General features: G+C 40.1%; 1 protein-coding gene across 1 annotated transcript; it reads right to left on the reverse strand.

The window, feature by feature from the left end:
- Positions 1–24085: 24085 nt before the first annotated feature.
- Positions 24086–41177, reverse strand: LOC147881173 (phosphatidylinositol 4-phosphate 5-kinase 9-like). The gene is made up of 9 exons (XM_087369810.1): positions 40090–41177; positions 31194–32275; positions 30894–31061; positions 28380–28545; positions 27668–27778; positions 27387–27574; positions 26008–26183; positions 25444–25582; positions 24086–25354 (listed from the first exon to the last, which is right to left on the reverse strand). Exons 1-9 carry the CDS (start codon positions 40102–40104, stop codon positions 25084–25086), a joined length of 2316 nt encoding a protein of 771 aa, XP_087225936.1. The 5' UTR covers positions 40105–41177; the 3' UTR covers positions 24086–25083.
- Between the last annotated feature and the right edge of the window lie 30912 nt (positions 41178–72089).

The raw sequence follows: 72089 nt of genomic DNA on the forward strand, positions 1-72089 counted from the left end.
TGTATGTGTTTTTGCTCCATGGTACCTCCTGCAGACATTGTATGCATGTACATGCAGGGGAGATAACCATTGGGAGGTCTTTTGTATCCCCTTTGTTTACTTCACTCCCTTGGGAACCCCTTGCTAGCATGAGAACCTAGCCATAGATTTATCATTGACCACCATGAGATGGCATGAGAAACTATGAGACTAGATGTATCCTTGACATAGCCTGAGGCATTCCCTTGAGGGGGGGTATGATGGGATATCTCAAGGTGTATGCCCAGGCACACCTTGGTTTCTATGTGTGTGTGCTAGAGGCACAGTTAGGTGCCCATAAGCACTATTAGGTGGTGGTAGAAGCCACATAGGATGATTGAGAGAATTTAGGAGCAGATTGAGGAGATGATTGTGGAGCTCAAAGGTCATCAGTGATGTCAATGATCATGTAAGAGGTGCCTACTTAAGGACCTCACCTTTCTTCATTCCATAAGCAAGAATTCTCAGTTTGTGTTCACTCCATGCTTTCCTTTTAGTTTACCAACATTTTGGATGTGTGTCAAATTACTCCTTCAAACACAAGTTTTGTTGTGGTTCTGCTCCCCTTTTGGTTGTTCATGGGGAGTCCTAGAAAGAGAGGGAGAGGGATATAGAAAGAGATGGAGAGGAAAAGGCAAAGAAAAAGGAAAAGGGAGAGGGAGAGGGACAAAAAGAGAGGGAGGGAGAGAGAGACAAAAGGAGGGGGAGGGAGGGAAGGAGAGAGAGAGAGAGAGAGAGAGAGAGAGAGAGAGAGAGAGAGAGAGAGAGAGAGAGGGAGGGAGGGGGAGAGAGAGAGATAAAAAGAGGCCGAGAGAAATAAAAAGAGAAATGTAGAAAGAGAGGGAGAGGGAGAGAGGATGACCCTTTATATAAAGTGCATTACTAAATGTCATTTTCATATTCAGTGTTCATGATCCTACTTCTCACTGTAGAGTCAAATTGATGTATGGGTGTGTGCCTAAGGGCTAGGAGTCCTATGCTAGGAATGTGTGAGAGTAGGTGTGCTAGAGTGGGTGTGATTGAGAGAATCAAGGAGTGATTATAGGATCTAAGGATTCCATCCTAAGATCATCGATGATGTCAAAGATGTATACTCTCTTCCCTATATATTGGGCATTCTCCATGAATAAAGTGTTTTGTTTATGATCCATTGTTTCCATTGATGCTCCAACATGTGGTATCAGATCCTTTCTACCCTCCTTAAGCCTCCACCCACGTCCTAGTGCCACCTCATCATCTTATTCAACCTCCACCTTCTTCTTCCATTCTTCCCTCTTATGCCCATTTTTCCTTAAGCTTGTTCTCCCTCTACATGCAACCATTTCCCAAGCCCTTTTTTTGCTATAGCTTCCCCTCACTAGGGCACATATCCTCCCTAGAGGATTTTTGAAGTTAGTCCTCCTATAGCCCATGCCGACACTATCTACAGTCCGTGCCATTTCTTGAAATGCGACCTGCTGGAGTTACATTTCTATAATTCCTCTCAAAGGAGGCTGGGCGACACCAAGAGCTATCCATAGCTCAAATTTGAGGGCAAATGCTCCAGTAATTGAGGCATATTGACAAAAAAAACAATCAACATTTGAGCTTCTAGCTATGGCGACCTAACACGACATTTTGCCCAAGCTTGGTATTGGGTCTTCTCTATTAGTATATCTTTCATTACATATCAAAAGCCCTCAAAGATCTACTCTCATCTGGTAAAATTTCATCCTCCAAGTTGCTGCTATCTCTAGTTGCTATTTTAGACAGTTTTAGCTTTGAAAAAGTTGACCAAGTCAACTGACATTTGGGGCTTCTTAGTTTGATTGCAAGAATTTTTTAGTACTGGCTATTCTGGAGTGCTAGAGTTGAGCCATTGGACTTGTGGGAGTCTCATTCACCTGTAAACATTCTACTTGGTATCTTGACAATCTTTCTTTGATAGCTTTGTATTCATGGAAAAATAGTTTTTGAACATGCCTTCTACTTGTGGTTCTAGCAACACTCCATGTGTTAGGAAGATAAAGAAGAAGAAAACTCCAAGATATAACAATAGGAAGGTCACTAAACTCCAAGGCAAATCCCAAGTACCTCACTATTATCAATATGCAAAGGACCTTGGCTTTTCAGATTTCATTGCTTGTAACATGCATCTATATGATGATGGTTCCTTTTTAATTTGTAAGGGACTAGACACTACCACATCAATGGTAAGACCTTCCCTATGGCCTCCAAAACCAAGATAGATAGGTTTGAGGGAGAGGGTTTTCATACTTGGTAGACCAAACTAAAATTTATTCTCATGAAAAAGGGGGTCTAGTATGTGGCTAATGGAAAAGAAAAGAAACCAACCACTGGGGAAGGAGAAGCTTTATGGCTCCCTAAGGATGAAAAGGCACTAGCCATAATTGCTCTTGAATTGAGTGACTCTTTTATCCACCACATTGATGGTTCTAAGACTACTCATGCTACATGGAGTCATCTTGAGCTTGTTGTCTTTGGAGCATTGTCTTTGGAGCATAGGGGAAGTGTTCCAAGTTTAGCTTGCTCATCAAATTTTTTGATCTAAAATTGGATAGAGGAGAATCCATCTCTTCACATTTAAACTCCATGAAGAGCATACTGACTCAGCTAGCTACCATCAAGTTTAATCTTGATGATGACATTGTAATTGCTATCTTATTTGAGAGCCTGATTGAGGAATATGACACTATTGTCACTACTCTCACCAATATACTAGAGATTAGTTTCATGGAAATTGAGGATCCCTCTTGGAAGAGGAAAGGAAAATCAAACAGAGGAACGACTACAAAGAACATGGTGACTACAAAGAACATGGGGCATATTTGGCCAAAAGCAACTTCAAGGGATACACCAGCAAGAGCAAGATGAAGTGCAACTTTTGTGGAAAACCTGGACATTTTGAGAAAGAGTACTATGCAAAGAAGAAATGTTCAGCAAACCTTGTGGAAGAAGCAAAGAAAGAAGAAGAAGAAGAACTAGAGGATGTTAAAGCTCTCACTGCTTTCACCACCTAGGTCAATCTTGACAAGGGTGATGACCATATGTTTTCTAAGTTGTGTGTGTGGTCAATAATGGTTCTTTGCCATGGATAGTCTAGCCTTAAATGATTGTTAGTCCTTTGTTTGAGGTTTTACCTTGTTGGACCCATGGGTATTTCCATACATAGTCATTGTCCAATCCTCTAGTTGTAAACTAAGAGTCCTAGGAGTGAGTCACAGGGTGGGGCGATGTGTGTTGCCACATGATGGTGGGCAAGCCATGGAGCATCCCATGTACTACTGCTGAGGGATGAGGTCATCAATTTGTGGGGCGTTATGTAGAGTTAAATTGATGTATGGGTGTTGTGCCTAAGGGCTAGGAGTCTATGCTAGGAGTGTGTGTGAGTAGGTGTGCTAGAGTGGGTGTGATTGAGAGAATCAGGGAGTGATTATAGGATTTAAGGATTCCATCCTGAGATCATCAATGATGTCAAAGATATATACTCTCTTGCCTATATATTGGGCATTCTCCATGAATAAAGTGTTCTGTTAATGATCCATTGTTTCCATTGATGCTCCAACACTCATAGCCTTCTTTTCCATCTTCTCAACCATCCATATTTTTCCACCTTCTGTCTAAGTGTTGAGCCAAGGCACATGTAGCCTTTCTTATGGTTTTGAAGAAAGGTTCGTGGGATCTATGGCAAACCATTCTAGCCTTGGTGAGAGAAGTGCATTTATAGCAGCTCAGCTCATGAGATGCTTTATGTCTTAGAATGAGCATAACTTTCTTCATCGCACTTTCCTTCAAGGCATATGAATAACTCAACCTAGGTAAAGGAAGTGAAAATTATAGCTAATCTCAGGTCAAGAGATTCTTTATGCCTTGGAGCATCTCTCAAGCTGAGACTAGCTATAATGTGCACTTCCTTTACCTAGGTTAACTTCTTCTAGTGCCTTGAAGGAAGATGCGATGACAAAAGTGATGCTCACTTACGAGGTGCTTGTATTGTCCTTAGCTACTTATGGACCCCCGAGCATAGGGAGGTATTTTTACATTATTTTTAGTGTAGTTAATTACTAGTCACATGTGATTAAATAGCGTCTCATTGAAGCTATGCATCACAAGGTCGAGGGAGGGAGTGAGACGAAAACAGAGGGAGAGGCAGAGGGAGGGCGAGAAGGAGAGGGAGAGTGAGATGGAAAGAGAGGGAGAGGGAGAGTTAGATTCCCAGAAAGAGAGGGAGAGGTAGAGGTAGAGGGAGATGGAGACTAGAAGAGAGGTAGAGGGAAGGGGAGCCTCATCGTAAAGGGTATCAACCACAATGTCCAACTCGAATCCCTTTTTTAGTGCGTCTTTGTACTTCTTGTTGACTTGAGGTGCCAAATTCTTCCTCTTTGTATCCCGAACAACGACCTCTGCAAATCTAGGAACTCCTCCTTCAACATTTGGTACTCTGGCTCCATCCTCGATCGCTTTTTATGTGAGACAGATGGCCTCTAAATCATTGAGGATTGAGTCATCGTTGAGTGCTATCTCATTGACTTTTGGATCGATGGGAGCACTGAAGTCAGTGACATCCTTGTAGGCATCATTTGTGAGCTTGAATAGCATGTCATCCTCTCGAACTGGTTTCCTCTATCACCTCTAAGAGGGTAAGGTATACCTCACCCTCAATAGTGATTGGATCAATCAATGCGAGGTGTGGACCTGTTGTTGCCCCGTCATGATCGGGGACGAGCATTTTCTGAGCGAAATCTTTCGAGCGTCCGAGCAAAGGAAAAAAAAAGCTTCCAACTATGCATAAATATGGTAAAAATCGATCAGAAGAAAACATAGTTTCACTTAGAAATATGCAAAGTATTATAGCAATGCCTATTTTATACAAAAATCTTTAGGTGAATCTGTAGGAATGGTGAGAGCATAATGGGATGGCTTTTGAAGAAACCCACATGTAGAGTAGAATTCTCTATGAAAATTCCCTTATGATCCTTCTTACAACTTTTACTTAATAGGGGGTGACATTGAAAACCCTCTCTCAACCTATCTTCATGAAAGAGTTTCTTCAAAGAAAACTCATTGAAGCAAGCCATCCAGGTAGTTTCGCCAGCGAAACCCCTTTGAAGCAAGTCTCCCAAGGTAGTTTCGCTGGTGAAACTACCTTGGACAGCACTTTTAAAAGTGACATAACTTTCATATCCAATGTCCAAATATAGTCATTCAACCACTCAAATTGATCGGAACACCCCATTTGAGCACATCTATGAGGTTATATTTTGGAAAATCTTCCATATATAGTATTAAATATTACATGTATTTTATGAGAGTGATATATAAGCCCAAGTTAATACTTATTTATAGTAATTTAAACTTCTTTAGAAACATGTCCATAAATATGCTATAAAAACACTAAAAAGATATTGCCATATGATATAAATGTGTTAATAAGTAATTATATATGCATAGTATTATTACATTGAGAGTGATTATGAGGAATGTTTCTTAAAGGAATCAACACTTTTTTAAGGTAATAACAAGGGTACAAAGGGATGTCTCTAAATAGGAAAATTATGTTGTGTAAAAATGAATGAGTGACTAGTCTGTATATTTTTATGATAAAGGGATCTAGTTCTAGTGAAAATAAAAGTGTAAAAACCATGTTTCCTAAAGAAAAACATTTTTAAAAATCTCTTGAAAAACACGCTCGGATAAACCTGCTCATAGGTTTTTGCTCGTAAAATTGACGCATCGCATGGACAGCTTGCTGTCTATCAACATATGTAGGTAGATTCACATCTTGGAAAGTGATTCTCCTCATTTCCACATCCCTCATGGGTGCCTTATGCATCTTCTTCTCATTGAAGACCACATCATGGCTGTGTATGATCTTCTTTGCTTCTGGATCCCAGAGACGATAGCCCATCTCTCCACTTTCACCATAACCCAGAAAGATGCATTTCCTAGACTTAGGATCTAGCTTCTTTCGAAGCTCTTTTGGCACATGTGCACATGCACTGTAGTCTTCATTGCCTCAGCCCAAAAACCACCAGAAAGATTGGAAAGCATGCATTGCAACCTTTCTTGAATGGTATGGTTCATCTTTTCTGCAACTGGATTTTGCTCTAGAGTATGAGGGGATGTGAGCTCCCTCTTAATCCCACGTGTATCATAGAAATGCTGAAAGTCATGAGAGAGATACTCTCCACCATTGTCAGTCCGTAGGCATTTAAGCGTTCTACCTGACTGATTCTCAATCAAGGCCAGCCATTTCAAAAATACCTGGAACACATCACTCTTCCGAGCTATAGCATAAGCCCACACTTTCCTAGTTGCATTATCAATGAATGTCACATAGTATTCAGCCCCGCCTAATGACCATGTAGGCATGGGACCACATACCTCTAAATGCACCAAATCAAGCATTTCAAACTCTTTCTTTCCCCTTGTTTTATGGGCTAATTTAGTCTGCTTCCCATAGAGACAATGCTCACAAAGTTCAAAATTAGAGAAACTCAAATGCGGTACATAACCCAAATGGCATAAGAGTTTCATTCCATTCTGGCTCATGTGCCTCAACTTGCAATGCCACAAAGAAGTGCTTGGCTGCTCGGTTATTGCAACAACATGATCAAATACCCCTGATACATGTAAGGGATACAAAGTCCCACACTTGGCACCCCTAGCCAAAAGCATAGAGCCCTTTTGAATTTTCCAACTCTGAAAGCCAAAAGTGGTGTGAAAACCGGCATCTAGCTGACCCACTGAAATAAGACTCTTGGTCAGCTTAGGCACATGTCTCACATGTTTCGAAACAAATGCAGACCCATTTGCAAAAAACTTTATGTCACCTACTCCCACTATGTCACATGCATAGTCATTTCCAAGATGCACACAACCTGTCTTTCCACTGTCATAAGTGGAGAACCATTCCCTATGGGGAGTAACATGGAATGAAGCACCAGAATCCAAAATCCAATCTTGGGAATATGCATCATCTGAAGTGGTAAGCAACTCTACAAATAAACTAGACATGAAGAGAACGTCATTGTCACTATCATGTGTGATTGCATTGATCTCCTCGATCTTCACTTTTCCTTTGTCCTCCCTTGGACTCTCTTCCTTTTGATTTGCACCCCAATTTGCATTCTTTTTCTTATCCTTTTGCTCTCTTTTCAGCTTGTAGCAATCCTTTTTCATATGGCCCTTCTTGCCACAATGGTAACACTCAATGTGCTATGCCCTGGATTTGCTACGAGACTTCCCTCTTTCTTGGGACTTCCCCCTGAACTATGATCTACCCCTTTGAACATTTAAGGCTGCATCCTACTTGTTGCCATCCATAGACTTCCGTCTAATCTCCTCGGCCAACAAGCTACCCACAACATCATCAAATTTCAGTACTCCACCAGGTGCAGAGTTACTGATAGCTGTACAGAAGGTATCCCATGAGGATGGCAATGAACATAAGAGAAATATTGCCTTAGTCTCCACATCAAAATTCATCTTCTGAGCCTGAAGCTGGCTGAAAATAATATTAAATTCATTCAAGTGAGAAGCAATGGAGACCTCTTCCTTCATCTGCAGCTCAAACAACCTCTTCATGAGGTAAACTTTATTAGAGGTAGTTTCCTTCTCATAAGTGGCACACAGTTTCTTCCACAAATCTTCTGTAGTCTGCTCATTTTTACTACTTTGAAATAAACTGACTCTGCAAGATGAAGTCTAATAGTAGACTTTGCTAATGCATCCAACTCATTCCAATCATCCTTAGACATATTTGCAGGCTTAGCTTCAATCCCTGCCAAGGGTTTAATCTGCTTCTTTTGAATAAGCACATCCCTTATTTGTTATTTCCACAAAGAAAAGTTTGTCCCATCAAACTTTTTAATGCTGAAAAACTCCTTTTCAGACATGGAAGAGGATGCCATGATGCAAATGAAACAAAATCCCAAATGCTAGTGCCTGCAAGAGAGAATCACACCAAATACCAGGAGCACCCAAATGTGTATGCCACAATAGAGTGAAATATCACCAAAGCTCAAAGCTCAAAGCATCAAAAGATGCATCTGACTCATGTGCATATACTATGCATCCATATGAGCAAATCTGGCCCAAAAGAAAATGCCAATAAGTGCCAAATGACTCAAGCATAAACATGGTCCACTAGCATATGCATCAATAATATCTCATCCAAGAGAGCATAGCACTATCAGTGCATCACCTGCAATGTGTCAAAGCTGTCCCGCAGCATAAAATAGCATCCATGTGCAAAGCGCCCATAAAAAATAGCATCCCACAAGGCAATTTGGGCCTATCAGCGCATCCAATAAGGACTATAATGCATCCAAATGGCCTATAAATCATCCACTGCAACCCAGTGCACACCACGAATGAGCGCACACTCCTCAAACTGCAACCAGATGATCTGCATAAGGTATGCTCAAGAAATCATAGTCCCACGGTAATGACCGCTACTGAAAATAGAACCTGAGATGCCTCAAAACATGGGTGCCATTGCATAATCAGAATCAACAAGAAAATCTGCAAATATCTCTCTTCTGCCAGAACTCCAAAATCCCAACCGATGAGTGAGAAATGGGAGTCAACAATTATCCACTGCCATGTGGTATAAATCTAAGGTTTCAAAACCTTAGAATGAAAAATGCATAACAGAGAGATGAAATCGAATATACAGAGATATATAACTCTGAAAATCCTCCACCGAATTGCGCAAGAACTGACAGGCAGGGGTTTTTGGGCATCCGAAACGCAATAGGACAGACGGTTTTGGAAACCGTGGTCTCAATCACTGGGTCCAACACACGGACTGAAAAACGTTTTTGGAAATAGTGCTATTTGTAAACTCCACTGGAGTGCGAATGATGAGCAACATAGAAGTTTTAGGACCTCCTGAGTCCACCGAAACTGACAGATCTGCAAATGGTTGCTCCGAACTTGAGTTCCAACACCCGGGCAAAAAACGTAGAAACTGACACATTGAGTCAGAAATCCAATGAAATGATCCCAAATTCAAGAATGAAGGTGTTTCCAAGCTCTTGAAGTGAAGTGGATACCAAAAGCAAGCAATAGTTGCCTCTACAAGTCAATACGGAGTCTCTATCATCGAACGGAACAGGAAAAAGCTCAAAAAATGACTTTTTCTTTGAAACCACTTAACAGGCTCTCAAAACCACTTCGCAAAGCCAACGTGACTTTTCCAAAGGTTCCTCCAAGGTCTCTGCACACTCGAATGCAAGTAAAGTCACCCACAAAGCTTCCCACAGAGCTTCTCCTTCCTCCCACAGAGCTGCTGAGCTTCAAGCATTCACACACGCTTAGCTAGATCACACGGGCTCTGATACCAGTTGAGAGTGCTCTCAACGGAAGAAAGAACGGAAGAAGGAGATAGAGAGATAGAGAGCCACACAAGTTTGGTGGGTGCAGAACCACCCTAATCTTCTTTTTCATTCATTTATATATGTGTTTGAGTATTGTACATAACCGGGGTAAAGGCACAGTGACCTTTAACCCCCACAAGTTATGCACTTTATGTATAAGGGGCCATTGCCATAAAAATAAAATTCTCCCCCCCCCTTTCCCCTTTCTCTCTCCCTCCTGCCCCTTCCCTCTCTCCCTTCCTCTCTCCCTCTCTCGATTCCTCTCTACCCCTCTCTCTCTTTTTGTCTTTCTCTCCCTTCCTCTCTACCTCTCCCTCTCTTTCTATCTCCCTCTCACTCCTCCTATCCCTATGCTTCTCCCTCTCCCTATCCCTAAGGGGTAAGGCTATTAGCCTAGGGTGGGAGTTGTCTCTTGAAGCCTTTGCTTCAATTCCTTTAGTGTCATAATTTATTGCAGTGACAATATACTTACTTCTAACTCTTTAAATTGGCCCATGAAGTCCAACCCCATTTTTGTTTCCAAGGGTGCCTTAGGTGTAAATGCATCTGATCCTACAACTAAGGTCTACTTGTTCCCTGACAAACATCACACTGTTTGTAATACTCTTAACAATCATATAACATGGGGTGCACACCATAATCCAACTTAAATGATTTTTTTGTATGCTATTTTTGAAGAGGAATGTCCTACTAAAGCACATTGATGAGATTCCCTTAAGATTGAATGTTTCTCATGCTTCATCACTACCCTTCTTAAGATACATTTGCATTCATCTTTTATAGTTATCTAGTGATTGAAGTTTACTCTATGCTCTTAGGCCAAAGTTATGTGCGTGTTCTTACTATTTCCTTGGGAAAGATTGCAAAAGAAAGGTACTAAGTACTCTAGTGATTGAAGTTTACTCTATGCTTTGAGGCCAAACCTTATGTGTGTGTTCTTATTATATCCTTAGGTAAAATTTGCAATACAAAGGTACTAATTACTTAATTTATTCTCTTTGTCATCTATTTCCATGGCTACAAATAGCTATGCATCTACAATGAATCCTCTTACAATAGCAATATGGTTGGCCTTCAAAGAAAATTCCAAGTTGCAACAACATTCTTTGACAACCAAATTGTAGCACTTAAAAAGGTATACAACTCATAATAGATCCACTTTGCAATTTATCTAGATTCGATGGGAGGACCCAATAGGTCATCCTTGATGCTCATTGTTTGGCATATTTTCAAAGTGCAAAATACACTTATTACTAACTCACTCTCTCTAAACCATTTCTTTCTAATAGCACGACTTCATCACCTTGCACTTTGAATGACAAGTTATTTTTAAAAAAATTCATCCTCTTGAAGATCACCTTTTAACAAATATCTCAAACATGGGAAGTATAGGATATTGTTCTCAAGGGTACCTGTGACTCCATCTTTAATAAATATTTTACCTTATGTTGAGTCCTTAGCTTATGAACTATTAGTAAAGGTGAACTCTTGGAGTAGAAACTTCCACCTCATCACCCTTGCATCAAAGTTTTGTTGCATAGATATAGAAGGGCCTAAGGATCAACATGGGATAGTAATGTCTAGACTTTTGCATGTTGTATATCATGCCCAAAGGTCTGCTCTTAGCGGTAATGTATTTTTGACTGATTGAACATCCTGCTTGCATAGAAAATACAAAAGTCAAGGTTTCCTTTCAATTGAGCATGAATTGAATAGTGGAAAATCTTGAAGCATCCACATACGTATGAAACATTATTTTTGCCTCTTCCTACCTATCTTTTTGTCCCTCTCCTTTTCCCTCTCTCCCTCTCCCTTTCTTTCTGTCTCCATCTCAATAGTGGAAAATCTTGAAGCATCCACATACATATGAAATATCTATTTTGTCTCTCCCTACCTATCTTTTTGTTCCTCTCCCTTTCCGTCTCTCCCTCTTCCTCTCCCTCTCTTTCTATGCACAAGGGCAAAATTTGAGGATCTTCGAGGAGAGGGATGGCTTCAATCGCTTACTATATTGACAAAGTGGCTTAGCATATTTTGTTCTTCCATCGACAATTATTGCCATTTGAAAAATTAAACATTTTGAAGTTCAGGGTCCTTAGTTGGATGGTGAAGATGAAGCCTATCCCCATGACATTGCAAATTGTGTTGTTTTAATAAAGCATAACATTGCTCTATTTTTGTTCTCAGACACATGGTCCAAACCCCTCCATAGCATCATGGCCATCATTGATCCCCAAGTAATTGAGAATGAAATCATTCCACCCTCTCCTCTTAGGCAAGCCAAAGAGGATGTGGAACCCAGCAAAAACAGGCGTAGACTAGAGTGAAATGTGCCCTAAAGGGTTGATCCTTTGTAAACACACTCTGAATCACTAAAGACTAAGATTTTCAATTGATTTCTTCTTTTTTATTATTTCCTTTCTTTGAATTGCATGTAATTTAAATCGAGGCTACAAAGACAAAGGCAAAATATTATTTCCTATTGTTATTTCCTTTCTTTGAATTGCATGTAATTTAGATTAGTTGTAAAGACAAAGGCAAAATATTATTTTGTTTTTTCATACTGCATGCAAGGAAATCAGAGATTGCAATGACAAAGAATGGACTACAAACATTGTACAAAAGTACACTTTATTGTATTTATAAAAGAAAAATACAACATTGAGAATCACCCAAGGTGCAATACATACACCATCTCTAGCCATCGCCCAAGGCATAGTACAAAAAAAAAAACCTAACTATTCTTGGTTCTCCTAAGCCATACGATGAACTGTATATCCTTCATAATAGCAATGACCCTGCTCCTATGGATGGTAGCCAGCTGGACATCATCAATGACGTCTATCAAGTAGGCCTCAGTTGCGTGCTACAAGGCAAGAAGGGCATTCGATGCAATACACCAAGAGGCCTCCCCCACCCCTAATGGACTCCCTCTATGAAATTACCTATTTGTAGGGCCTTGGTTGATGCCTTGCATGACCTCATGAATGACTTTGGCAAAGCTCGCCTTCGGGATGAGGAGATCAATAGACTTCTGATACCTGCAGACCTCCTAAAGTGCCACGGTGCCTAGCTTGAATTTATATTATCTCCTTAGAGGAGGACCTCTTTGGCATGGACGTAGAGGTGGTTGTGGTGCTCTCCCTAGGGGTGTGTGTGAACCATGTGGCTGCAAAGGAGGCGTGGTTGCTGATCTTGGTTGTTCCTTGACCTCTGCTCCTAATGTCATTGGAATGCCCCTTTGCTTTCTTCTTTTGTCTCCATGTCTGAGTCATGCTCTTCTTCTCACCTTGGCTTCCACATTGGAAGCTTCTCACATCGGGAATCTTGTCCTGATGGGCGGGGAGATGAGTCATTGAAGGAGCTTTCCTCTTCTGGCATCACTGGTGTTCCTAGCTTCCTCACCTTTTGCTTTTTCTTGGCCATTGGGGATGGAGAGGGAGAGAGGGGGATGGGGGATTAGGGGCAACTGGGAGGGGTGTGGGAGCTTTTAAAACAATTAAATAAAAATGAGCACAATTCCTCTATAGAGGGCCCAAAACCCTATTTTTTAAAAATACTTATATTTGACATAAACTCCCAGAACATAGCAACCTTGAGCTGAATACTTATAATTAACATCCAACAACTCAAATTTTTCTTTCTTTATTGCAATTCCTTTGCTTTATATAGGGCCCAAAACCCTAATTTTTAAAGTACTTGTTTTCAACATAAACTCCAAAAGCATGGAATTGGCACAACCTAGAGCTAGAAACCTATAATTAACATCAAACAACTCAAATTTTTCCTTTTCATAGCTTGATGCACTAACTTTTTTACATATCACAGAACTGACATTACAAATAAATTCTAAAATTTATGAATGGGCATCCACATTGGTAGAGTCTACACCATCAATTTCATCTGACTCCACCCATATGCACCCTTCTTTGTGATGGGTTACACACCACCTTGCATGATTTTGTCTTGCATTTGATGAATTGTATATTATTCTTCTATGTTCAACATTGACGTCTCGCACTACATGGGATACTAAGGATTCTTTGAATGCTAGTGTTGCAGTTGCTCTTATTTTGATACGACTGTACCACCATTGAACTAATTGAACCATTGGGCTCAACCTAGTTCTACCACCCCCATGTTGGGTCACTTTTATACGCACAACATGCTTGCGGTGCATGGGCAAATAAAATGTGCTGCCAAACAAAAAAACAAATTAATAAGTATGGGACCAATCGATATGTACATTTTGATAGGTAAGTTAGGGATTACCATGTATTGTGTGAAATGATTCTTTCCCCAAGCGATCTCGATATTCTAGTTAAAGTCATTCATAACAATTGATGAAATGGTGCACATCTTCATCTTTGAATCTTTTCTTTTGTAGCAAATGTACCAAGCTATCAAGAGCTAACCAAACTCACACTTTTTCCAATCTTTTTGGACCCTTTCCCCGTCGTTCACAATAGGCACTGTGTAACTTTCACCATACATCAAACTCATGAGCATGTTTGAGCCTAGCATTCCTTTTCTTTGTAGAAAGAAATTTTAGAGCCTTGATAACTCCAAAACCTGGCTCACAAGGAACATTACCTGTTTTTCAGATCTTTTCTCATCTTTTGTAATCTTGACTTGCCTAGAGTATAGTCGTTTATCTAAAAGCACCTTTTCAATTCTTGTAATCATCCTCTCACTTTCTTGTTGGGTTCTAAATCATATGCATCTATGATATAAAAGCGCACCAGCTTTTCAATTATTCTGACAATAGCATGAAGGGCATAAAATATGTATACTCTCAATAGGAATTTCAAGAATCGGGATCCATGATGGATCTTTCCCTAGAACACCACGATCCGGGGCCTTAGTTGATCAATCTTTGTAGGCTCACAAGCCCATTACTTTTGGTTCTTTTAATTTTCCTACAATGGTACTCTCTTTTGCATGCACAACTAATAATGATGGCTTGTATTTTCTCCATGTGCCACATTAAACATACCTTTAATAGTCTTGAGGTTAGCAACTAGATGCCATTCTACACTGTAGGATCCATAGTCCTCAACTTCGAGCAGCTCACTGTTGTTATGACCTTTGATCACACTTGGCACATTGGTTTGGTCAAATAACTTCTTCAAAATTGAATGTGAATCCTTTGGCACCTGCAAAACTAACTCACATTCTATTTCAAAATATTCTACATCTTTCATTACCAAATCAAAAGTCAAATTTCCATGGTACCTCAAATGAAACCATCCACCAAATATCATGTTCTAATTGCATGTTGAACTACCTTACATCATCAAGCTCAACTTGAAGGTCCAGTATTCTATTCATCAATGTCAAGCTGACTCTTAAAGCCTCACTTCATCAAGCTTCAACACGATCATTAGTTGACCATTGCCTGAAAATCAATCTTCTTTCAACCTTTCTCAAAGAATCTCATCTAGTAGCTCCTTCTAATCTTGAAACACCTTGCATCATTCATGGTTCATCTAGAGCATTGATTGCCTCGAGTTTCTTCAAGAAAATGATTTGAGACCGTAACAAGATCTTAAATCAGAGAAGAAGTGATGGGATTTGAATGAAAAGTGCCCATTGAGATAGAGCAAGAAGAAGGTAGAGTGAATCTCCATCAAAAATCTTGAAAGTTTTGAAAGAATGAGAGTGAAATGGGAGGGAAATGCAAGTGAAGAAGGGAAATGACAAGATTTTGGTGTGAGGTTCCGTCCCATGATAGGGAGAATTGAGAGAGAAGCTTCCCGCTCAAAAGAAAGGAACTGATTTGAAAATAGGGTTGGAGCAAGAGAATTTTGAAATGGAGCTCAGAAATGAGGGAGAGGGAAGAGGAATGAGAGGAGTGTAATAGGGAGGATCTGGTTTTAGTACAAGTGGTGCAAGTTTGGTTGACAAACTAGCTTTTTTAGTTTGGTTACTGTTCAAAAACATGATCAGAGAGTGGAGGTAGAAAGTGGGAGGCCTACATCAAACTTTGGGCCTTTGAATAAAGAAACAGAAAAGTCAAGCCATTTTCCATATTCTATTTCTCTCCACTATCTAATATTTTACTAAGTTTTATTCACCTTATCCTTCCATGTCACCGGTCCAAGGGCTCTCTTACAAGGCCCCTTTTTAGTCCAAAATTTTTGTAATGATTTTCTTAATGGTATCTAGAAAGAATTAGGGTTATATAAGACAAATTTCTCCATTATTTAGATCATACAAGTAGAGTTTGTAGGCATAGATTAAACTTACTCTATACTTTGTGTGAAGCTTGGAATGATTAATATTACAATCACAAGATATATGATAGCCCCATATGAGGGTCGTGTAGATCCTCCTAGAAATAGGATATTCCCAAATCCATCTATCCCCACTAAAATCAAAATAATGTTTTAAAAGATAGATTATTTCCTTATATCCTTAATTTAGGCATGTTTTAAATGTTAGATTTGTGATGCTTTTAATTAAGAACCCATTGTTAAGGCCAGCACATATATGGATACTTCGAGGATGCTACAGAACATTAATGAGCCCTAGTCCTCCTCTTGAACTCTTTTGGGAATCAAGTTGTTTTTTCTTACATGAAGATAGGGCCACATCTCATTCTTCAAAGCATAAGGATCTATGACCAACAAAAGTAACAATGAAGAAATCCATGCCAAGGAAGTTGTCTTTGAAAGAAATAGAGATATTGCAATTGATGCATGCAATGGATTATGATTAAAAATTAAGGGCTCAATAATTTGGATAGTTGCATTCATATATTACAAGTAAGCTTGCATGGATTTACCTTTGCCCTTTGCAAGATTAGCAAAGACAATATAGAAGATAGAGGCTAATAACTAAGCAATTACTTATCTCAAATTCATCTCATTTTCACTCACCAATGAGAAGGATAAATATGAATGGATTGCTTAAACATGAAGTAAAGTTATATAGCACCCCTTTATTTAATTGGTTCTTACAATGGTATCTAGCTTGGTTACATCAATATTTCAAAGGTAATACGATGGCATTTCAAGGAATATGTCATCCATAACTTTTGTAAGTTTGTGATGTTAGTTTATATTTCATGGTCATGCTATCCCAAATGCTTACAAGGAATAGAATATTGATATGTAATGTCTCCATCAAAGCTATGCTCAAAGGAAAGGAGAGATGCATGCACAAAGAAGGCGTGCAATATAATGTTGCAGCAACATCAAGGACATATTTCAGCTATTTAGTTCCAAGCAAGTTGCAAATTCAACCATAAAATCTTCTAGTAGAAATTGATGTGTAATTTAGCCTACAATGGAGATATATTTTTAATACAAGGTTCCACAATTGTAGGTGCAAGAAAAGGCTGTTTATCCATTATGATCTGCAAGGTGGTGCAAATTTGTTTCCGTATGATGAAACACATTCTCCTACAAAAGATGGAAGCTTTTAGAACAACACAATCCATGGATGAAGAAGTACACACTTTGTGAGCATCGCCAAGTACAAATAATGATAAATAGGGTGATGAATTAGGAGACATTGAAAAGTTTAAAGTGGCCAGATACATTAGTAGTCCAAATACTATAAAGAAATAACAAATGCATGTTGGGAATACATTCCTTGCTTGCCACCATGGAAGCAAGATGATATAGAAAACATTGAAAGAAATCGGATACATCTTAACAACTACAACAAATAATGTAGCTTCTAGAGATAGGTTATTCATTTAATATGGTTTCTGGGCATGTTCATGCCTTCTTTATGCTACTGTCCTTTATTTAGTCAAATTTTAGAAAACTAGGTGCTTTTTTGTGTTTGGGACAAATATTTATGCAAGCACGCATTTTTTTGGGGGGGGGGAAGTCTATATAGATTCATTGCCAAAAATAGCCAAAATTTGACAACCTATATTGTGTCATGTAGCATATCAAATCAAATGGCAAGATGTGATTTAGATACTTAGAAAACTTACGTGCATGAAAATAAGCATTTTATGAATTTATGGCTAATTTTGTCCACTAACTTTAAAGGACAATCACTCATTTTAGGTTATCACTTCTCAAGTGTAACGATAATAGGATATACCATATAGGCACTTGTTTTTCAATGGGGGTCTTTAAAAAGAAAATAATTGTTTGTGTTCTAATACCATTGGATTATTAGTGCTAGCTTTGTTGTGAATTTTTATTATACTCCAAGTATGAAACTTGTTGTTTAAAAAATTTGGGATGAGATTACATTTTAGTTCATCAAGAATAAAGTTAGTTTTTATACCACAATTGAGTGGAAAATAGGTTGTTGAACCTTGGGTTGAATAATAATAATTTTGAGAAAGCTTTGAATAATTATAATGATTTTGCATTGAGTAACAATGGTTTCATAATATGTGAGCTTGATTTTGCATGTTTACATTCTTTAAAATGTTTTCAATTTCTAGATTGTCTTCACTCTCATTATTGCTCGAGATCTTGCGTATTCCATTTTTGGATTCTATGTTATTCTTGGCATTTGTGTACTCCATGCTTGCCTTTTTTGGATTCCACATTTTGTCTTGGAAATTGTGCTTGTTGGATTGGATTGTGAAGGTACACTTGTTGTCTTCTTATTCAACTTTTACAAATTCTTTGGGTTTTGGTTGGATTTCTTAAAATCGTACCATGTTGTCTTACTCTTTGGTCAAGCATGTTTAGTGGCATTGTCAAATATAGATCCACTATATTCATCATAATTTCGACCTTGATTTCCTACCTAAATTGTCTTGTTTTGTCTACTCATTTTATCTTGCAACATTTGCCAAAGTAGTTGTTTGCTTTTTCATCTTTTGCAATTTACTTTTGTTTAAACCATTCTACATATCCCACTTGTATGACTGATCTATACCATTGTTCAAGCATGTTATATGATTTTTTTTCTCTTGCTAAGAATCTAATCATACTATATGTATGTCTTCCCTTGCTTTGATTATTTGATTCTACATATCCACTTGTATGAGTGATCCATACCATTGTTCACGTATGTTGTATACTTTTTTTTCTTTTGCTAAGAATCTAATCGTACTATATGTATGTCTTCCCCTACTTTGATCATTTGATTCTTTGACATGATTATTAATTTCATTTCTGGTTGCATTGTCCTCCTTGTCAGTGGCTCCCAATTCATCATTGACACCATTCTTGCATTTTATTCATTTGAGAAGTATTCTTTCAATCCCCTCATGTATATAAATGGCATTTAAGTTCCTCAACCATAGAAGTTTTTGCATGATTCTTAACATACTTTGTATGTCCCCCTACTTAACAAAAAGCTCTTGGATGATTTTTATCATACCTAATATGCCCCCCCCTCAACAAAACATCAACAACCAAATTTTATTAGATGATGCAAGAGAGGGAGGGGTAAAAGGATGGATGTGAGGGCTTTTTTAAACAACCATGTGAAATCTACAACGACTAATTGCATGCCAATGTATCTTGTTGCATAAAGTGAAGCTAGTGTCATTTCACACATATTACCTACAATAATTCAGCCATGATGGAATCACCTTTTTTATTTTCACTTTATTTGACTTTAATACTATTCCAATAATTTGAGATTTCCACTACTTTCTTTGAGTTGCATACTATTCCATTAGTTTTCACTTGTCTTGTGCTATCTCTAACTATGTTCTAACTTTGGGATGCATGTTGCTTTTGTAAATATGCTTGGGTGTCCTTTCAATTCTTCTCTCTTTTATTGACGCTCAGCCTTCTTCCTTGTAAAATTCCATGTTTTTCCTCCATTTGATTTGTATCTATCTCATACTGTTGTCTCGATGTCTTTAATGCCTTTACTAGAATCAAATTGTTTTGCCAATGGTCATGCTCAATACTAGCGATAGAGGTCTTATCCATCTTGTTGGTGGAGGTGCTTCATGTAGAAGATTTAGCCAGACTATCACTAGCAGTATCAATTTTCTAAAGCTTACCCATTCTACTCATGCTTATACTCAGATCCATTCTACTCATATTCAAATTAATAGTCGTGTTAATTTTCTTAAGCTTGCCCATTCTATACATACTCATATTGGTCAAAGCTTATCCATTTAGTAATTGATTGCCCTTTATGTCTGATAGTCCTTGTTAACTAAGCCTCATACATCTTTGCATTCTTTAAGTCTTACTTCCACACTTGATGATCAAAACTTTGTTGATGTTCACCTTGTTGAAGCTCCACAAGATTGTCGTTGCTTGCTTTACTTTCGTCACTCTTGCAGTTAACTCACTTTACTTCTAGAATGACAAAGTTGGCATTAATTTTTAGCAATTCTTTTATTTTTGAAATTGATCAATTTTCTAAGTTTTCTTTTTTATCACAATACTATTTTATCTTACCTCAATTGCAAATTCTATCAATTTATAATAGTTCCCACTTGGTAGATTTACAATTTTCTTAACTTATAGGATGACATGTCTTTATCAAATGACTCTGTGGATATCTTGTCATTATCATGATTTTTTTCTTGTTTTCCAATTTCGGCGTCCTCTATACTCACATTCTTTGTTGGCAACTTGATTTGTATCTCCCAACACTATCTTCTAGAGGTCCTTCATTCAATCTACTAATTTTGCTTTTATATATGCTTGCAAGTTATAGAGTTCGACTATTCCCACTTGGTTGTTGCTCAGTATCCACTCCTAATGGTTTGAAGCTGATATACATTTAGTATTTTCATAAAATTAGCCATATGAATGCCTTTTTGCTTTTGTATTTTCTAGTCCATGGTGGTGTTGCCAAACTTCCTTACATGAGATGCTTAGTCCAAGTCCACGCCCATAAATCATGTATGGTTATTCGTTCATTCTTATTTTATATATTTTTTGTTTTTTTGAAAGAGCGTCCTATTTCTTGATTAGGTATATAGAGTTCCATTTCTACAACACATTTAGACTTAAATCCTCTAAATTTATGATTGTACTTAACTAGATTTCTCTTTTTTGAAGCATATTCATAGAGTGCTAGGGAATTGAAAGAAGGACAATAACACCAACATTCATGTGGTTGTAGTCCAATTCAATAGGGCCCCCAAGTTACCCCCACTTTGTATTTTGTGGCTATTAGCAATAGTAGCTACGCATATGAGAAAAATTAACCCAAGGAGTAGAGGTCAATTAAGTTGATTAAGCAAGCAAAAATTAGTCTCTAGAGTCTTCGACAGTCTTCTAGATCCTTCCGTTTCACCATGAATAACTATGTTGCTCGCAACCTTAGTTGTCCACAATTTCTCAACAACCTTCGCCTTCTATTTATGCCCCTCTCCCATGCGCTCTCTCTCTCGCTCTGTGTCTCTCATAACCTCACCCGCCTGCAAGAGCATAACCTCACCCGCCTGCAAGAGCACTGATCAATGTCCAGAAGCCATCAGTTGCCTCAGAAGTGCGCTTCCTTTTCCTGGCTTGCGAGTAGATGAGGAGGCAGAGAGGCAGAGAGGGGGAGGGGGAGGGAGAGGGAGAGGGAGAAGAGAGTATAGAGGTGAGGGAGGAGAGTGGGAGGGATCAAGAGAGGATAGGGATCGTAGCAGGTCTTAGGGAGAGGAGGTGAGGGAGTATTGAGAGGGAAGGAGGGCTGAAAGAGAGGCATGAGAGAGCCAAGGAAGTGGTTGAGAGCTTTGAGAGGGAGTGGCGAGAGGTGAAGGGGAGAGCAACGACAAAGCGAGACGAAGGGATACGGAGGAATTTGAGTGCTTAGGTTAATACGTTAATTTGAGCAAAATACTTAGGTTAATTAAGTGAAAGGCGATGTATTAGTGACTAGGAGCGAATAGGGAATAGGGACCCTCTCTTGAAGATCATAGTGATGATTAGTTCCATGCGAGCAATCCCGTAATCATATATTTATAAGGCTTCAATTCCAAAAAGCACTAATTTTTGTCCATCACAAATACCCTAATATATACAAAGAGGATTACTTCTTTTTCTACCTCTTTAAGAAAATTGAAATTATAACATTGAGACTATTTCAAATTAGTGATTATGTGATCCATAACAAAATAAAATTCACTTCAATCAAGAAATAAATGCAACAAGATGCAAGCCTATCAACTAATGCAACTAGATGATTTTCTCACTACATGCTCCACAACCAAAAAATAAAAGAAAACATTAGGTTTAGAATTAAAATAATGCAACATGTGAATCTATCAAGTAATGCACATGAGAGTCACAATAAAGCTAACCAAAAAATAAAAGAAAACATTAGGCTTAGAATTAAAATAATGCAACATGTGAATCTATCAAGTAATACACATATGAGTCGCAATAAAGCTAACATGCTTGCATCAAGGATCACATATTAAACTATTAAGGAATGAAATTCAGATATTTTACACAAGCCATTTCTACATAGTGATATTGTTTATAATGCTTGAAATTTTGTAACTTATTTGGGATACTTATTGAGTAAGCATGCATTTCTAAACTATTATTATATGTTTATTCTTTGGTTCGAGTGGTTACTTTTATTTATATTTTCTTTTTTTTTTCTTTTTTTAAGAACTATTTACAAACAGAAAATTTTAACGTGAAGGCAACTTTATAAATTTTAACACCATACTCATCGATGTTGTTGTATTCTCTTCCACCTATTGTCTCGATTCATAAGACATCCTTAAAAGCCACAAAAATATCATATCTTTTCAGTGGATTATTTTGCATCAGTTCTACGATTATTTCATGCCAATTCTTAAATTCAAAAACATCACTATGCGTTAATATGCCTGTTGTAAATGCCATCATAACTGTAGATTTCAACAAGCGTGCACTTCAAAATAAAAAACCTATTGGTCATGCGAAACGTGCAAAAGTTTCTAAAGCAAAAGATGCAATGTACTTTTCTATTTATGGTCTGAAGTAAAATGGGCATTGAAACAATTGGACTTACGAACATTTGGATAGATTGATGGATCTTGATTGCCATGATGACAAGGCATTTTTCATAACCCTGTATTTTGACTGATCCCAAAATCTGTGATTTGCTGAGATGAATGCTTTTCTTGTCCAGGGATGTGGATGTTTCCCTCGTCTTTCCCAAGGTTGCTAATTAATTTATTGTCTGGCTGTGTACGTAGCTGCTTGTAGTCCCTTCAATGCTTCCTATATGAAGCTTCAGGCTGCAGTTGCTGTACTATGTTCTTTATTGCTTGTTGCTAGTTAGCTAGTCTTTGTAGTTCTCAAGTTGTCTCTTCACTGCTACTGCATAGTAGAGCATGGTCCACTGCTGCTCTTCTAGTCTTTGCCGCTTGCATCAGCCCCAGTGCCCATCTGTGGGACGTGCAGACTTTATGCTTTGTTGCTGCGTTTAACGTTTTCATGCCTGTGGCTCCTATATCACCTATTGCTGAGCCATTTTAGCTTACTGCTTTCTAAAGCTGAAGGCTTTACAGGTTCAGCTCGGGACTGCTCCTTCCAAGCTGCCATCTGTCATACTACTCTCTCCTCGCCTCTAATCCTCCTCCGAAGTTCTAAGAGGAAAAAAAATTTCCTCGCCAAGGACTCCCGCGAAGGCTCTCTACAAATATCCTCCATAGCTCTGATACTATGATAGAATGAAGGGAGAGCGCACCAGCCCCCATAATACACCAAAGAACGGATGATGAAATGGAGACGTCTTAAGAGCAGACAGTTCCCTGTAAAGACAAGGTACTGATCTTTTCCTGTGAAAACATTACTTGTACATACAAACTGCATTAGGTTTAAGGATTCATGGCCTCTTGTTGTCTTTTAACGTGCATAACACATTCACAATGATGTTGGAAATTGCTATTTCTAACATAAAAAGCTCTCTTTGTGTTTTTCTCTACTGTGTCGTTTCCCCCCTCTCTTGGTCATACATCACCCTAGCCCATACTGCATCTCTCACACGTCCCCCCCCCCTTCTTTTCCAACTGACAACCAGAAGGTCAATGAAACAAAAGGCAGGTGGCAGGCGGGTGTCCTTATATTCAAGCAGGGCATTGAACGCATGGAGAGCACACCATTGCTGTTGATAAGGCCGAATAAACAAGTGCAACGGGGGATACACAGAAGCAGCAAGTTTAGGAGTTCTGTAGGGTGCTGTAGGGTGGGGTATGAGATGCATCTGGGAGAGGAGGGGGACGACCAATCAGACTTTAAAGCCCATTTGCAAGTGTTTCACACACATCCGCCCGCGGGTCAGGTCCAATCCTACGTGGAGTGTGAAAACTGTAGTTTTCTTGGGCGGGCTCCCAAGGCCACCCATAAGGGTGTCTGCCCACACAAAGACAGTTTTCTCTAAATAGGAATTGAACCTGCAACCTCTTACCCACGTTCCAAAGGCCCTACCACCACACCATCCATCATTAGTGTATAGGAAATAGAGCATTTACTACTTGCTGACACTCATCCGTGCCTGTTTGTGAAGTAATGGGTGAACACACATTCAAAATGAGGCGGATATGCTCACTCTCGAGTCGTTTTATCTGCACCTGTTTGTAAATCCAGCCTTAGTCTCTATAGCATCCCCACTGACTTTGGAATAGCCAACGGTAGTTACATTTGGGGCAAAACCTTCAAAAGACATGACAGCTATGAAACTTTCCAACAACAAATAGAGAATCACCCAATTCAGATAAAGATGCTATAGAGAAAGGTACGGATGGACATGAACAAAACTATATGCTTTTTGCAGCAAAGGATATCAGTAGTGAACAATACAATGTGCAACTGTCATCCTTGATTTGGTAGTGTCCTATGTCTTCACCAATTGAATGTAAAACTGGCACCACTAAATAAAGCTGGGTGGCCTACCAAGATAAATACTGCAGCACACAATGTTCAAGTCGTAAGCTTACAATTCCCATTCGTCCATATATGAGTCACCAATGCAATTTCAGAAAGACAGTATAAGCCCGGTCAATTAAAGAATCACTTATAGCCATTAATATGTTACGTGTACAATTGCCCCTTCACATCAAGGGCAAGGAGGCCTGATGTTCGGACAAGATTTTGAGTACAATGAACTCTATTCTTTAATCCAAGGAAGATTGCCACTTGAACAAAATTTGCATGAGCAGGATTTTGGACTCATGCTGTAGATCCTGTACGGTATACAGGAGATGCGTTTACTTCACCGATCATCCGTGACCCTTCTTTGTACAAAGGGCCATTGATTAGAAAACCCTCTTGATGCAAACAATGGTCTGCAGCTGAGGAAAAGACTAAAGATTTAATGCCATGTTCTGAGCGATATGCTGTGCACCCTGCTGGCTGAAATTCAATAGAAATAAGCCACATTTCAGGTTGTGTTCAGACCGCTGTCACTGACTGCTCCACCATTGGAATAAACTGCAGTGAATTAAGGAATTTGTTCTGCACACTCACAGGTGGTAACTTACCTATCCCTGTTACCAAGGATAAGTCTACCTCCAACCTTCGATATACCCCTTCTGAGGAACGAGAGTGATATTGGAAATATCTTTTCCAAAACAAGAAAAAGTGCCAACAAGCACACGGAATATCACTCAACTTTAGGAGCTCATCTTGGGGCCTCAATATCCACCAAACTATTCATGGTTATCACAACCCTTTCCACTGACCAGCTTATCATAAGGCCAACACTGTCCCAGAAGAGGCATAAGTTCTGTCTAGCCAGGATGTTGCTTACCAGCTGTGCAACATTCATCCTTGAGAGGCATTTCAAAGCACAGGAATCATGCGTTGGCAGGAAATATTTGATGCATGAAGTGCTGAAATCTGTTGGAATATATTGCGGGATCCACTGCTGAAATGGAGAGGGAGTCAAATTGAATTGATTTGTAAGCATGCTCTAGTTTCTTACCCATGTCATACTCCTGCAGAATATCAATAATTCCAAAGTAAAGTACCACATCATACACCTCTCTGAAATGTGTATCATCTGTTCCTGTGACAAGTCTACGACAAGCCTTGGCAGGCATATTCACACCTAATCGTATAGAGTGCCTGTAACATCAAAGAAAAGAAGAACTATGAGCTCCATGGTTAATGATAAAGTTGGCTTGGAAACAATTCAGAGTCCATCACATGCACACCTATCAGTAGCTGGAACCAAGTGCCGAAACTCTGCATCTCCTGCTGAAGCTAATTTCAGCAAACTAAGCCTTCCTGGAGCACTGACGTCTTGCTGAAGTTCTTCAGAAAGTGAAGCTAAACATTTGGAAGTCATGTCCTCTGCTCACCACAGATCACCCAAACAAACAACCGCAATTTAAATGCAGAAACTTCCCTTGCAACGATGAAAATACAGGTGATATCATTGTCCGAGAACACCTTTCTTTAGAAAACAATGGTTAACATATATGATGTGATACATATATCACTCAGCTTGGGTAGCGCTCTAATAATACAATCAAACCAAGTGAAACTTGCTCCAAGACACCAAGGTGAAACAAATTGTACTTTCACGAAGTTGCTGCATAGAATTAGAGCAATGAAACAGATGAGCAGAAATGCCCTCTGTTACCTTTCACAGGGAAGTTTTTTTCAAATAATGTCAAATCTTGATTGGATTCAGAAACGACTTGTCTTGGATTTTCTGGATTTTCTTGATTGGAACAAAAATACTAGGTTAGGAAGAAGATAAAGCATTATTATACCTTTGTTCGCTAAGAGTCTTGATACCACAGCCTCATGCAATGGCAATTCCACGATTGGAACATGTTCTAAGGAGACACTTGAGGAAATCTGAGGTGCCTTAAAATGAAGCCCCAATAGCAAGCTGTAGTCCATGATGTGCTCGGACTCTAGAAACTTGCAATCTGTAGAAATTTGCCTGCAAAAATGGAGACCTATAAAATCTCTCTCTCTCTCTCTCTCTCTCTCTCTCCATCCGAACCAGCATCAAGACCTGGACAGTGGTACATAATATGGCCCTCGATGTGTCATTTCATCTTGCATTGTTAGGTTTTGTGACTAACAAATGAACCTGAGTGAGAAGAACTCTGGAGAAATAATTATGAACGCCAAACCATTGGAGATGCTATATTTAGTAACAGTCATACAATTCAGAAAAAAGCCCTCAAGTTATAGAGCTTAATAAGGTGGCTCCACTAGAATCCAATCTCAAAAGCTTGAAAGAAGGATGCTCTAACAAGCCTGACGTGGCCACACCATTATGCATATACATTAAAAAATTGCCTCAACAAAGATTTGTACATTTACAGGGCAAGCCCTACATATTGAGTTTCTATCAAAACTTTTGAGGGAAAGGAGTGAGTGTAAGGAACTTATGTCTCCGGTTCTGTTGTTTGCATATGGCATTTCCCTGGCTGGACTTTCCGTAACCACTTTTCATCAATTCAGCATGCATGGTACTTTGAAAAATTCCTTGTGCTCCTAATTTGGAAAAAGGTATGACAACGTTTTGGACACGTTGCTATTGGGAGGGACCCCTCGCCGGCCACAACCGCTCGATACTTGAGTTATCTGCCACAATGAGAACCACTTGCCACAAAATTGTCCAAACATCAAGGACAAAATTCCTGTGACGGTGCATTGCATGGCCCACATACAGCATAACTCGCATTAATTCTGACAACTCTGTTCAAAATTCAAAGAATTCAATGAAGTCTGCAGTGTTGGAGACTACTCTCCAAGCTCCAAATCCTAATGCCTCCATGCAGTTTCAGAAGCCCTAGAATATTTCTACTCTGTATTTTTGTCTGCAGTGTTCAGCGTGCCACCCCTCATTTTGCAAATTCTAAAGCCTAGATATAACATAGAAATATGATGCACATTGACCCAACATAAACTGATGCAATAGAAGAAAAAGATGGAATATAAACCGAAGAGGCAGCAATCAAAATCCAACATATTCAACTCTGCCTGCTCACTACTTGGAAGCCAATCCAATACAATACATTGTGGATCTCATGAAAATGAATATGACAATGCTGCTGACGAGTATAAAAAGCTGAAATTCTGATTAATATTGCTTACAATTGTTTGCATACCAGGAGCATTGGGAAAAACTTACTCTAGAACTGCATTTTGCAGAGATGGTTTTAGGTGGAATACAAAATCCAGATCCAGATCTTTTAATGTCGTATTCTCATCAGTTTCAACTTTGTCTGTGGAACGACCCTGAGAAGATCCTTTCAGATCAAATTTTTTATGAATGCAGGAATCCGTGGAAACAACATTGCCCATTACAATGAATCGAACCTGCTCCACAAAAGTTTTCCATACTTGCTTTAATATGCAACCATAGCACCTGTAATGGTGAAATCATAGAAGACTAACATAAGAACCACAAACCTTTTGACCGCCTGCAGGTTTGACCCGGTGAAGTCCAAAAAATTTGGTGACAAGAGTGTTCTCATAAGTTCTGACATGATTATAGTAGTTTTGAAGGAATCCGAGAAGCACCTGCTCAAAAACGATGCAAATGAATCAAATTCCTGAAGACACATGCAGCCACGCACGCCAGCATACATCCATCCATGAAAACGGGCTTCCTAATATAGCAGCACAACACAATCGTTTTTGGGAAAGACAAGGTCTACATATAAGGAGCAACAGCTGTGCAGATGGGGGCAGGACGATTGGATTTGAGAAGCAAGGATGGCACATCTTTTGTTTCACCACCACAAATCCCAAATAGGTAGGCAGGGGTGGCACCAAGACCATGAGATTCATTGAGTTGATCATACATATACCATTGTGACTTATAAGTAACCTTGTTGACCAAGGCGTTGCTATGCAGATCTTAAAAAATATACAGGCTGGAGTCAAGTGTGTTTAACATTCACAAACCATGTCACATGTCAATTTCAGACCTTCAGCTATTGACAACTTCAGATTTTGCAAGCAGCAACTTTGTAGTGACACCAAATTATGTACTCACAAGATTCTCTTCCATTAAGAGCCGTTTCAACAATTTTGGCAATCAACCAACTCCCCTATCAATGTATACATCTAGAACAACAGGACAGAGAGTTTTCCTAAAGGTGAACCACTGAGCACATACCTTGACTTCTGATTTGCGTAATGTCTTTATCATGAAACGCTCATCTTGGGAGACGTAAAATACGCTACCACTTTTCCCAGGGGAAGAAAGCTCTCTTAATCCGTCATTCCCACAAACCGAGAGCATGTAGTCTGCCGCATCAATCTTGAACATTTCTCTTAAGTGCCTACAGGAGTACAGCATTTGATTAAAATTAAGACATTGACAATTTTCTTGTGTTAGATATAGGTCTCCACCAAATTCAAAAATACTCTTTACATTTTGTAGAAAAACAAACTTCAAGTTCATCAAACTCGATATACCAAAACTTCTGTTCACAAACATGTTATGCAATCACACATATACACTTCTGTCTGGGACGAACATGGACACCAATATGTACATTTAACCACATGCTTTCCATCCCCCCCCCCAAAAAAAAAGAACACATGGACACAACATTTGAACCAGCCAGCCTAAGCGCCCCACAAAAAAGAACACATCCAGCCTAAGCGCCCCACAAAAAAGAACACATGAATCCAACATTCGAGTGTTACGTACAACTTGGTGCTTACGCACACAAACAAGGAAATTTCGACATATTATCGTGGGTATTAAATGCCCTAAAATGGGCATTGGTAAACAATCACCCTTGAAAGGACTATATGCCAATTACATAAACATGTGCGGTATGTGTATAGCATGTGCATGCCTTTGTGAATATGCCATGCATATGCCCTGCATAAATGTTTTCTAAGAGTAGAGTTAAATGTATAGTATGTGAGACTAGTATGAGACTGTTCAGACACAAACACATGCAACCCCTAAACTTAATATGAGGAAGGGCAAGGCTTAGGTTTTCCATGTACTAAGCACGAACCTCTCTACTTGTTTGACCAAATACTTGATAGTCCTATTGCTAAGATAGACAATATATACCTTTGTACCAATAGAATATATCCAATATAGTCCTCTTGCTAAGATAGACAATACCTCTTCTCTGACAGAAAAAAGAGATGGATAATATCTCAATAGACTCTAGAGTATTAGTAGGAAAATTGACCAAATACTTGAGAGTCCTCTTGCTAAGATAGACAATACGTCTTCTTTGAGGGATAAAAGAGATAGATAATATCTCAATAGACTCTAGAGTATTAGTAGGCAATACTTGGTAGAATTCATAAGTTGTTTCAAACATGTTACCTGCTTGTTGTATCTCAAACCTTACATCATTTAAATAATATCCAACTTATGAATTCTACCAAGCATTGCCTACTAATAGATAATATCTCAATAGACTCTAGAGTATTAGTAGGCAATACTTGGTAGAATTCATAAGTTGTTTCAAACATGTTATCTGCTTGTTGTATCTCAAACCTTACATCATTTAAATAATATCCAACTTATAAATTCTACCAAGTATTGCCTACTAATACTCTAGAGTCTATTGAGATATTATCTATCTCTTTTATCCCTCTTACATCATTTAAATAATATCCAACTTTTGAGGCATCTTTCAAGGCTGCAACATCACCCCAGATTGATATGGCCATCATTGGGCTTGCAGGTATCCTGGATGTGGGTCGTCCCAAGGGGGGTGGACTGCTCCCGCCTAAAAATATGTGAAAGGCTTACAAAATGGGGTATCTTACATACTATATTCTGGGAACAGAGGGTTGAGTATTAATTTCCTATACCGATTGACGAATTTATGCAAGGCTTTGCTTCCATGTAGCTCCATGCAGAGAAACAGCTGCAACAAATAACAATCATTCTTCTGTTGTCAAGGGGTCCTTATAGACTGCAAACTCCTCCTTAAGTCTTACAATTTTTAGGTACCTTGGAGCAGGGACATTGAGGAGAGTAGCTCAGATCCTGAGGAGCAATCGGAAAGAAGTAAGTGAGAACAAAGGGACGAGAATTCAATCTCAACGATGATGGGAATTTAGTAGGATAGATGGCGAGTGAGCAAAATGGAGGCGGCAAGCAGAAGAAAAGGAGGACGAAGTTGGAATCCTAAATGAGCTCTGAATTCGCCAGACTCTACAACCTGCAAATTGGCGAAGTGAAAGAAGAGCAGAACAAAACAAGTCAAAATGGCGATGGTGGTGGACACATGGCCAATAAATAAAAGTTCTTTTCTGGGCATGCCACATATCCAAGGCTGAAAGACCCGTATTCCAGCCCCTCAAAAGACACTGGAACAACCCGGCCCAAATTAGACATTATTTCTCAAATAGCAACACCTTCCGTTAGACCTACCCTCACGGGCAGGCCAAAAAACGAATGCATATTGGCTGGCTTAAGGATTGGGACTCTTTAACTACGGATGAAAACTATTGCATCTCCCATGTAGTATACTAAATTCTTTTCCAGAAAAAACTCTTCAAACAGAGATGTCAATTCATTGTAGAGATCAAAGTGTAGCACCATCAGAATCATATATGCAATTCTGAGATAACATGCATATAAGGCTTTTCATTTCAGTAACACCACTCCTAACATCATCATCTTATGGCATTTGCAGATGCAAACCTGAAGACCATAGGGCAGTAATCCTTCCATTTGAAATCCACTGACTGGTGGGGAGGAGTCATCTGAGAGCCCTCCCTGGGAAAATTCACCCTAATCCTTGCTTTTGGGCCAAAGTCTTCAGAAGAAAGTTTTCTGTTCTGTTCAGGTTCAATTTTCCCAACTGAGTACCTACGGAAGATATCACGTGACAGAAATATCCCATTAGTATATTTCTAATATCTATAGACAAAGCAACCTTTTGAAATTAACTTTATAATCACAGAGGAAAAGGAACTGACAAAGCATTGAAACGATGAAAACCTGATTCCTAGTTGCAAATTCAGCATCAGATCATAGCTTCTGTGGCCTTTGTAAATTGTATCGCCAGCTCTTTTTCGTTCTTTCATAAGCCACCGCTGTCGCCTCCTCAATAGTTTACTTGAACTAGAAGCTGGGGTTTCTTTGTCAAACTCACTAATAAAAGTCATGTTTTCATGCTTGCTCCCCATGGCAGGAATCACAGAGAGATCCTGATTTTTGCCAAGGCTTTTCCCACTGTTTTTTAAAATACAACCATCAAGCTTTGACAAAGGATTTACTTCATGGACATTTGAAAGACCCTTTGCTGAGCTCCACAATCTCTCAAAAAGGATCCTATTTTCTTCTCCATCGTCTAAGCTAGAAGACAACATACTCAATGTAATTTTGTCAGCTGATGATCTATGGTGTAGCTTTCTCAAAACTTGTGGCACATCATCAGAGATAACATACACTCTTTGCCTTGGAGACATCTGGCAAGCATTCAACTCATCCCCTGAAACATGTACTCTCTTATCAGCGTGAACATGAACTAATCTTTTCATGTCAACACATTTGCTTCCAGGTGGATAGAACCTTCCTCCACCATACTTCAAGCCCCTTCTCCATGTACCCACATATATGCCACCATCTGCCCATGTATAGACCCCATGCCCATTTGCCAAGCCATTTCGCCACTGACCGTCATACTTATCACCACTGGCCCATGATAAAACCCCTCTGCCACACATCATTCCACCCTTCCAATCTCCACTGTATTCACTTCCATTGTTCCAAAAGTATCTCCCTTTTCCCTCTGGCACATCCCACTTCCATGAGCCCTCATAAACATCCCCATTAGCATATCTTTTCGTGCCAAACCCGTGTTTTTTATTGAAAATCCAATTTCCCTTGTAAATGGTCCCATCTGCACCAGTATATGTACCTACACCATGCAGATGACCACCCATGACTTCACCCTCATAAGAAGAGCCTGACCGCCAATAGATTTTTCCCCTTCCAGTTCGTTGCTCTGAACCCAAGTCACCCTCATATATACATCCATCTGACCAAAAATATTTGACTGTCCGTTCTGTACATGGTCGCTGCAAGGATCCCAGACAAGTGTTGCTATTAGGTAATGGTTGTTCACAACAGACAAAATTCAGTGTTTTTTCACAGCAGACAAGTGGGGAAAGTGCTCTGTTGTGTAAAATCGTTTCCTAATGTCACCATCATAGAGACGTGGCCACTGATGTCAGAGAGAAAGACGAAGTAGCCTCTCTCTCTCTCTCTCTCTCTCTCTCTCTCTCTCTCTCACACACACACACACACACACACACTGGCTGACAAGTGAAAAGAAGGTAAAGCTGGAATATTACCAAGACAACATAAATCCCACATGTTGGTCTACATACATGTCCATAGAGACTCATGCTCAGCCTTATATTAGCACACCTACCCCCCTTCTATATCGCAGAAACATAGCCAGGTTTCGTACCACATCTCGTACATTTGCAATTGAGAAGGGAGCTTGGATGCATCAGCCCAGACATGCTAGAGTCTGTACCCTTTGTGACATGCAGACAGTTGAGACGGAGGCACATGTGGCTCTACAATGCCCCCGATATGCACATATCATGGAGGACTACCAGTAGATACTGGAGGACTCCGCTCAGCTGACATCAGTTCTCTCTACTGCCTCTCCGGCAGCATTGGGATCTTTTGCCACTCATCTTTTTACCTGGTGTTAGGAACTCATAGACTCCTGACCCCTCTCCTTGAGGAGACTCTATTTTACATTGTATTGAGACGGGTCCCATGGGTCATTTTTGGCCCCCCGAGGATGTTAATAGACTCTACTTCTACTTCTACTTCTTTATATGCTTCTTTTATCTCATGCATCCACACATATGTAAACGTTTGTGTCAAGTTTGGTTCCAAGAGGAACCAAACTGCCTCTCCGGCAGCATTGGGATCTTTTGCCACTCATCTTTTTACCTGGTGTTAGGAACTCATAGACTCCTGACCCCTCTCCTTGAGGAGACTCTATTTTACAATGTATTGAGACGGGTCCCATGGGTCATTTTTGGCCCCCCGAGGATGTTAATAGACTCTACTTCTACTTCTACTTCTACTTCTTTATATGCTTCTTTTATCTCCTACATCCACATATATGTAAACGTTTGTGTCAAGTTTGGTTCCAAGAGGAACGTTCTAAGGGCACAGCTACTCTACACAGTCCTACTAACTTTGACCCCATAAAAATCAGTGTCTACCAGAAAGAGACAATGGTGTTAAGCAGAGTGACAAACTGGCAACTGTTTTAGGTACCCCCATACCATAGAAAAAGTTTCAATATCTGGCTTGCCTTCTACAATTCAACAGTGCAATACATAGCTCAACTCTAGTTTCTATGCTCGAGCATGTTACCTCTATGAGCAGATTAGCCACATAAAGTATTATTTAACAGTTTCAATTGCCTGATTCAAGTCTCTGATTGTCAAGTGGTCTTCATAAAATACTGGATCAGATTATTGAAGCATAATGATGTTTCCCTTAAGCAATGTTCCATGCACCTCTAGATGAAGTAGAGGAAAGAGATGCTTGAAGACAACAGCCCCAACAAACTCCATGCAACCCCAGACTGCCCCTCTGTTTGCAGACCTAAGGCATAGATGGAGAAGAGACGTTGTGAAGGAGCTGAAGCTTTATGACTCATCGTACTGGAGAAGGGAATGGTTAGATGCAAGGTAGAAAGGCGGTAGTCAAAGGTATCTGGGTGAATTGCGTTGCCCACTTATCCAGAAGACCTCTTTTGCCTAAGAGAAGGGGAAGTATCTGCAGGTAGGTTAGAAGGGGGGAGATTGGATGGCACTGAATCACTTGTTATGCAAGGGTGAGTGTTATTCATATTTTGAGAACCAAGAAGAAATATAACAAATAGCAAGAAAGATCCAAATTCAAATATTGTGGCTCATGTAAGAGTTTAATCGTGGGTATAATCCTCTTGGATGGGGCCATAAAAGGGCAGCAATGCAACAATAACTGACCTCATAAAAAATTCCCTCTACATTTTTATGTCTTTGCAAATTACAGTCCCGTTCCCATATCAGTTTTCTATGGTTAGCCATTAGCATTTGAATATGCAAGAGAGAGATGAAAATGGTGGCCATGACTCTTCCTCAAGGCCTCCTGTTCATGGTGAGAAGTGGAAGGTTGATTGGTTCTTCAGCACCTTTTTGTCATCTAAATCTGTGAGATTGATGGTTGTTCCATCTCCCTCTTTCATTGCTCCTCATGCAACCTGATCTATTCAATTTCTTCCATTGAGTTCTATGATTTGATTAGAATGTTTTGAGATCCTTCTGGCCACTTCCTCTAACTTCATCTATGACTGTGTGGATTGTTCTTAATTGAACTTTTTCACCAAATCGTGCAAACCTGCAGTGCTTTGAACTAAGTCTCATCATTTTAAGTTAGACGCGACCTTCACCCCGCCCGCTGCTGCCCCCACCCCTCGTGCTGCCTAGGCTCCGCCCTGCCACTCCCACCCTTCTCTCCCCGCGCCCTCCCCTTGCACCCTGATCGCCACCCTGCTCGCTTTGCTGCAAGCCCCCCCCCCCATGGCTGAGCGCTCCCCCTGCTGACCAGCTGTCCCTCTTGCTCGGGATCTGACGTGAGCCTCTCCTGGATGGCACATCCCCAGCCTTGGCTTGCTTGTTGGTGGCTTCCTTCCCGTGGCAGTGTCGTTTTCCAGGCTGGTCTTTTGCACCCTTCTCCCTCTCCATAAAGTAGAAAGCGTCTGGGTTGGGGGTGTTCGGGCATTTGGAGGTGTTGGGCCACTTGTGGCATGGGGCCTTGCACTTCTTCGGAGGGGAGAATCTTCGGCTTCAGCCGTCTCCCTTGCCCTGGCGGTCCTCCACATTTGCACCTTCACAGCAGCAGTAGGTTCATCTTTCAGGAAGCGTCTCTCCCTTCCCCATGGCATTTCTATGGCGGGAGGAGGCTTGCCCTGCAGTCTCTTGTTCTTCCGGAGTTGGAGTTCTCCTCATAGCTTTGCCCTGGCGACATCGGCCATGGCCATCCCCCAACCGTCCAGTTCGTGCCTCCCCGTGGTGGTGGTTGTGCTGCCCTCGTCCCATCAGCATCTCCTGACCGCGAGTGGTGCACTGGAGCTGGACAGACCTGGCCCTTGGACAACAACCCAGAGGGGTCGCGTCAGCTGGTGGCCTCCTTGCTTGGGTCTCCAAGCTTCTCAAGACTCTAGAGTTTTTCTCGAAGATTCTCTACCCACAGGGTGGCGGCGCTCGACTCTATCCTCAGGGATCCCTTCTCCTTTGGCTCTACTTCTTCATGTCGTACCAGGAGGCTCCCCAAGTGGGTTGAGCCTGCAGATGCATGGAGCGGGCTACTGGAGTGCGGACTCGCCCCCCGTCAGGTGGTGGTTGCTCATGCAGGCAAGTCTCTTCCTACGGGCACGATGGACGGGAGCTCAGCGGAGGAGGGATCCATACATGCTTGGATCACGAGTAGCTCCAAGATTCACTTCATCAGGGATTATTGGTCGGCCTCGATTGCTGGATGTTGACTCAGAGGAGTCATATCAGTTGATGGTTCACTGTCTCGAAGACTTTCTACCCACAGGGCGACGGCTCGTGGCTCTATCCGCAGGGCTGCTGGACTTGATCCCTTCTCTTGGGACTCTACTCTTTCTTGTCGTACCAGGAGGCACCCCAACTGGGTTGAGGCCTGCAGATGCGTGGAGCGGGCTATTGGAGTGCGGACTCGCCTCCCGCCAAGCGGTGGTTGCTCATGCAAGCGGGTCTTTTCCTGTTGGTGCCCTCGGGCGGGCTCGATGGACGAGAGCTCAACGGAGAAGGGATCCATACCTTCTTGGATCACGAGTACCTCCAAGATTCACTTCATCAAGGATCCGTAGCTTTTTTGGTTTCGCGGTTTTCAAAAGACCCAGACTAGGGCTTTTTTGTTTTGACAGCATTTTGCGACAGTTTTATGCTTAGCCCTGTGTGGCTTGTAGTTTCGCAGGTGGGAGTTATCCCTGTGCTCCAACATTGCTGTTGAGTCTCTTGTATTCCTTGTCTCGAAAGTAATATAATTAGCCCTTCTTTTTGCGAAAAAAAAAACCTGCAGTGCTTTGATCTTTTGACCCAAATTGCAAATTTGTATTTTATCATCCTCCAGTTCCCAACTCAGGGTCTTCGTTGTCCTTTGGCTTTAGTAGAATCTTCTCTGGTTCTTATGGCTTCGTCAATTTCTGGAGCTGAGCTTGAAGTCCATCCCTTTGTATTCTTGTCCCTGAAGATTTATGATGCCTCCTATGTGAATCTGTTCTGCACTTCTTTGAGGTTAAACTTACAGACGTGCACCTGATCATTTGGCTTTCATTGACTTGTGCTTTGAGGATCTATTGCTGAGATTTTATCTTTATGCTTTCCTTTGCATCTTTATGGGTGCTTCATCTAGCTTCAATGTTATTCCAAGTTTGTTTGACCTTTTTAAGCTTCCCTTTTAATGATCCAATTTGTTATTTCCCGTTCTTTGGCATGACCTTGCAATTAGAATACTCTTCTTACGATTAATGGAATGAGGGCACAAAGACAAGCTAACTTCAAGCTTTGCATCCTCATCACTGCCTTCTGATATCTATGTGTTGTCACAAAATGCACAGCAGTTGCTAGTCATAAAGTCTAATCCTACCTTTGGCATACAATAATGTGTTTACAAAATGCCACAATGCGTATGAAAAAGCTTGACAACCTTGGTGTGGGCAAACAATCAATACCCATTGGATTCTGGAAAGAGTACATGAGGATGGGCTACCCAATGAATGTCGGTATCAACATTAGAGCGTAAACCTCTTCCACCTCTACATTGATGAGAGTAAGCCCATTGCATCAAGAAGACCAAAGGTATGATTGGGCACATCTTGCTTCATGCAATCACCGCTCACAGGTTGGCCACAATCTCCAATTCAGTAGCAAAGACACTTGAAAGTCCTCCTACCTTGCACCAAAGCAAGACATAGAGGCTCTTGATTTTGGATCAGCTTCCTTTTCCAACCAATCCACATTACCAAAAGCTACCCATACATTGAAGTAGATTTCCATGCTGCATTCACATTAGAGTGTAAACCTCTTCCACCTCTACATTGATGAGAGTAAGCCAATTGCATCGAGAAGACCTAAGGTATGATTGGGTACATCTTGCTTCATGCAATCACCACTCACGGATTGGCCACAATCTCCAATTCAGTAGCAAAGACACTTGAAAGTCCTCCTACCTTGCGCAAGACATAGTGACTCTTGATTTTGGATCAGCTTCCTTTTCCAACCAATCTACAGTACCAAAAGCTACCCATACATTGAAGTAGCTTTCCATGCTGCATTCCCGATACATGGCACATCCGAAGGCAAGCCATCTGAATCCACAAGGGTTTTGTCATACTGGTTGGGCAGGTAGAAGACAAGATTTATACAAGCTATACCTTAAAAGATCACTTGATGATATTGGCATAGAAAAGAAAATCTAAATTCCTCCCACTTGTGATAGCAATTCTTGCATTGCATTGCCCAAGAATCTTGGGAACGTTCCAAGGGTAAACACTCCCTGCTTTATGTTTCTACATTACAAAAAGATAAGCTTTTATGCAACATCTCCTTGATATCCAAGACAACTTAAGAAAGGGAGTGATACGCATGTCTCTAATAAGTCAAACTCATCACAACCATTTTCCACTCAAGGGGGATTAGGTTGTAAAAATACTCATGATGACTTGGATAAGATTGTGGGTTTGGATAAGACCCTCATGAGTTGTAATAATGAATCAACATTGGCTCCAACTTTGTAACCTAAGTCCCCCAATTATGCCACCTCTATAGGTGGTTACCATTTGTTTACACCATACATGCAGCACTAATGCCAGCTATCAATCTAGAACTTGATATTTATGATTTCCTATAAAACTCACGTTCTTTAATACTTTAAAGCATATGCAATCCATTTCAATCCAACCCACCATTTTTTGAAAGAAGATAGAAGTTTATGCAATCTATTTCAAGCTTTCTCCAACATTGTGACCTCTCTCTAGTCTCACAAACTTCACATCTCTGTGTGCGTGCCTGCACGTGTCTCTCAAAAAATAAACATAAGGATATTTGATACAAAGACGACTATGAGAAATGACCCAAAAGATGCCGAGGTTGCATGAATGTAACTTTGCCCTCATGAACCCAAAATAATGGTACTGAAGAGCCTCACCGGTTCCAATCAAATCCAACCATAAGCTATTAAGTCATTATGTACTATAATGCCTCTTCTTTGTTAGACTAGTCCAATGTCTTTGAGGACGTTTGAGGAGTACAAGATCCATGTGCTCTATTTTAGAGCTGAAACCGGTAGAGTTAAAGAAATAACTAATGGGCCGTTTAGATAACACTCATCTGGACTAAAACTGTATGTAGTCTTTCAATGTTACTTCTTGATACTATATGTAAGTACCAGGTAATGTGCTAACTAGCATTTGAACAATGGAAACGACCTTTTTCAAGCACTGCAGTTTCAAGATTAGTATACATTTACAAACCTATTATCCTTTCTTTTACACACACACACACACACACACACACACACACACACACACATATATATATATAGAGAGAGAGAGAGCAATAAAGGATAGTAAAATAGAAACCACAGATTCCAAGAAACTTCCAGTAGACTCAAAGTAGTAACAACACCCCACAAAGATATCACAAGGATGACCATGGCCTAGTGATATTGAATAACAGAAAAACAGCAGAAGAGACGCTAAATTCTTAATGCAGGCAGGAAAACCAAAAGAAAGAAAGGGGTAGGTAAACGTCAACCATTGTATTAGTCACTTAAGAAAAGGCTCGTCCACAAACAAAGGACAGCATTCCCGAATAAAACGAGCCTAGTCAATCTAAAATGGTGTCGCTTCGTAATTATTTGCTTGGTTTGTAGCCAATTGATGGGGAGATTTAAGGTGTTAAGGGTGAAATTTTAGCATCTTCAATGGACGATCAAATCTCTGTCTCTCTGTCCCTCGGTCTCTCTCTCAATCTGTCATCCAGCTCGTCATTCTTGGGGCTAAGCGCATTCCCATCATTCAGCTATGTGGCTAAGCCTCGAACGTCGGAGGAAGGAAAAAAGAACGTGAAGCATAAACGACACTTTCATATATCTTCAATTCCATGCACGTTGCGCAACCTTAGCGGAAAAAGACCGACGGCCTTTGAGACACAACTTAAACCTCGTGCTTTACTTCTTGAGATTGCAAGGACATGACTGCAGCTAGCTTCAACTTCCGCCATAAAGGTCCAGCTCAAATTCCACCCCTAAGGAGCCTCAGTCACGGTCCAGTCGGATGGTTCGTACACGTAGATAGCGCATATCAAGCTTCAGCACTTGCTTTTCGATATACTTAGGCCTACTCCAAGCTACTTAGAATATGTAGGATTTCACTTGTGATTCTAGTTTTGCAAGGCTAAGTTTGGTTCCATCAGGCTACGCGCGAGTTTCGTCAGAAGATAATGCAACATTGATGAGCAAAATTGGTGTTTATGAAAAAGACGGCAGAATTTGGCAAACGGCCAGTACTTCTAGAGCACCATTGACGAGAGCAGGGAACAGGCGATCACTTTCTACTTTGAAAGAATCGGATCAATAATATGAGAGAGAGGAAGCAAACGCAGAGATTACTGCGTAAAACGGCGTTCAAGATTTATTACAGGCCAATTGGTTACGATACAGAAAGGAGTCCGTCAGGCAAACAGAGAAAATGCGTTTGACGAAACGCGGGGACGAGCGTTATATTGTCCAGAGTCAAACCACAGCGGAAAGTGAAGCGCAGACACGGGGAAGGAGAAGAGCGTACCTGAGGATCCTTCATCACATGTTGCGACCCAGATCCGAGGGTGGGTTCCGAAGGAGGGCACCAAGGAAGGTGAGCTCGAGCGAGGAGAGGGGAATATATGGGCGCCCAATAATGCTGGATGAGAGCGGAGAGTTCAAAGAGCGATAGGAAACAAGGAAAAGAGCTGGGAAACAGAGCGCGAGGAGCGAGGCAGAGGCAGGGGCAAAGGCAATGCGGGTACTGTGAAGGGGGGGTTGTAGGAGCTACAAAACACAAGAGAGAGAGAGGGGTCGGCAGGGAGGGGGGGTTGAGCAGGGAAGCAAAAGAGGGAGGAGGAGGAGGTGCTGAATTGAGGCAAATTGTGTATGTGGGGGTGTGTGTGGAGGGCGAAGAAAGCAAGGAAAGCGAGGAGGGGAGAGAGGAAGGGTGGGGGAGAAGAAGGGTGGGGGAGAAGGGAAAAGGGGGGTGAGGTTTCTCAAGGAATGCGGACTGTTCAAGGCAGAAGACAGCAGAGGGGAGATATGGAAGGATCTGATTCAATGGAGTGTGTGTGTGTGTGTGTGTGTGAGAGAGAGAGAGAGAGAGAGAGAGAGAGTATAGCCTACTGTATGAGCTTATCAAGATGGAGAATTTGAGCAGTGGCAGAGATGGCGAATTGCAATCAAGACTCAGCGAGCTGGCCTTGGCACATCAGACTCAGACACAGACAACAGAGGACAGACCGGTGCCATTTGATCATCAGCTCAAGACCAGCTCCATCGCCCCATATAGCTCTCGCCATTGCGACAGAATTGCATTTACATGCGTACTTCTTCCTGTTTCAACCTGTTCGCATTCGGCTAGCAAAGTCTCTCTGGGTGTCCTTCTCAACGTACTCTGCTATCGCAGAGAGGCCACAAACAAAAGAGGTGTGGTCACTGTGGTAGGAGCTTGCAAGTTGCAGAAGAGGTTCGAGTGAACTCAGCATAGGCCGCTAGGAAAGATTGGACAAGGGGCAGCGGAGACAGCAACTTTAGGCAAAGGGGGGAGGAATAAGAGGCAGAATATGAGGCGGAATATGTGAGGCTCTAGAACCGATTGATCATATATCACGACGATGATGGGCAAATGGGCAGGATTTTCAGAAAAGCATCTCTTGGTGTTAGTGCAGGGGAAGAAGAAGAAGAAGAGGGTGAGGTGAAGAAGATTAACAGAGGTAGCAATTACAAAAAGCAAGGGGTGGGATGAGGTGAACAAAGCTAGTAATTGCAAAGCAAAAGATGGAGGATGATGAGGGAAAGGCAGCAAATTGAGCATGGTAAAGATGCAGGGGAGCAGATGAGGAGAGGAAAGGATGAAAATTTATGGTGTGAAGAATCCAGATGATGAGTGAAAGGTTGCTAGGAGATTTAGAATGCGAAAGATGCAGGGGAGCAGAAGTGATGAGTGAAAGGGAGCAATGGTAGCAATGTTTGATATAAAACTGTGTAGGCAGGCAAAGTAATAAAAGAGAAGGAAGAAGAGGCAGATAGGAATTTGGAACAAACAAAAGAGAGTAGCAAATTGATAACAACAACGTACTGAAGCAGCAGCAGGGGAAGCAGCTTTGCCGTGTGGGAGATGGTGCTTTCTGTCTGCAGTTCAGATGCAGTGGCACTCCAACTCCATCAATCACAGAAACTCTCCATGTTGCAGGAATCCGTGAGTTGCCTCCTCTTCACCCTCTGCTACTCTTCTTCCTTCTCTCTCTCTCTCTCTCTCTCTCTCTCTCCATGTTGCAGGCATCAATGACCCTCTTCTTCTCCTCCCTCTGTTTCTCTTCTTTCCCATGAACCTCTTCTTCATCTTCTGTTTCTCTTCCTCCTCTCTCTCTCTGTTCATGTTGCAGGAATCAATGAGCCTCTTCTTCATCTCTTCTTCTCTCTCTCTCTCTCTCTCTCTCTCTCTCTCTCTCTCTCTGTGTTCATGTTGCAGGAATCAATGAACGTCCTCTTCTTCTCTTCTCTTCTCTTCTCTCTCTCTCTCTCTCTCTCTCTCTTCAGTTTTGTAGGAATCAATGAACCTCCTCTTTATCCTCTACTTCTCTCCTTCCTGCTCTTCTCTCTCTCTCTCTCTCTCTCTCTCTCTCGCTCCTCCCCATGCATATTCCACCTCCCAATTTGTCCCTGGTTCTTATTTGGTTCTTGTTTCTTACCCTCTCATCGCCCACAAACACCCCGTGATTGCCCACAAAAGTTGGACTCTCGTTTTGCCCATGACACATCCCCCAAACGTTGGCTTTTCACCCCTTGTGATCATCCCCGAAGCGAGAACTTGCCCGCAGTTTCCCGCAAAATCTTGCTTTTCGCCCGCCCGCAGTTGCCCGCAAAATCTTGCTTCTCGCCCACGAGATCACGTCAAAGATGTGTTGTTTCCGTAACCAGCCTCGTTGCTAGAGGAGTTTGGAAAGATCTCATCAGTAAAATGATCTGTTTGCAGCTTTCTCACCACCCATCATCAGATTTGCTCCCATACGTTCCAATCCTAGCTCTGCCGCTGCTGCAAGCCGTCTTATTCGATATGCGGCACCAAGCACAAAATGATAGAGGCCCTGCTTCCCGATCCTGTTCCCCCCCTTGGTGCAACATTTTTCGACCCAAAAAAAGAACGGACAGGCTTGCTGCCTTCTCTGAGCTTCAACCCTTCACGGCAACGACGTAAGGTTGAATGATCGAAATCTATCCTTACGAAAAACTGTCAGATAAGAATAAGGGACCGTCGCTGTAGCGGCAGCACACAATACCAGCATAAAAAATAGTGGAAAACTGCAGCAATCGCCTTTAATTACGCATAACGTACGCCTTCCGCCATCGTGAATTGTCTGCGTAATCTTAGGGATGGGCAACGAGACGTGGAGCCAATGCAGACGCTACAGATATGCTCAAAAGTTAAGACAAGCAGTAAGTAAAAGCAGAGCAAGGGTGGACGGAATTCCAGAGGCAGACAAATAGTAAATTGACGGAATAAACAAGGACCAAGAGAGTGGACTAGCTATAAGGCAGGGGGTCAATTTTCAGTGTCCTGCTGCCTCCTGCAAGAGAGAAGGTATGAAAGCAATCAGCTGGGAGTGAAATGCTGGTATGCAAATAGACATTTGACAATGAACTATGCTTGTTGGTTAAGACTCAACTTCCCAAGATTGATTTACTATCCAGCTACTGTCAAAGGAATGAAATGCAGACAAGAAGTTAAGCGTGATAATACTGCAAAGTGGAAAATCCGCTAAACTTCCTCACATCTACGCCATAAAAACCCTTCACACCAGGCTCAAGATTGATTTACGGCTGATGTCGGGATTGATTCAAGATGCCAGCAGACATGAAGTAAAAGGATGGGGGTGAACAAGGTGATGTGATGATGATTGATGGGGTGAACAAGATATATTGATTTGATGGCTTCACAAGAACTACAATCGTCAAAAAGCATAGTGAATCGTGAATCGTGATTCTCAACTCAACGAGACAGAGAGAGAGAGAAAGAATGAGACAGAGAGCAATAAAAAATCAAAAGCTTGGCCCCTTCCTTAAACCCTCATCGACTCCTTTATGCCTACCATTCTTTAAACCCGCTCGGAGTCATAACTCATAGCTACCCCGTGCTCAATGCCAACCTACTGCTCCGTAGTAATCCAGCTAGAGCTTCTATTGCAAGCTCAAGCTCGGCCAAACAAACCCCCCCAGCTCAGCTTGAAAAAAACCGCTGCTCCAATCATCAGCATTAAAATCAATCAGCATTAAGGGGGTGGGACTTGGAAAACACCTACCCCGAAATTGAAGTCCATGGGCCATTTTGACAAAGCCTGTGCAAAAATCAGCTTTTCAGCCCACACTTACCTCTTTGTCTCTAGCTGAAATTGAAAGAGGAGACCGGCGGGGGACAAGCTGAGGAGAGGGCCAAGCGAGTGAGACAAACGTGGGCAGAGATATGTAGAGCACAGGAGAGGGGCCACAGAAGCCTCAGAATAGCCTCTGGAGAGTCTGTAACCACCCAACAAAGCAGCCACGTCCTACACATCTAAAGACAAGAAGCTAACTATGTTAGACCTTTTTGCAGTCTTTATGAAGCACCCCCTCTTCTTCTCATCTTTCTCCTCCATGACTCTTGATCATGATTCATCCATCTCTTGAGTCCCATCTGCTTGCCAGGCCCCAGGACCTGGAATCTGGACCCCCCCTTTCATTCTCTAGTCATGTAGTGGAGATATCTTTCCTGCGTTCACATGACTGGTCTCGGGATTTGGAACCACAGTTGGACTCATATACACTCTGTATTCTAAAAGTCTCTTTCCTTTCTGTCTCTCCGCTCTCTCCTCTCACACTCTGTCTCCGGCAGTTAACACATTGCACACTTCTCAATGCATACGGTTCAAGTCAGTCCCTCGTTGAAACCATGAACGCTGTACACTCTTACAAACTTCAAACACACTCTCTCTCTCTAGAGCGCTCTCTCTCTCTCTCTCTCACAATTAAGACATTGCACATTCCTCAGTGCACACTGGTGACTGTACAATCTCTCTCTCTCTCTCTCTCTCTTTCAGATCTCAATGCTCATGTTTGTTCGAAAGAATAATTCAAGCGGCCCAAATCTCAATGCCCATCTCACCATCAATCGTGATTCTTACTCATTCTTCCTCCCCTCACCCTGGTCCTACATCCTTCCTAGAACACGAATCGCTCCTCGCCCACCACCTGGCATTCACCAAACCGTCTCTCAAAAATTCCCTCTATTTTATTGGGTAAATTCTAAACTAACATGAGGATTCCCAATCCCTTCCCGGTGCTGTCGAGGAGTGCGCCTCACCTAGCCCCTGCGATTTTCTAAGCCCCTTGGGATGCTACCTTCCTTTCACGCAAATGTGTAGAAACAAACCTTCATGCATTCATTCTCTATGCTTGACACCTTCCATATGAGAACCTTCCTTCTCCCAACCTCACCTCAAATTATGTAATCTACCCTATCTCAAATTTTCTCTACTCTCCAAAAGTTTCCATTTACAAATAGATTTTCAAATTCCTCCGTATACAAAATTTGGTTTTGTCCACATCATGAGTATATATACTTATCCTAAACCTTATGACACCAATTATTCACCTTATAAATAAGTTAGGGGATTCAACGCCAAGCTCTTACAATAGCAATATGGTTGGCCTTCAAAGAAAATTCCAAGTTGCAACAACATTCTTTGACAACCAAATTGTAGCACTTAAAAAGGTATACAACTCATAATAGATCCACTTTGCAATTTATCTAGATTCGATGGGAGGACCCAATAGGTCATCCTTGATGCTCATTGTTTGGCATATTTTCAAAGTGCAAAATACACTTATTACTAACTCACTCTCTCTAAACCATTTCTTTCTAATAGCACGACTTCATCACCTTGCACTTTGAATGACAAGTTATTTTTAAAAAAATTCATCCTCTTGAAGATCACCTTTTAACAAATATCTCAAACATGGGAAGTATACTTTCTACCAAACATGCAACACTTTTAAAAAAGTTAGCTTTGTTCAACTTTGATAATCAAAAGCACTCTCTACCTTACTAGACAAAGCACTCACCCCACCTCAAACTTGCTACCATAAAAATCCACTCGACTATATCTATTCATTAAAAGACAATGGAGAATAAACCTATCACATGTACCATATCATCAAATGGTCATGCTAACACTAAATTTATTAATAATAAATTGCTTGGGCACATCAAATTTTGTCTTTTGATGCCTTTTAAAAAGTAGGAAAAAGCTAGGACAATTTTTAAAAAAAGATTAATATGCATAAATTCTTCAAGGATGGAATATATCGGTCATGTCAGGTCTTATTTCAACAAAGAATGCATTTCCACATCACATAAACATGCAACTCCCATACGTTAACAATTATGCATATGCATACAAAGATATTTGTGCACATAGACATGATTTAATATACAAAAATTGGTGTGCATGCCGATGCCTACCTGTACATGGATGTGCATATACTTATACCCATATATGATAAAGTTTTAATTGCAATCTACAGGCAAGATAACCTCGGCGTGCACACGCATGCGCGTTCATGTGGGTGAGCCAATTAGATATGGGAGGGAAAGGATATTTTATCCCATGTTGTGTGCAAGATTTTTTATGCTAAGTTCTTTCAAGTTCCTAGGCAGTTCATCGAGAACAAGGCACTGGTTGCCATGGAGGAGGGGAACACCTTGGGCCAAGATGGCTTGATTGTGGAATTTCCCATCACCTTTGGCAAGCATCACTTTGTTGCAATGATGAAGCACTCTATGAAGAGGGAGGATCTCTCTAAGGATGTGAATTCTGGAAGTAACAAAGATAGTTAAGAATTCAAAAACTGGTGCCCTATATGATGCTCAACACCTCATATAAGATCATGGCCAAAGCAATGGCGATGTGTAGTTGTCTATTGATATTATCATGGCCATGGCCATTAGTAATGAGTCTAAAGTGCGAGTCCAACTTTGATGTTTCTGGATTGGTCTATAGTTGATCAAAGACCTTTGTGTTGTAGATAGATTCTAGCTGAAACATGGATGGTTGGAGGAGTTTTTGATATAGTGGATTGGTAGGGAAATAGTAGTTAGATATCCAAGTGCACTTCTAGGGCTAGGAATTAGCCTGAGCTAGAGGTTCAATTGTTTGTTGGAGAGGCTCATAGAGAACTCTTCACTTGTCCTCCACTATGTGCTCTTTGATTTGGTGCTTTGTGTAAAGTCATTGGCTAGGGATTGAGAAGCTACAGAGGGGATTCTTATGGGCAAAGCCTATGGGCAAAAGGAGGCTTCATTATATTCCCTGGGATGCCTTGTGGATGCTAAACCGTAAAGGTGGTTTTGAGAATTTGGATGTATGGGTGAGAAGAAATTCTTTATTATGTAAGTTGCTCCCCAGGTTATTTGAATGTGGTGTGATCTACAAAATGGTATTTGGATAAATGCAAAGTTCATAGGGTTGCATCTTGAGAGATATCTAGATTGGTATGATACGTTGATGTATGCCTTATGTTCAAGGTGTTTGGGTCTACTGGCCTGGTGTGGTGGGCTAGGACCTTCCTAGTTTAGAAGGGTAGCAACAGCTTGAAAGGAGATGGCAGCCTCAAGAAGAACATTTGGTCCGGTATAGAGATTATGAAAGAGGGTAAGCCCTTGGAGCTCTTCGACTTGCTTGAGCTAGAATGCTGCAAAGAAATGGCCTCTACCATTAGGAGTAGTTAGGGGACATAAGGAAGGCTTTGTGATTGTGTCTGATGGCCACCGTTGTGGTTCTAGATCTAGATGGCAATGTGTAAACATGGCTTAACAAGTTTTATTCTCTATCTAAAGAACTAGAGGGTAGTTCTATTGGATTACCCTTTTGGGTTCACTTTTATTGTTGTAGCCATGTGGCCCTATCTGAGGACATATGGTTTGCTAGGCCCTCGGGGATGTTCGAAGTGGTTTGGTGTTTGACTTTATCATGACGTTAGGGTCATTTTGTGGCCTAGTAAGGGTGAGCTTAAAGTGATATGGCATAACTCTACTCATCTGAGTTCTTACAAATGTTAAATTTTACATCGCAGAGAGGATGTACTATTGTATTGTAGTGTAGGCCATGGGTAGTTCGCTTTGTAGGTGACCCATCTTTTTGTGTTTGGTCCTCTTTTTTCATGGGATTCACCATCCCCCAAAGTACGTTTTTCCTCTTTTGTGAGTCTTTTTCTCTCTCTCCCAGACTGCAAACCCCATCTGCAAACCCCATTCGCCACCCTTGACACCTTCCATATGAGAACCTTCCTTCTCACAAAATTAGTTCAACCCCACCTCAAATTATTGCAATGTAGCCTATTTCCAACTTTCTCACTCCATGTCGTCGACACCTAGAGTCAATGCAACCTTTCCATATAAAAAGCTTTGTTTCTTCCATATCATGAAATATATGCTCCATCGCATACTTATCCTAAGCATTAGTGTAATTTGCGATTCGTTTCACTCACACTAGAGATAAGTTTAGGGGATTTGACAACAAACTCTTACTAAAGCAATGTGTTTGGTTTCGAAGAAAATTCTAGGTTGCACCTATGCCATCCTTTAACAATCAAATTATTGCACGTAACAAGGTTAATAGATCACCCTTGTGTAATCATAATGCTTATTTTTTACATCTATTTCCACAATGGAAAATATAGTTATTACACACTCACTCATTCTCAACCATTTCTTTAAGCATGACTTCATTATCTTGTACTTTGAAATTTTGTTAGATGAAAAGCTATTGTTGAAACTTTAAAAAGAGTTTGGGTGTCATGCTTGTTGAACCATAACGATTATTTTTCAACAAGTATCTCAAACATGGGAAGTACACTTTCTACCAAACATTCAGTACTTTCAAAAAAGCTAGTTTATTCAAGTTTAATAATCAAAAGCACTGTCTACCTTGTGTCGAATAACTTTTGATTTATTAGACCATGTACCCACCCCATGTTAACATTGCTACCACAAAAATTCACTCTTTCATTTTACTACATTTGTTCATTTGAGAGTCAAGCTATCACATGCATCACATGGTTAAATGGTCATGATGATACTGAATTTGTTCTTAATAAGGTTTTTGGTCTCATGAAATTTTGGCTTTTAATGACTTTTGGAAGTAGCAAAAATGTAGAATGGCATCATTTTAAATATTGCTAGATATAAATTCTTCAAGGGATGGCATGCATACATCCACATGGAGGTACTCTTTCTCTCTCTCTCTCTCTCTCTCTCTCTCTCTCTCTCTCTCACTCTTGGCTTGTCATCCACTATGTACTCTTTGATTTGGTACTTTGTGCAAAGTCATTGGCTAGGGATTAAGAAGCTACAGAGGGGATTCTTATGGGCAAATGCTATGTGCAATGGGCAAAAGGAGGCTTCATTATATTCCTTGGGATGCATTGTGGGTGTTGAACCGTAAAGGTCGTCTTGAGCATTTGGATGTATGGGTGAGAGGAACTTCTTTATTATGTAAGTTGCTCCCCAGGTTATTTGAATGTGGTGTGTCGGGTGGAATTACAAAATGCTATTTGGATAAATGCAAAGTTCATAGGGTTGCATCTTTAGAGATATCTAGATTGGTATGATATGTTGATGTATGCCTTTTGCTGAAGGTGTTTGGGTCTACTGACCTGGTGTGGTGGGCTGGGGCCTTCCTAGTTTAGAAGGGTAGCAGCGGCTTTGGAGGAGATGGTAGCCTCAAGAAGAACATTTGGTCCGGTATAGAGATTATGAAAGAGGGTAAGCCCTTGGAGCTCTTCAACTTACAGGAGCTAGAATGCTGCAAAGAAATGGCCTCTACCATTAGGAGTAGTTAGGGGACATAAGGAAGGCTTTGTGATTATGCCTGATGGCCACCGTTGTGGTTCTAGATATTGATGGTAGTGCATAAACATGCCTTAACAAGTTTTATTCTCTATCTTAAGAACTAGAGGGCAGTTCTATTGGATGAACCTTTTGGGTTCACTTCTATTGTTGTAGCCATGTGGCCCTATCTGAGGACATGGTTTTTCAGGCCCTTTGGGATGTTCGAAGTGGTTTGGTGTTTGACTTTATCACGACGTTCGGGTCATTTTGTGGTCTAGTAAGGGTGAGGTTGAAGCAATATGGCATAACTCTACTCATCCGAGTTCTTACAAATGTTAGATTTTACATCGCAGAGAGGATGTACTATTGTATTATAGTGTAGGCCATGGGTAGTTCGCTTTGTAGGTGACCCATCTTTTTATATTAGGTCCTCTTTTTTCATGGGATTCACCATCCCCCAGAGTATGTTTTTCCTCTTTTGTGAGTATTTTTCTCTCTCCCAGACTACAAATCCCATTTGCCACCCTTGACACCTTCCATATGAGAACCTTCCTTCTCACAAAATTAGTCCAACCCGACCTCAAATTATTGCAATGTGGCCTATTTCCAACTTTCTCACTCCATGTCGACGATACCTAGAGTCAATGCAACCTTTCCATATACAAAAATTTGTTTCTTCCATATCATGCAATATATGCTTCATCGCATACTTATCCTAAGCATTAGTGTAATTTGAGATTCCGTTCACTCACCCTAGAGATAAGTTTAGGGGATTTGACAACAAACTCTTACTATAGCGACGTGTTTGGTTTCAAAGAAAATTCTAGGGTGCACCTATGCCATCCTCTAACAGTCAAATTATTGCACGTAACAAGGTTAATAGATCATCCTTGTGTTATCATAATGCTTATTTTTTACATCTATTTCCAAAGTGGAAAATAGAGTTATTACACACTCACTCACTCTCAACCATTTCTTTAAGCATGGAGAGAAGGCTCATGAAAGAGGCTTGAGGAGACTAGAGCTACAGCAACATGAGGCCTAATGGTGGAAGAGATGTTGACTTCATTATCTTGCACTTTGAAATTTTGTTAGGTGAAAAGCTATTGTTGAAGCTTTAAAAAGAGTTTGGGTGTTATGCTTGTTGAACCATAATGATTATTTTTCAACAAGTATCTCAAACATGAGAAGTACACTTTCTACCAAACATTCAATACTTTCAAAAAAGCTAGTTTGTTCAAGTTTAATAATCAAAAGAAATGTCTACCTTGTGTCAAATAACTTTTGATTTATTAGGACCACGTATTCACTGTGTGTTAACATTGCTACCACAAAAATTCACTCTTTCATTTTACTACATTGATACTGAATTTGTTACTAATAAGGTTTTTGGTCTCATGAAATTTTGGCTTTTAATGACCTTTGGAAGTAGAAAAAATGTAGAATGGCATCATTTTAAATATTGCTAGATATAGATTCTTCAAGGGATGGCATGCATACATCCACATGGAGGTACTCTCTCTCTCTCTCTCTCTCTCTCTCTCTCTCTCTCACTCACTCTCAATGTGTATGGACAAATGTGAATTTTAGTGTGCACTAGTTGTGAATGTGCACTCACATAAACGTGAATGCGAGCACACATGTGTGTGCACATGTATTGCATGTGCGCAAGTGCACGTGTGTGCATGCATGCACACTCACACACACACACACACACAAATAAATGCATGTGTATGCACGTGCACACATAAACACGCATGCACGCATGCATGCATGCGTGCCCGCGAACACATGCACATACACACATACACACGTATGCATGCCCACATGCATGCGCACCTACCATGCACATGTACGCATATGCAAACACTTGTGCATTGCACATGCCATGCATGTGTGCTCATACATGCATGTGGGTGCACATGCGCGTGCACACACACACACACACACGTGTCCACTCATGTATATAGATATTCACACATGCACATACAACCAAACATCTACATACATGAATGGGAGAGAGAGAGAGAGAGAGAGAGAGAGAGAGAGCATGTGCATGCATGTTTATTTATTTGTTTGTACATTCACACATGGTGACACTACATAGCACACGAATGCATACACATTAAAAGATGAGCATGGATGAGAGGAAGCTCAAACACTTGGTGTGCACCTAGAAATTTTAAAAAGTATTAAACATATCACTTTGATATGGCACATTGTATAGAGACAAATACAAGAGGACTAAATAATGTAGATAAAACATATTTGTACACAAACAAGGTTTCCTTAACAAATGCATGAAGCTAACATTTAACATATTCATGTTTCCACATTTCCAAATTGGAATAATCTATTCCCTTTCAGGCAATCCAACAACTTAAAATATAATGAATGTGATAAAATGAAAGATTGATTGTGAAGTGACAATCGATGTGTCCACCAATACTGAAAAAGTTTTTTGTACCATTGATGCTTTCTATCCTTCTATTCTTAGGCTTTTTGAATTGTTAAATAAATCATCATACTTTAGGACTCTAGGTCAAGCAAAACCCCACCAAAATAAGAACAAGATTAGAACAAGGGCATCAAAAGAATCAAGCATGTACACATTTGGAGCTATATTTATTATTTGGATCATGCACTTGTCTCATTTTACCCGTGAGGCCCTATAATTATCTTAAAGTGCTAGTCCTATCACTTTGATATGGCACATTGTATAGAGACAAATACAAGAGGACTAAATAAAGTAGATAAAACATATTTGTACATAAACAAGGTTTCCTTACCAAATGCATGAGGCTAACATTTAACATATTCATGTTTCCACATTTCCAAATTGGAATAATCTATTTCCTTTTAGGCAATCCAACACCTTAAAATATAATGAATGTGATAAAACGAAAGATAGATTGTGAAGTGACAATCGATGTGTCCACCAATACTGAAAAAGTTTTTTATACCATTGATGCTTTCTTATCCTTCTATTCTTAGGCTTTTTGAATTGTTAAATAAGTCATCATACTTTAGGACTCTAGGTCAAGCAAAACCCCACCAAAATAAGGACAAGATTAGAACAAGGGCATCAAAAGAATCAAGCATGCACACATTTGGAGCTATATTTATTATTTGGATCATGCACTTGTCTCATTTTACCCCTGAGGCCTTATAATTATCTGAAAGTGCCAGTCCACCTGTCCGCCACAATAAGTACAAGTTTCATGTTAATAATATTCCTTTCCATTAATTCTCCTTGTATTTTGGTTTATATTTCTTATTATTTGAAGCTAGATTATTGGACACACAACTCAACCATAATGATAAGGGGTAATAAAAGGAGAAAGGGAGGGATGTATGCTTCAAATGGTTAACCATCTCAATGGTTTTGCCAAGTATATAATATATCTCAAGGACCTCGCTAAGTAGATAGGATGTCTCTAAGATCATGGATTGTGCTTCCATATAGATGTACATGAATGAGCATAATGTCCTCATGAGATCTGATTACCACACTATAATGCATGAAAATTTCCATTTTCCAATATTGATGCTTTGGTTTACATTACATATGTTTGTGAAACTTGAAATATTTTTTGAAGTGGAAGTGGGTCAATGCCTTAAAGAAAATAAAGTGGATGACTTAAACTAGCTTGTACCTTTATATTCACACATTTCTATGCTCCAACATTATACCTAAATCATCAACATTTTTCATGCTATTTTTTAAAGGCAAGACTTTACAAAATGAGTTTTTAAAGTCATAATTGTATGTCAACTTTTCTTCCAACATGTTCCCCCACTTGGCAAGCATTCTATGTGTGTGTGTGTGTGTGGGAAGGGGGAACCGCTTACTATATGAATATGTATATTCATGTGTATACACACACACACACACACACACACACACAGATTTTTGTATTGAACATGTGTGCACATGCTTAAATGTATGTATGAGAGAGGGAAGCAAAAAATAATGCACTGACTGATTAAAGGAAGCTTGATCAAAATCACTCGATTGCAAGAAATCATGTAGAGTTTGGTGCAATGAATGCCAAAAGTAAGAGAAGTTGTGAAAAGTTCCATCCCTAAAAGAGCGTGAGTCCAATGTAGGAAAATGGTTGAGAGATCCTAGAATCTAATCTAATGAAAATGTCAACACCATTATAATTCCCCATCTTCTTTCTTCCCTTGTCTATTCTTTCTCTGATGATCACTTTGCCATCTCTATAGGTAGCCCACTTTCGTGCCTCTGTTGTTGCCATTACTTGTACCATTCCCTCCCTCTTATGTTCCTGTTGTAGGGGAGTGAGGTTGTCATCCAAGTATATCTTTGTCCCTTTTAGAGTTTCCCTAATACTTATGAGGGTAGATCTATCCATGGCAGACTCTAGAGTTTCAACACTAAAGGTCTTGTTGGTGTCTCCACCTTGCTTACCCTCCAAGCTATCCTGCACATGAGATTGATGCCCATCTTAGTGAATAAAACTTGGGCATCTATCATTGGAGTACCTACTAATGTCAAGCCTCTTACTAGCACGTTTAGAGCTTTGATGGCCCCCCTTTTATCTTCCTTGAGAGCCTCAGAAATGAATTCCTTCCTAGGGGATGCTGCATCTTTTTTAACCCCGTTGTCCATTCAAGCATCTCCTCTTTTCTGTTGTGCAATTTCAGCATGTTTGCCATTCATTGTGGCCTGCATGGCAGCCATCTCCCTCTTGAGTTGCATTTTATGCTCTAAAATCATCCATATATTTGTGGCCCCTTCTGAGGTCACTTGCATGTCTCTCATTTGCTGTAGCTCAGTCCCTAATGCATGTACCTTGCCTTGGAGGCTGGTTCTCACAAATTTTCATCCTGCTTTCTCTTTTTCCCACTCTTCATGCTTTACCTTTTGTTTCCTCCAATCCTCTTGTATTTTCCCTCCTTGTTTCTTGAATTCATTGACTGTCTTGTCTACATGAGCCTTCTCAGCCATTGAAACCACATTTATGGCCTCCAAACTATCAGTCCTCTCAATTAGTTCAAGGCACATTTTGTTGAGGTAGGCCAATACATCATTTGTTGTTTTGTTAGCTATCCATGATGATGCGAGGGCTACCATGGCATTATCTAGAGCTTGTTTGCCCCATGTGTCTTCTATGAAACCTCGTGTGGGCATTGTGTTTTGCACCTTAGCTCCTTCTTGCAGATTCTTAATGGGGTCTTGAGTTGAAACGCAGGTTTCTTGTTTTTCCCATTTCTATGTTTGTAGGTCGTAGAGTTACTCCTTGTAAAAAGTTGGGGGTACTTCTTTAGTTCTCTATAGGCAGCAACATGATGCATCATATAAGGTTGGTCACCTTCTTGAAGGGTCCTAGGTTGCCTTGGATCTTTCTTGTTGCAGCTCATCTAGTAGGTCGGGTCCTAGAGAGTCCTAGGGGAGTTGAGGCTTTGAGTTGGTCTGGGTCTTGGGAGGGGGTGTGATGATAGCAGAGTTGTTTGGCAGCTATTGGCCACTTCAACCCAAGAGCATCCTAGGCTACTACTGTGTAGCCTAGATGGGCTGCCAATGTGCAGCCTCGTTAGGCTGTTGGTGGCTGCCCACAGCCAAGCCCAGCGTAAGTGGGCGGGATTAGGGAGCCTTGTGACACTAGAAGGGGGCTAGAGACGCCCCATGAACATCAACATGGGAGCCCATGCTTAGTAGGTGCAACAGCTAGATGGTCCACTAATAAAGGGGGAGGAGAATCATGAGATGAAGGAATTAGATGAGGGGGAGAGTAGTAGGGTTGGTGTGATGAAGGAGTTAGACAGAGGTGATGGAGGAGAATGGCAGAGAGAGAGAGAGAGAGAGAGAGAGAGAGAGAGAGAGAGAGAGAGATGCGAGAAGAGGCTAAGGAAAATCTCCCAAAAGAAACCAATATTGAAGAAGGGGACACAAATATTGAAGAAGCACATGAATTGGAAGAGAAGGATATTAATCTTGAGGAGGAAGGTAAAGAGCTTGTAGCTCTAGATCTTGTTGCACTAAAGTAAGAAACACTTAGGGGAGCAGTCTCTCTATGTGCTTTCAAGAAGTTGCAAATTTTGAGGAGATAGATGATGAGACCTTTAAGCAGATCTAGGCATAGATGTGAATCTAGAGCCAAAGTTATAGGAGCATAGAAAAGCAGAGAGTAGCACAGAAAGAAGCACTAACCTTTGGAAGGACAAAATTTTGGAAGATGACGAGAACATAAAGGTAAACGTGATATCAATATGTTCTTTGCTAGATTTTTTAAATTATGGTTTGTGTAAAACTTTCTGATTACTTTATGTTTGACATTGCAACTGTATATTGAAGAAGATAGATTTCTTAGAAGATCAATTGGGAGCAGAGAGAGCCTGGGTCTTGGACAATTGTCTACCCCTTCACACTATATCAAGAAGATGTCTTCTGCCAAGATCCTTATTTATCACACATAGTTAAGCAACAATGGAGAGGACATGGCCTATGTTATCATAGTTTCTTGTAGGCTACCACGTGAATTGGAAAAATTACAAAGTTATATTGATCGAAAAGCTTTTTGCAATTTTTTGTGTATTACCTAGGCCGATAGTGCTCAAGGGTAGGATACTTTGTCACTTACACTACATATGCACTTGCACATGGTATAAAAAATCCTCTACATTTGGATGGTTATGGGAAGCACCATCTTATAAGGCTTAGAGAGGAAAATTTAACTCTTGAGGCCAAATAAATAGAAGGATGCCAGCTCAAGAAAAAAGAAGCAAAGAGTAAGTGTTAATATTACAAAGGACACAAAGTCCTACAATAAAAGTATTTGTATTATCTAATGTTACAAAGGACTCAAAGTCCTACAACAAAAGATAGTCAACTTAGATTTTGTATTAAATTTCTTAAAATATATAATAAAGTCTCTGCTTTGCTACAGTGAGTTGTACATTGTACTATTTATTCATAAGCTTTCAAACTCTATCATTTCAATTGTGGTCCACAAAGATATTTGACTGCCTCCATTGCGCATGTCTATGTGTAGCTATTGAGTTGCCCTTACCTCCTTTGCTTATGTTGAATATGAACTTGAGGGTCTTGAGGTCCCTTGCCATATACCAATCAACTTGGATATCACCTTTTCCTTTGAAATGAAGTTGCCCTCCTTGGACATGATTTTTGATGATTGTTGGTATTTCTATATGGTGGAACACCAAATCAAGAGTTTGGTGGTCCTCTGTCTTAACCTACCATTAGAAAATGCAAGTCTATTTGAGTTATGTGGGTTTAAGAATCATACATCAAGACATTATAATCATGGAAAATCATATGAACTTCAAGTTTGTGCTTACCTCAAATGAGCCGAGCCACTACTCTGGTTGTCCACTAAAGTGCTTTGAGTTTACTTTTTATAACTTGATGGATCGAGAGCTCTATTCATAAGTGTGATGGTCACTCTTTCAATCTTTTCTCCTCGACAAGCTCACATTCATATAGCTTTATAACAAATATAAGATGTCCTCTCCACTCTTCGAATGTGATACCATAGAATTCAACCATTCTCCCTTGTAATTGTTGAATATCAACAAAAATATTGTTTCAAGGATTATACACAGTGCTTCCCTTATTACCTTTGTATACCCCTTTAATAAGCAACCAATTCCCAATAAAATCATCTACTTGCTCATTGAGTAAACCTTTGAACTTCCACACTTTTGCTAGCTTTGGTATGAGCACATGTTTGACTCTCTGATCTTTTAAAGTTGATGATACCACTTTGAAAATAGAAGTGTAACCTTTCCTACTGACATACTCTCATCGAGAGCCTCTTTTATTAAGTTCACATTAACTTTGTTGCTTTCTATGAATTATTGCACAATGTCATGTTTGATGGTTTTAAATTTCTTTTCCTTAAGCATACCTTTGTAATTGTAGTTGAAAATAAACCCTTCATTTGTTTCACTGGAAGAGCATTGGGATCAACATTCTCCTTTGAGGCTCCAAAATTTTTCTACAACAAGCACGCATAAATAAGAGTTTTTCTAGATTGCCATTGACACAATAATATTGGATATTTTCTTGCTGCTACATTTCAAATAGCAAAAGCATTCAAAAAACTTGTGATTCTTGAACTCATCAACGCTTGCACTCACCACTTCTCACTTTCAATTGTACAAGGTTGCAAATTTAGTCTTTTGATGCCTATCCCTAATGGAGTTTTGTTCTTGCTTTCCACAACTTCTCCGAGGACCATAGCATGAGTTCCCCATATGACATCACTCCTGGTGATGGTTGGGGTAACAAAGGTGCAAGGGGGTTCTTCTCCAGATTTTTCACAACTAATAAAACTAGCTCCCTCATGTAGTGAAATGTGAGAGAAGCTTTGCAAAATATAACCATATCGCTAGCCTTCATAAATTAAGAAATCAAGACAATTAGTAACTTCATTTTCTTGTGTTATGTGCACTAAAATACATCAATAAATGGTAATACATCATACATGCCTTCATGAATAAAAGGAAGGAGCTGAATGCATCTTTTAGTGGCCTATTCAAAAAGAATGCCGGTAAATTGTGCAGCATATACCAAATCCCATGGTCATACCATAATGGCTGTGCTTTGCAATCCATCTTTTCCTCTAAACATCTGCATTTGATATAAGGTCTCCCAACATTGAGGATATCATTCAGGTACTTAGGAGTCCTCCTTTCTGTTTCTAAAATCCTGCTCTTACACCTCCCGAAAACACCCACGGGGGAAGGGCATCTGCCTATAGCAAATGCTGACATTGGGCAAAAGTTGGAAAGAGGGTGGTTATGTGTGATGCTTTGTCTTAATATGTTCTTCAATCTTGTTCTGTAGTTGCTCTTTCAGCCTACAGCTTTCAGCTTTCTATTGCATTTTTGTGGTCACCTCTTGCTTGTATAAACACTTAAACATTTGAGCATTTCTGTGATATATCCATGTATACCTTTATTCCTATCACCTGCAAACAGCAGCAATGTTTACAAATTGGAAGATGGAGGAGTGGAGTTTCTAAGTTTGTTAGCTACATATTATTATTTTGGCAAAGGTGCATTTTCTTTTGCTAAATCAATATAGATGGTAAGATTGTCTCTTGTTGGCCTATTTTGTAGTGTTTTGGTTGCACGCTACCATTCTATGAGCAACGTTGTACTAGTACTACACAATCTCATTACCTTTTCATAAAGCAAAGTGTTGATGATGGCAGTAAGCTTTGGAAAGTTTGAAAAACAAGGATATGGCAAGATGAGTTATGGTATCCTAACAAAGAAGCTAAACAGTATGGTATCCTAACGAGATTAGTTATGGTATCCTGATAGAGAAGCTAAACGGATTGCAAAGGTAGTTGCAAAATCATATGAAGAAAGATGTGGCTTGTGAGATCATTGAATGCAAAAGCTTATGGGATTTGAGTATTGAATATAGAAGAACAGCTTTATTGCTACATCCTATGACATGTTTATAGTACTTGTATATATTTCATTGAGTATTTTATCATCTTTTTGTATTTTGGATGAAGAAAAAATGAAGGAATCGTGAATTTTTCTTAGGACCCCAAATGAGCTCCCGTTTTCCCTAATGTTGTTGGAGGATCACATTGATTATAAATAATCCATTAGAGATTATGGTGACTAGTTGAAGAATATTGTAACTCTACTCTATACCACTACATCTAAGCTTGCTTTATTTTCTATCTTGAGTTCTTAGATACACGAAGCATGGAGAGTTTCTAGCCATTTGCTGAGAGAATCCAAGAGAGGTTGGAGCCATGCATCAAGCATAAGATATGGGCTAGGGCTTCCAAAGAATGCACAAGAATGTTAGATACTATATCTTATGCCATGCTATGTTCTATGTGTTAAAGGCCATGTGAGGTCTTCCATCTTGAACAAATGAATTGTGTCAGATTCTTCTAATAGGGACCTTTGAAGCGAATGTGATCCAACTTGTCCTCTCTGGTGGCCCCTATTGTATACTAGGCTAAACTTGATGCAGTTTATTGTAAAAACTACTATATCCTTCTAAACATCTTGAAATCTATTTCAAACATTTTTTTATAGAAAACTATAGATAGTGAGAGTGTATGTGCTTGAAAATATTTATTGCTTAAAAAGATATACAAAGTGATTTTTTCAAATTGTTGTACTGTTGCTTCTTGGAAGAATGATTATCATTGTCACTATTTTGCATTGTTTTAAAGGCTGTCTCATCTTAACTTCCATGGAAAGTTGCTTGGATATTGCCCAAACTATCACACATGGTTCTAAATTGTGGCCCCTTAGAGACTATAGTAGGGAAAGTGACCAGTGTTGAGAGATGGATGAAAAAAATATTGACTTTGATGCATAAGCAAGTTCAATGCCTAGAAGTCAATCTTACTTATTCCTTTCCAAGAATCCAGTCTAGTAGCTCCTTCTAGGATCAAAACACCTTGCATTATTCATGTTTATCTAGTACATTGATTGCATTAAGTCTTAAGTCTCTAACTAAAAATGATTTGATTGCCTTAATAAGTACATGTTTTATCTAGTGAGTCAAAGTAGAAGCCGGTTTGCTATCCGTAGCCTTTGCCTTCTCTTTGGTTGCAGGATTCCTAGATGGAGTGTTTCTTCTTGGAGAAAGGACATCGGGCTTCTTGGAGGCAAAAGATGTGATGCCTTTGGGCTTCCTTGGAGACATGGCGGTCTTTAGCTATTGCAAAGAGAGTAACATTTTAGTACTAAGGCTCACACTAAGATGAAACGGAGTAAAATAACAAGAGAGAGAGAGAGAGAGAGAGAGAGAGAGAGAGAGAGAGAGAGAGAGAGAGAGAGAGAGAGCAACAACAAAAGCAAAAAATTTGCATGTCAACAGAAGGAATGGCAAAAGACAATTTTGCATGCAAGTCCGAATATTGAATTATCATGGGAAGCATTTAGAGAATGGAGGAAAGGCAAAGAACGAATGAATGGGGGAAAGGAGAAGAACGAAGAGAGAGAGAGAGAGAGAGAGAGAGAGAGAGAGAGAGAGAGAGAGAGAGAGAGAGAGAGAGAGTACTCATGAGAGAGCGACCCACGTCAACCTCCTGCGAGAAAATTCGACGTGGAAATCAGAAGTTCAAAAGTTCGAAAGTGGAAGCTAGAAATCAGAAGTTTAAAAGTTCAAAAGTGGAAGTGATAGAGTGCAGGTTTGAAAGTGAAACACTTGAGAGGAGACACAGTGCATGAAAATGTGTGTATGAGCATAATGCGTACATGAGAATATCTTGTGCATGAGAATCTATAATCAATAAATATATTACTGCAAATCGATTTGCGAAATCTCTCCATATAGCACACTACTTAGTACTACCACATTCTTGCCAATAGTACATACATCGTAGCATGCTTTCACCCAAGTATAAAAGAGGGAATAGGAAAGAGAAGAGATGAATAAAAGAGAGAATAAAAGATAGGGAATAAGAGAAGAGGGGAAAGAGGAGAAAAGAGAAGGGGGAAAGAGGGGAAGAAAGAAGAAGAAGAGGGGAGAAAGAAAGAAAAAGGTGATTATAAGTAGAAAGGAAAGGGAAGGAGGATAATGAAAGAATAGATGAGAAGAGGAGAGTATAAGTAGAAACAAAGAAAGAAAGAAGAAAGAAAGAAAGAAAGAAAGAAGAAAGAAAAAAAGAAAGAAAGGAAGAAAGAAAGAAAGAAAGGAAGAAAGGAATAAGAGAGGAGTAAAAGAGGGAAAAGAGGGGGAATAGAAAAGAGAAGAGGGAAAGAGGAAAAAAGAAGCAGACAAGGAGGAGAAAGAAGACAAAAAGAAGAAAGAAAGAGGAGAGAAAGAAGAATAAGAAAGGAGTAGAGGAAAAGAGGAGAGACAGAGAGGAAACAAAAGGAGGGAAAGGGAGGAAGAGAGTGGAGAAAACGAGAGAATGAGAGGAGAGAAAAAGAGGAGCAAAAAATGAGAAGAGATATAATAAGAGAGGAATAAGAAAAGAAAGAAGAGGAATATAAGAAGAGGAGAAGACATAACAAGAGAATACATAATAAGGGAGGAATAAGAAAAGAAAGAAGAGGAAAATAAGAAGAGGAGAAGACATAACAAGAGAAGTCAGGAGAAGAAGGGATAAGAAAAGAGGGAAAAAGGAGAAAAGAGAAGAGTGAAAGAGGAGAAAAGAGAAGAGCGAAAGAGGAAAAAGAGAAGAGTAAGAGAGGGGGAATAGACTCATGAAGAAGGTGGAAAGAGAAGAAGAAAGTGAAAGGGAGGAGAGGAGGAGAAAGTAAAAGGGTTTCTATGCCCATCGCTATAGCTAGCACTTAAGGCACTAGTTGTAGGCCAATGTATGCATGAAAAGGAAAACAAAAGGGAGAGAAAGCACGTTCTTACCTGGATGTTTGCTCTATCCCATGACTTTCGCAAGAAGAGTAGGGTGTTTAGGGTATGTAGGGATCCGAGTATTTTTGTCACCTACATTTATATCGATGGTGTTGTTTGTAGTATAAGTGTAGCTTAGGACCTCAGGTCATATTTCGGTGAGAGACATAGGCTTAAGTATGGTGAGCCACAATCGTGCATGATTGTATGAAAGGAACGTGCATAGTCATGGTTGGGGTAATGAAGGCTTTCACCTCCATTGGGGGTTAAAAGGTTTTGAAAGAGTTTAAGGGTTCGAGGGAGGTTTGGGGTTCAAGGTTTAGAAGAGGTTTCAAGGTTTAGAAGGAGTTTAAGGATTAGAAGGAGGATCCAAGTTTCAGAGTAGAGTACATGGTAGAGAAATCATCTCCTTCGTAGATCATGGAGGTCAAGGTTTGAGGGACTAATCTAAGGGAGAAGGGTTAAGGGGGAGTACAGGATTGGGAGAGGAAGAAGGTCTAAGAGCATGGGGGAGGAGGAGAGGGAGGAGAAGGGAGGAGGAGAGGGAGAGGAGGAGTTGCAAGGTTGGAGGAGAGGGGACTAGGAGGCAAGGTTAAGACATGGTTTTGGACGTGGAGTGCAAGGGAGCATGGACACTTGGAGACAATTTCTTGGAATACCAAAGTAGAACTCAACACAATGTCCCAAAGATTGTGGGCTTCATTTCATTATGGGGTATTTATACAAGTTGGAGAGCTTCTCTCTCTGCATGTAGGAATTGTAAGACATTCTCTCTCTACATGTAGAACTTACATCTAGGATGCGCATATAGAAGTTGTATGTAGGAGTTGCATATTGCATGTAGAAAATGCATATAGGACTTACATGTAGAACATGCATATAGTAGTTGCATGTAGGACTTGCATGTAGAACATGCATGTAGGAGTTGACCTTTTTCACATGCAGGATGGTCAAGCGGAAGGTATTGAGCATGACCTTCATAAACCATTTACTTCATATGTTTGGAGTGCCATACAATTTCATCCAAACCGCCACCACAAATTGGAGAAGCATGGTACCCACTTATAGCAAGTCCTATATGCATGCATAAAAAGGTCATTATAAGGCATGCATAGATCACATCACAAAGCATAAAAGTATCATTAGCCATGCTCAGAATACTTGAGCACTTCCCATATCTTGGAATGCCATACATCGTCCACATCAAAGTTCCCCTGATGAGAATGTCATGGGTATGCCTCAGAGCTCTAGAAATATCAAAGACACATATGCCTTTCCATAGGGTCTGGAGATCCTCTATCAAAGGTGCCCTATACACGTCCATATTCTTACCCTTGTACCTCCTTCGCACAAGTGGGACAATCATGAGGTGTCCCTTCTTTATTGTTAGCCATGGTGGGATATTGTTATTCACAAAGAATATGGGTCATGTTGACCACAATGTCGAGCATAACCCAAAATGGTTCACACCATCCATTGTTGCAAGCCAATATGTAAGTTGCATGGCTCTCTTGTTTGGCCACATGTTGTCTTTGTGCTTCCAAGCAACACTAGAAGAATCCTTAGAGTGTCATCAATGGGGATTAGCATGTAGCATGCCACGCCATTAACTCCACTATGGACTTACATTTGAACATGTGTTGTCCTAACCCTATCCTAAGCAAATCCCCATGCTCATGATGAAAGAGAATACAATCATTAGGACAAGCATGGATGGTGTCATAATCCATCCCAACCATTGACAACATCTTTTTCACTTTGTCTCTTTATGCGGGCATGGTATTTGGGGCAGGAAACATCTTTTGGAGCAACCAATTGCAATTAACTTATGCAAGAAACAGGGTGAAAGCATGGATAAGTGGTACCACTTTTCTCCTTTTTTGAAGGCTTTAACATGGTGGTGTTTGGGGTGTAAAACTATATATTTTCCAACATGGGGGGAAGAGTTTTAGAATTTCAAAAACCAATATGATAAGAAGTAAACGGCATCCTAAACATGACACTTCACTGTACTCTCACTTTACTCTACTCTCCCTTCCAACTTCTCTCTCTCTCTCTCTCTCTCTCTCTCTCTCTCTTCGCAAGTGTCATTAGTTGTTCCAAGACTCTCTCTCTTTGACGACATCCTGAATAGATATTTGTACATAATGAAAACTCTACCAAGAAAGTGTGCTAGCAAGCATTTGTACCTTGATGATGCTAGAACATAAGTATCTTTGTCAAAATCCTTTTCACAATGGAATATGTTTATATTCTTCATTTTTCATATGTAATTCTAATAGAGGCATGCAGTGCTCATTGAGTCTTGACTCTTCATTTTGTTGTATGGTTTCATGCATGACATGCTAAGCGATTCAAATATCCTTGTCTCACTTGGATTTGCTATAAAATTGACGAATTGAATGCAGGGTATGGACTCAGCTTGTAGGAAGCTCCTTGTACATATAATTGACACTAATCTTCCGGAGACTCATGTGTTTTGGTAATTAAACTAATCAAGCTACCAGAAAGCAAAACAATTTCACTACTACAAGACAATAATTTTAACCACCCGACTATTTTAGAATAGACATGGTTCTAACCTATATCAGCTCGGTGTTCTGACCATCGGTAGGTTTAGGACAATCACACTACTAATTAAACTAATCAAGCTACTAGAAAACAAAACAACTAAACAAATAAATTTCCCTAATGGCAACCTCCATGACTAAGAAAACATAGAAAATGAAATTTTAGATTCCTCTTCAAAACATATATTTTCTCGTGTAATGCATCAAATTATTTCAAGGTGATTTAGTGATATGAAATCAAATATTTCATTGACATAGCCAACCTAAAAGGTGGCTCCAAAGGCAAGATAAACAAAGAAAATGAAAATTTACAAGGTGATGTAGTGGAAGATCAAAGTCTTCTGGATTAAATTAAAAATTACATTGACATAGCCAACCTACAAGGTTCCTCCAAAGTGCAAGAAATTATATAGAGAATGTTTTGCCTAAGGGTCTTACCAGAGCTGTGCTACAAGGCACATAAGTTGTCATATTGACCAACTATCATTTGCTAAGTTACTTTGTAAATATTTTCTTTTCCATGTTTATCTATGTTGAAGTTGATGCATCTATAAAGACACATGGATTTCAATCAGGTAGATGAAGGAATTTGACAATTTGGGCCATTCCAATGTCCATTTTTGGCAAATGTTGAAGGAATTCATCGACCGCGGCACTGAAGACAAAGTTGGTCGGGATGTCATGGGTGTCCAAAATGCAAAAACCCACCATGGCACAAATTTGACCATTTGGAGACCTGCCAAAAATGGACATTGGAATGGCCCAAATTGTCAAATTCCTTCATCTACTTTGGCATTTTTGGACACCCCATGATGTCCCGACCAACTTTGCTTTCTCCACCATGATCAAATTCCTCCTACATTTGCCAACAATTGACATTGAAATGGCCAAAGTCGTTAAATTTCTTCATCTACCCCTTCAAAATCTATATTTCTTCGTAGAAAATCATGAAATGCATTAATCATTTACAAGGTGATGTAGGAAAATCTCAAATTTTGGATTTTAAACACTCCATCTAATCAATGTGGTGCCATGGTCAAATCCATTCTACATATGTATTGGAATGGCCAAACTTGGCAAACAACATTTTATTGACTTGTAAGTTACATGAAAATGTGATATAACTTTTGTGTGCAAGCTGATATAAAAAAAGATGCAATATTAAAAACAACATATAATTAAAATAGACATAACAAAAGATTCACCATTTGGCCATAGATACATGAATTTTTTTTGCTTTAGATAGAAGAATATTGTTAGAAATAGGTGTTTGTTTTTTAAATTGTATTACAAAGAGGCTTCATAGCCTGTTTCTCTTCTTCTTCAACTCTAATACACCAATAATATGGTCTTTAAATCCTCAACTAAGTACTTAGAAAGACCGCTATGCTATTTGGAATCTCACATTCAACTCATAAGTTCTTATAATCTCATCTACAATACATTGGAATGGATCACGAAGGTTGCCTTGGGTCAATACTGTGAATTCTCCATGCCTTCTTATTCCAAATGGATAGATTCTCCATTCCTGCTTGCTACTACACACATGAAGAAACATCATTTTAGAAATTTAAATTTAAATAGATGTAATGCATCATGTGAATTCTTCTCCTTCAATAAACTTTGGAGCTTCAAGACTTACATTAATAGCATCACAAGCTCCAAGCATCTCATTTGCATCACCATTCCCTTCAAGTCCTGCATCACCTCCAAAACAACTTGCTCATGCATGACTTTGTGTCTTTTGATATGAAGAGTCCATATCATCCATGCCCACCATTCTCATATCATCCTCCATGAAGGTCCTAAAAGAACAACTAAGGGAACCTTAGCAAAAGCAATGCACCACTGTGGATAATCCAAAGTAAGAAATTACATTAAAACACTATGAAATTAACATTTTATCTCATATTCTCCTATTTAGAGCACCTACTAAGGTTCAAGATGCTTCTTTTCTTGAAAAAAACAATCATGGATCACATATTGATCTTGCAACTGTACGGTCACATGATAACATGGGAGATCTCCACAAATGGTGCCATCAATAGTGGCATGTGGGAGGAAGAAGAAAAAGCAGCAGGGGGAGGAGGAGGATGCATGTGGGAGGAGGGAGGAGGAGGCATGTGGACAAAGGGAGGAGGAGGGGGGGAGGGAGGAGGGAGGTAGGGGGAGGGAAGAGGAGGAGGAGAAGGAGGAGGAGGAGGAGGAGGAGGAGGAGGAGGAGGAGGAATGGGACATGTGGAAGAGGAGAAGGGAGGAGGGAGACAAGGAGGAGGATGGGGGGAGGAGGGAATTCAAATTCAAAATTCAAAATTTTGACTTTGGGAAAAGTGCCCCCTCCTTGGTGTAAGAGATGGCCCCCTCCTAGGTGTAAGAGGTATAAGAGGTGGGATCAATTGGGCTTAACCCACCTAGGTAGGGGGGGTTAGGACTCCCTTGGACCCCATAAGAGGACTTGCATTAGGCCTAATCCATTTCTTAACCCATTCCTTATGAGGCCCTTTTGAGACCCCAATTCTCCCGTAATGATTCATATCATTGATGGGGTAGAAGCATGGGGGGAGTCACATATTACACATTACATGGTAATCCTCCTTAGGTTGAAATTTTGTGCTTTAAACTTGAGTCAATTTATGTTTCTAATACAATTTTTTTCTTTACACACATGCACCATGGTTTGTGGAGCAATGAGGCCCTCTGTCCATTTGGAATACTCAAGGAATGGAGAAATCGCACTACAGAGCAAAGGAAACATACTTCAATAATACAAGGCATGGGCATGGTATTGTGTGAAGCAATGCACTACACGAAATGTTTGACTGGTTTTATAGATGTCTAGAGGCCAAGACTCTCAAGCATGACAAGGAGATGTGCTGCTTGGAAGTCCTCAATAGGGAGCCAAGGGGTTGTACTTTGGTTGCAAGGTAGAGTTAGACAGGGGAGGCATTGGGTCCTAAGAGAACTCCAAATGTAAAATGGTTGATGAATAAAGTTAACACTATTTTGAGTCAATTATAGATTCCAAAATTCACAAATTTGTTTGAAAATTGCAAATTTGCATGTGCAACATGTCAGGGTGGAGGGGTGAGGGGTTGGGAGGGAGGGTGGTGAAGATTAAGTATTACCGAACTGGCGACAAAAGATCGGGGGGAGGGGGTGCACTCAAAAAACCCTAATTTAAAAGAAAAACCCTAAAGTGCTTTAAAAAAGACTATATAAAGCACTTCAAAACCCTAAAATCCCTCATTTCTATGGCACGAGTTAAACAAACTGCTAGACCCACTGGACGTCGTTTAGATGCTACCTGGTCTCCTCCCCACAACTCCATGGCCTTTGAGCACACTGCAAGCCCTAGTGGCCAAGAGGGCAATGATCAGCAGGGATCTAAAGGCGGTTCTCATCATTAGGAGTCCCAGCAACGCGAGTCCCCACCATTTGACTCTTATGGGCGATCCCAGGGATCCTACCACCATGAGGAATCCCAACATGATGAAGGATCCAAGCACGATCAGGGGTCCTCTCAGTCCTTCCAGACAACTAACATGGAAGTAGAGAAGTCTCCCAAGGGGGACAAAATAGTCCAATCAATCGTGATCAACTACCCCTCCCTCCTCCTTGGGTTCGTGGCATGGAGCATCTAGACCAACAAGGGGAGCAAGAAAGAAAAAGAGAGGAGATGGAGAGATTAAAGGAGCCACAACAAGAGGAAGTATTTGGCGGGCTCGCAAATATAATGAACCTTGGTCCCAATCCTCCAACCAAGCAGACCGCACGGAAGAGCACCATCAACCCTCTGTGTCTTGAGATTGTCACATATGAGGAGCCTCTAGTACGAGCTAAGCAAGAGCCTCAGCCTGTTGTCTCACAACCTCATTAAAAGGAAAAGGGACCAAGGACAAAGAAGACCCCTAGGTGCAACAAGCCACCTCAAAGGACCCACCAAACACAGGAAGAGTCTGCAGAGGAGGTTGCAAGGGAGGAGAGGCAAAAGAAGTTCAAAGCGGACAAGCAGCCATGGGGCCATGTCCAGAGGCCAGTGCAGGGTCCCCCAAAGATTAAGAGGCACAAAAAACAGGTGTCAAGCCACTTCAGGAGATTCGCAAGTTCCAAACCATTGTGGACAATCTCATTCCACCCTTCTAGCATGTTGTACATGAAATAGCACAGCATTACAAAGATGATGTGCATTTCACTTGTGGCACTATGGGAGCAATTCAGGAGGCAACGGAGTAGATAACAATAGGTCTTTTTGAAGATGTGAACTTATGTGCTATCCATGCCAAAAGAGTAACAGTGATGCACAAGGACCTTGCACTCGCCAACCGCATCCGCTCCGCGATCCCTCCCTTAGGCCCTAGATGTTGTTTAGGTTCATTTGGTGTAATTTGAATCATTTTGTAAATCTCTATCCTTTAAGGCCAATGAATAAAAGATATTTTTATGTTCTATTACTGTTCCCATGTTATTATACATGTTACATGATGTTTTCCATCAGTTTATGCAAGTTCAATGTGAATTTGAATGGTCAAATGATGTTCTTTTGCCATGGTGCAGAAGGCAAATGTGCTTGGCATCGTGCAGGGAGCTTAGAAATGTCAAAACCCGCTATGGCACATATGAGGCCTGTTTGACTAGATTACTAAAAAATGACCATTATAGCACAAAAATTTAGCTGATAGCATGCTTTTGAGCAGAATAGTGAATGAAAATATTAATGCCAACAACAATTAAAGTTACAAAATACAATGACAGTATAAAATAAATTTTGTAAAAGAACACAAAATGGGGCACTGTATAAAAAGTATATATGTATTCATATAAAATAAAAGTTCTATACAATAAGGCTTTAGAGCCTTTCTCTCTTCTCTAAAACACTGAGAACATCGGGCTTTGAATTCCCAAATACACTCCTAGCTCTAAACCTAGTCGATAGAGAGTCAATGCTATTGTCATTGTTGCTGGCCCGGGACATGGCTATTGCTGTCAATGCCATACCTTGAAAATTAGTTTTCGTCGATGGAATTTTCTTTTTGTTGATGGAAATTTCAATCCATCGATGGATTTTTTTTTTCATTGATGAATGTTGGGATTCCAAAATCTGGATTTTTTTTCTTGGATGGAATTTGGGATTCCAGAATTCTGTCGACGGATTGAAATTTCCATCTATGGGAAAAAAGTTTTGTCGACAGAAATTCTCCATCGATGAAAGTTTAGCGTGACGAAGTTTTTTGAACGATATTTTTGTTCATTCATAAATCAAAATTCATCTTTTTTCATATGAAATTTTTGTTCTATTGACAAAACTTTTCTTTTTTTTAGACAAAAAAATCATTATGTTCATGTTGTCAACATAGTGGATTCTAGAATCCAAAACTTCAGGAATTTTTCAAAAATACAATTGCTAGCATACTCATCCTTCCAAATCTAGCCTTGTTAAACTGAAAGCTATATTTTTGCAAAGGCTAGAGCTCTCAATCAAACCAATAGAACAAAAAACAATAAATAATAAATTATACTAATCAAGACCGTTTACAATTTGACCATTTGAGCTGTTGGGATTCTATCTAAATCTAGAGACATGCTTGCTTTGAATAAACCTCTTCTATGGTCGTGGACTCCATACACACCTACCCATCTTAATGTCAAAATATATTAAAATTCAACCATTTGATCAACTGTGTATAAAAAAGAAAAGTTGTTTTGTTAGACAATGCACTAAAAGTGTTTCATCAAATTGTATTAGATCTTTAAGTAACATCATTTTACAAATTATCAATTTGTGGATAGCATGCTATGTACAACAAGTATTCTAGAAATGTATATTTATCCATTAGGGCAATGTTCTTACTGATGTGGAAGTCAATTCATTAAAAATTCTTTCAACCAATGGACTTCAAGGAACATATCATCTATAGGTGCTTAAACAACACGATAAAAGAAAAAAATGGAATTCATCGATGTGTGGATGTGCTTGATTTATAGGATGTATAAATCTTGTATATGGATTTGAGTGAAAAATATATGGACACTTGGACGAAAAACTCTTGATTGAACAAGTACTTCAAATAATCAATTGGGACCCATCTTTTTGTAGACTCATCAAGTTGATATGCAAAACTCGCGATGTACTCTTGCATGTACTTGATGAGGTCTTCAAAATAATCTCGGGCTCCCAAGTAGGTGCCCAGGACATTTATGCTCTTATCAAAGATTGGAAATAACTCCTCCTCTCTATCAATTAATGGACTACGGAAGATGAAATCATGGAAGGCAGACCTAGCAGAATCCATGATAGTTTGGTAGCTAGAGAACTATGGCTATGATAGTGAAACTTTGAAGCTAAAGTAACTTTATAACCTATATATACCCAAATGTTCTAAATATAAAAAATAAAAAGAATTATAAAATTTTTGGGAAAAACTTGACATTGACATGAAACAAAACCATTCAAAACGTCAAAATTAATTGCACCACTATTACTTGGAAAATGTCAAAATCCACAATTGTTCCACCCCACATTTTCTAGACAATCTTCAATATTGCAGGAGGGATAAAAGTGGCACTATGCACGAGCTTCTCTACATGCTTTCCTACCTTTTCACCATTTAAGATAAAGTGAAAGGACTCAAACATGCCATCCTCCATGACCAATAGCTGTTCCTGCACGTCCTTGAGAGTCCACTGTGATGTGATAGTCACATTCTTGACATCTCCTAAATGAGAACCAATACAAAAACTTACCCCTATATTATCATCATCGTTAGAGTCAAGTGGGAGCCAATTGCCACCTGTTTTCTTTCAGCGCTTATATGGAAAGCAAAATATAACATTTGGCAGGAGATGTGGTACTTGACAACCACATTGTCCTTACATACATGGCATTGAAACAGATCACCCTTTTGTTCACCTAACCTGCTTCCCCAATTCACCCCAAGCAAATCCTCAAGGGCATTCTCGTGTAGGCACTTGCATGACCACATGGTTTTTGTTTTGTGCATCTGGATATTATGAAAACAAGAAGCAAAAATGTGCAGAGGCATAAACCAAGACAACCTTACCTATTTAGAGCCAAATCTAAACTTGTGATGTTACAATGCATTGAAGATTGCCATAGCCTGATGTTGTCCTTGGAGTAATATACTTGGCATTATACCAATAGATATTTCTTTGTTTCAAAGCAAAGGACTTCTCTCCAACATGCATTTGCCTTCCTAAATCCTCATGAATGGCAGTAAACTTACCTAAGAAGCACTCCAATGATTCCCACTCCTCAAAGTCTGAAGGAAATACATTTGCGATGCACAAGTGCTATTTCAAAATACAATTTCAGACTGACTCATTACACTGGTTCTATTTCAAAATACAATTTCAAGCTGACTCATTACACTTCAAAATCTTACACAAAATGTATACTTACAATGCGATGGTATTGTCGATTGATTACTTGACGGAGGAAGGCGCATGTCCTTCCCCATGTAGATGTGTTGCACCTTTGCAAGCAATCCTTTCTTCCCAAGCTTCATGATGCAGCCCTTCCATTCATGCAAAAGATCACCTCTTTTGCTCTTGGGAAGCTTATGTGGACCCTTGGCAAATCCTCTCATGGCTATCCAATCATTCAAGCTGTAGGTGCAAGGCACCCATTCACCCAGTGCATTTTTGCTCCAGTGGGACACAGAGTACATGTATGGTCTCCTCACCATGCTTGTACAGAGGTCACAACAGCAATAATGGACTAGAAAGTGTAGCTCGGAGGGAGAGAGTAGCTCCTA

This window comes from Dipteris shenzhenensis, chromosome 31 (genome assembly GCF_047967505.1).
Source record: "Dipteris shenzhenensis isolate YYH24624 ecotype China chromosome 31, Dip_SZ_1.0, whole genome shotgun sequence".
NCBI classification, from domain to species: domain Eukaryota; kingdom Viridiplantae; phylum Streptophyta; class Polypodiopsida; order Gleicheniales; family Dipteridaceae; genus Dipteris; species Dipteris shenzhenensis.

Coding starts and splice junctions, on each gene's coding strand:
- LOC147881173 (XM_087369810.1), bottom strand. Junction 27,575..27,667: donor AACCTGCAGGCGGTCAAAAG/GTTTGTGGTTCT, acceptor TTTGTGGAGCAG/GTTCGATTCATTGTAATGGG. Junction 25,583..26,007: donor AAGACTCTTAGCGAACAAAG/GTATAATAATGC, acceptor TGTGGTGAGCAG/AGGACATGACTTCCAAATGT.